The sequence below is a fragment of the Dipteris shenzhenensis genome, chromosome 27, assembly GCF_047967505.1.
Source record: "Dipteris shenzhenensis isolate YYH24624 ecotype China chromosome 27, Dip_SZ_1.0, whole genome shotgun sequence".
Classification (NCBI taxonomy): domain Eukaryota; kingdom Viridiplantae; phylum Streptophyta; class Polypodiopsida; order Gleicheniales; family Dipteridaceae; genus Dipteris; species Dipteris shenzhenensis.
Genome location: NC_141622.1, coordinates 6,190,709 through 6,262,797, shown reverse-complemented (window position 1 = coordinate 6,262,797; position 72,089 = coordinate 6,190,709). Strand labels below are relative to the sequence as shown.

General features: G+C 41.9%; 1 protein-coding gene across 4 annotated transcripts; it reads left to right on the top strand.

The window, feature by feature from the left end:
• The first annotated feature begins 38,626 nt into the window (after nt 1–38,626).
• On the top strand, nt 38,627–50,809 carry LOC147883795 (DEAD-box ATP-dependent RNA helicase 15-like). 4 transcript variants are annotated; one of them, XM_087398314.1, is made up of 12 exons: nt 38,627–38,759; nt 38,916–39,157; nt 42,089–42,189; nt 42,761–42,933; nt 43,039–43,270; nt 43,440–43,558; nt 43,803–43,859; nt 43,962–44,146; nt 49,190–49,334; nt 49,448–49,531; nt 49,615–49,678; nt 49,792–50,808. In XM_087398314.1, the coding sequence occupies exons 2-12, from the start codon at nt 39,042–39,044 to the stop codon at nt 49,800–49,802; spliced, it is 1,287 nt and encodes a 428-aa protein (XP_087254440.1). In that variant the 5' UTR covers nt 38,627–38,759; nt 38,916–39,041; the 3' UTR covers nt 49,803–50,808. The 4 variants fall into 4 exon arrangements, with proteins under 4 accessions (XP_087254440.1, XP_087254442.1, XP_087254439.1 ...); XM_087398316.1 differs by having other exon boundaries at nt 38,631–38,777; nt 39,028–39,157; nt 49,792–50,809; XM_087398313.1 differs by having other exon boundaries at nt 38,631–38,777.
• Nucleotides 50,810–72,089: the final 21,280 nt, after the last annotated feature.

Below are 72,089 nucleotides of genomic sequence, written 5' to 3'. Positions count from 1 at the left end.
CAGACCCGCAGCATCAATGCTTCACTTTATTACTTGACCTTCATCGACGATTACAGTAGATATTGTTGGGTCTACTTTCTAAAAGAGAAATCTGAAGTGTTTGCCAGATTTCAAGAATTTAAAGCCATGGTAGAAAACCAGACAGGCAGAAAGATCAAGGTCATGAGATCTGACAGAGGAGGTGAATACATGTCTTCAGCATTCATGAACTTTTGGAAAAATCACGGCATTCGAAGACAATTCACATGTGTAGATACTCCTCAACAAAATGCAAGAGCTGAAAGGAAGAATGGGACTTTAGCAGACAGTGCTAGAGCAATGCTTAGTGAAAAGCATCTTCCGAATCAGTATTGGGCAGAAGCAATAGCTAAAGCTAACTATTTGCTTAATCGGCTTCCTACCGAACCGATACAAGGTATGACTGCTTATGAAGCATTCAGTGGACACAAGCCACGCATTGGGCATCTCTGCATATTTGGTTGCATAGCATATGCCCACATACATGATGATCATCGTAGGAAATTGGATGCAAAGTCACGCAAATGCATCATGGTTGGCTACAGTGAAGAAAGCAAAGCATACAAATTGTATGATCCCATCAACCGCAAAGTCATTATCTCCAGAGATGTAATCTTTGATGAGGAATTAGAATGGAAAACCTCACCTACACAGGAGATAGAAGCATCAACTTCACAGTCATCTACAGAACAGGTTGATAAAGAAGAGCAAGAATTGCCAGCAACACCCCAAGCAGTGCCACAGCAGCTCAGACGGTCTACTAGGGAAAGCAGACCACCAGCCAGATTGACATATGCTCAGAAAGGCAAAGCAATTCAGGTGGAAACCACCAACTATGCTCTTATGACTACCATCATGGCTACAGAAGAGCCAGTGTACTTCGAAGATGCAGTAGACAAGCCCGAATGGCAAACTGCTATGAATGAAGAAATGGATGCTTTGTATAAAAATAACACTTGGGAATTATGCAACCTTCCACCAGGAAAGAAGGCCATAGCCAACAAATGGGTATACAAAGTGAAGTACAATCCAGATGGCAGTATTCAGAGATACAAAGCCAGATTAGTTGCAACAGGATTTGCACAACAATATGGCCAAGATTATGATGAGACTTATGCTCCAGTAGCAAAGATGGATTCCATATGGTTCTTGATATCACTAGCGACACTCAGTAAATGGAATGTGTATCAGCTCGATGTCAAGAATGCATTTCTCAATGGTTATCTAGACGAGGAAGTCTACATGCAACAACCAGCCAGTTATGTTGAACCAGGAAAGGAGAACAAGGTTTGCCATCTCAAGAAAAGTCTCTATGGCTTAAAGCAAGCACCCAGAAGTTGGTACAGCAGAATTGACAAGTATTTTGCTGATCTGGGATACATGAAGTCCAATGCAGATCATACTCTCTACTACAAAGTTCAAGGGGACGACATTACTATTGCACTTTTGTACGTAGATGATCTAATTGTGACAGGAAGCAAGGATAGCTTCATCAAAAAACTAAAACAAGACTTATCTACAGAGTTCGACATGAAAGATCTTGGACTTATGCACTATTGTCTTGGAATTGAGTTCTGGAGAGATTCAGATAGCACATTCATGAGTCAGCTCAAGTATGTTGACAGTCTCCTGAAGAAGTTTCATATGGCAGATTGCAAGATTGCAGCCACTCCCATGGAACAAAGTTTGAAACTTACTAAAAATTCAGAAAAGCCTACAGTCAATGATAGATACTATAGGCAACTCATTGGATCTCTTATATATCTGACAATCACACGGCCAGATATTTGTTATGCAGTAAGCTCACTAGCACAATTTATGGCAAATCCAAAACAGTCTCACTGGAATGCAGCCAAAAGAGTCTTGAGATACATCAGAGGTACAAGACAGTTTGGGATAGAATACAGAGGAAGTCATCCACGGTTGCATGGATACTGTGACAGTGACTATGCTGGAGATCATGAGACCAGGAGATCGACACAGGAATATGCATTTTTCCTTGGTCAAGGTGCTATATCATGGTTGTCAAACAAACAACCAACTATTTCTTTGTCTTTGACTGAAGCAGAATATAGAGCACTCACTACAGGTGCATGTGAGGCTATATGGCTCAGAAGACTATTGTCAGAAACAGATTACTTTGATGAGTCAAAGCCAACAACAATATACTGTGATAATCAATTGGCTCAAGCATTGGCCAAAAATCCAGTATATCACTCCAGGACAAAGCACATTGATGTCAGAGAGCACTTCATCAGAGAAAGAGTGTTACTTGGTGACATCATACTGCAGCATTGTGATAGCAAAGAGAATGTTGCAGACATCTTTACCAAACCACTCGGTAAAGAGCTATTTGAGAAACACCGACTAGCTCTTGGTTTGATGCAGAGGAAGGACATTCCCATTAAAGGGGTGTGATGGAATGTAATGCTCAGTCCTTCGATTCCCCAGAATCATCATCTTGAGGGAAGGCCTACTTCATGATGTTGATCTTGAGGGAAGGTGTTGAGAGTTCACGCTCAACATCATGTGATCATGTGTGCATAGCACCACCACGTGATCATATGTGCATAGCACTAACCTTATAGAGTGCTATAAAGGAAAGGGTTAGATTCCCTAACCCTAACCCTAAAAGGGTTTGTATATATTCTATTTTTTTCAACTAAATCTAGTGTACAGTTAGTCATTTGTGGTGTGCTCTCTAGCTGGCCCTCTCTCCTCATCTCCACTCTTCTCCTCTCCCCTCTTCATATTTTGTCATCCCTTCTTGTTTGTAGTCCATCCTTAGATCATGGATATGGGAGCCGATAGCCACTTGCATAAGTGATTAGCAATCCAATTAGCGAGGGGATATTTTATAAAATTCTAGGTGAGGCTTCCAAAAGTGAGTATCATGTGTGTCCTTGTATGTGCGGATATGGTAGCCATCTAAATTACAAACTCAAAGGTACATGCAAATGTCCTACCCTTGTGATGGCCCTTGATTCATATAAAAAACTATTTTAGAGCCGATGCAAAGGTGGCATTCTTCAGCCATTTTCTCCCATTAGGAATATCCTAGAGTAGAATAATGATAAGCCAACAAAAAAGTACAGTGGCTACTTTAGCTAGATTAAGTGCCTTGCCATTAGTATCATTGAATTGCTAGTGTTGATAGACAAGACCGGCAGTCATGGTGACTGGGGGAAGTTTAAATTGAGGAAAATTGAAGCAAAATGTTAGGGTCTCTTTCTTGAAGAGCATAAAATTTTGGCGAAGTCCACTGGCAACACATAGGCATATAAGTGGGATGTATGCACTGGTAACTAGCACCATAGGAAATGGTCCAAAATTATGGCTACTTGAGATACGAGATGGTTGAATTCTTGCATCCTCATCTTTGATTGGAAGGTGAGATGAACGAATTTAAGTACTAAGAAACACAATAATTTCAACCACCGGGCTGGCCAACAACTAATGTCTATTCAACCATGGTGGTTTAGGACAATCACATAACTGGTGATTGAGCTAAAGCACCCATGATTGCATGATGTTCCAACCACCAGGCTGGTTTAGTAAAATAACAACATATTACAAAATATATTGATGTTAATTTTTGCTCAACCAAGCCACCGGGCTAGACAACAACTAATGTCTATTCAACCACGCTGGTTCACGATAATCACATCACCGGCGATTGAACTAAACCAGCCTATGGTCGCATGATGTTCCAACCATCGGGCTGGTTTAGGACAATCACATTTAGTCCAAGCCTAGTTTAAGAAAAGAAACAAGTAAACTATCCCAAATCTCAATCACAAACAACCACTAGGCTTGTTTAGGCACCACTGACCTATGTTGTATCTAGCATGTGTATGATGTGCTCCTCAAACACCTTTTGTCCCATCCGCTTCTTACAAATGTCCTTTCCATTTGGAGAAACTCTCATATTTTCATGCCAAAACGTCGTCACTGTAGCAATGACTTCCACACTTAGGTTGTCTCTCCTTTTCTTATGTTCTATTGAAGCCCACAGACTTCTTGGATCGGGATGATCGTGCATTGCTTCTGCTCTATGTTTAACCATTGGAGCCACATTGGTCCTTCTGATTGACAACATCTTTGACATCATGCGCCCAAGCCATTTCTCCTTTGTTTCAGGGGACACCAACATAGCTAATGGCACCCTCTTTGCAGCTAGTTAATCTAAGCTATGTAGGGTTGTTACTCTACGAACTTTAGGGTGTAGGCTAAAGCTTGTGAAGACTCGAGACTGGTAATCGCCTGAATGGCATGATGTTGCTGCCTCGAATGCTCTTACCAATCGTGACACCACAACTCATCTTCTTTGCTCTGATGGCAATGATCGAATGCGTGCATCTGCAATCGCTTCTTACTATTGCTGCTCTGTAATAAGTCTTCTTTGTTCTCATTGTTTCTCCCTTCGTAGATGTTGCAAAAGTATCTTCCGTTGCCGATTCAATACTGTGCCAGCGCTTTCCTTGACCTGCACTCTGTTCCTTGTGCCTTGACCTAGCTTTTTGGCTCTCCTATCTCGCAATAGCCTCTGTCTACTTCTCTTGCAAGCCATGGCGACCTGCATGTTGCCATTGATGCCATGGCCATGATCAATCCATAATACACCCAGAGAAGCTAGTTGGTGAGGCAAGCAAAGAATAGAAGATAACTTACCCAAAAGAAGACAATGGAAAACCAAAGTCTACACAAGGTCACGTCAAGGTGCGTGCGGGTTGCAGGGCAGGCGCAGGTTGCAGGTACTTAAATCTTCCAAGATTTGATGGGTGGGAGGTGTGAAGATTTGAAATTTTCAGGAATAGCAAAATTTTAGTCGTCGGTTTTTTTCCCTCCGATGATACACGTCAATAGAATTGGATATCCCAAACAAGTGCAATCTGGCCTAAAATGCTTCAAAACACAAATAGGCCAAAGGGCATGCTATCGGGTTTGATGCTGTGTATTATTAAATTCAATGACCTTTGGCATGCTTATGAGCCATATAGTAAGCAAGTGCATGGAAAAAGAAATAATTTAAAATTGTAAATAGTGTTGGATTTATTAAAATATCTTTGCACATGCACAAATTTCTCTTTTCCAACTTCTTCCATTTTAGGGTGAATCTAGATACCAATACCAACAACTATCACTGTTTTAAGATCACCATGCACTAGTCCCAATAGTTTGGATTCCAAATTTTCAATCCGTTTTGGTTTTCAACAAATCAAAAGAAAGTTATGGAGCGTACCCTCGAATGAGTATGCATCACTTTAGCACAACATTGGAGTCCCATTAACCCATGCATAATGATCTCATTTAGGTCTGTCCTTGGGTTGAGGAGAAGCTCATGTAATGTACTTTAGAATGATTACTTGGTTGCATGTATGTATAGAACAAAGTTTTAATGTTTTTGAATAAATTGCTATATCCTATAGTCTTCAGGATGCATGCTTCACATGCAACATAGCACTTATAATGCTTTAACAGTCTCGTTCCAAATCCTTATTCCATAATTTTTTGCTTTCATATTCAAGTTTGGAATGTGTACTACATTGTAACTTGAAGACAAAGTTTGTCGAATTCTGTTGAGTAATGCATAAGTTATGGGTCATGCAAGATACCCATATACAGAAAAGTCCCCAAACCTCACCAAAAATGGCTACACCTAAGCAAACAATGAAAGAAAGGTGGATATGAGGCCTAGCTTAGTTTTAGTTTCATCTTTGAATTTGATGGCATTATCTTATGGAATTAATTTTTATTCAATCAAATGAAAAAACTAGTTCACTCCTACTAGTATAACTAATCCAAGTGCATCTAGGAAATTGAGGTAGAATTTCCATTTAATGAGCTAGCTCAAACCATTTTGTTCACACCTATGTAGTCTTATGTCTAGCACAAGCAGGGGATATAGCTAGAAGAGACTTAATAGCATACACATGTATCTAACACATTGTAAAAAGTACAAGGAAAAATGTTCTTTATCATTCCAACGCTCATTAAATTTATATCTTTCCTTATCTTTAGCTTGATGGTTTTAGTCTCTACGAATGTTAAGCTTATGATCCATTCTCAAGGAGGTCACTGCTAGAAAAAGCCCTATATATCATGTGCAATCAAGGGGTATTATTAAAGCCCCTTACTTGTAAATTATAAGGCTTTAAAATTATCTTTTTTACTGTAAAACCCTATGGTTTGTTTTTCAGTAGCCAATTTACAAATCGCTTCTATAAGTATACTTTTTAAAAGGAAAAAAAACTTTTGTTTTTAGTTATTAAAAGACCCCTTCTATTTAACCCACATGCTATATTTATGTATGAGGAGTGACCCACCTCTAGATGATTTATTACATGTAAATTGAGATCCTAATCAGAACATTGTGGTTCTACTATCTTGGTGAGGATAATGCATAATATTTTGTTGGTGGATTCGGCCTGTCCATTCTCTTGGGGGTAGTAGGGTGTGCTTTTTCTATGGATTACCATAAAGCCAAACAAGAGTTCTTGGATTACCTCATTGACAAAATGTGTGCCTCTATTTGACACAATTTCAATGGGGCATCTGAATCAGGTGATCACATTCTCGTATAAGGACCTTGATGTGCTTCAGGCATCTGCCTTTTTGACTGCTTTAGCTTCAGTCCATTTGGTTAAGTAATCAGTGGACCACAATGATGTAGCATGCTTGTGTTCCCTTTGCTACTAGATGGATGGGACCCACATAGTCAATCCCCCATTTTTCAAATGGTTTTTGTGCAACAACTATTGTTAGGATATTGAAGTCCTTGTGTTGTGGTTTACTAGTTGGTTGGCATACATCATAGCCTTTGACATATTCATAGGCATTTGCCCAAAGTGTTGGCCACCCCGGTAGCCTGCGAGGAGGACTCTTCTTGTTGTGGCTTTCCCTTGGAAGTGTCCTCCTACAATGCCTTCATGGACTTCACTCAGGATTGGCATGATCTCATGAGGCATTTCACATCTTCTCAAAACCTGGTCCTTGCCTATCTTGTACAGTTGTCCAACAATGAGTTGATAAGGTGCAGCTTTTAAAATTAGTTTTTTGGCATCCGTTGCTTTCATTTTAGGGGGTGGTCTTCCTGCCATTAAGTACCCAATGATATCTGCACACCAATCTGGAATAGCATCTATCTGAAATAGTGTGGCATCTGGCAAGTCATCTTCTAGTCCAATGGCTTCTTCTCTAGTGGCACCTTTGTGGACCACTATTTTAAAGTTGAATTCTTGAAGCAAGAGGAGCCATCTAGTTATTCTTCCTATTGTACACGGACCGTTCACAAGATAAAGCAATGCTTGATGGTCAGTGTAGAAGACAAAATCATTTGCCAACAGATAGTGCCAAAATTTCTTACCACTATACACCATTGCTAAGGCTTCTCTTTTAGTGGTGGTATAGTTGATCTCCGCATCATTGAGTTGTCGACTGGCAAAGTAGAATGGGTAGTCTTTCTTATGTTCACCAGGTTGACAAAGCACACTCGCAATTGCATACTTGATCCATCAGTATAAACATGAAAATCAATATCCCAATTGGGAGATATAAGGATGGGTGCTATGATTAGATGCCAGTTTGAAAGCTCAAAGGCTTGGTCGCACTCTTCTGTCCATAAGAATTTCACTAATAATTTGTAAAGTGGTCTGGCTATTATGGCATATCGCAAGATAAATCTTTGATAATAGCTGGCATGTCCCATAAAGACCTGTACACCTTTGGAATTTGTAGGAGGAGGCAATTCCATGATGATTTTAATTTTGTCCATGTCAGTTGCAATCCCATGTTGAGAAACGATGTGTCCCAAAACAACTCCGTGGGTGACCATGAACTAGCCTTTTGTTGGATTTAGGGTGATGCCATACTCCCTGCATTTGATTAGTACTACTTTAAGACATTTACAGTGGCATTTTTTGTCTGAGTAGATGCACAAATCATCCAAGAACACCTGTAAAAACTTATTCAGAAATGACTTGAAAGCTGTGAACATGACTCGCTGGAATGTGGCCAGGGCATTACAAATGCCGAAAGGCATGACTCTATAGGCAAAAATACCCCATTCTGTAGCAAATGCTATTTTTGATTGGTCTTTAGGAGCAATTTGCACTTGGTTATAGCCATTGAACCCATCCAAGAAGCTATATATTTCAGAACCTGCCACCTTTACCAACATTGTTTCTATTAAGGGTAAGGGATAGTGATCCCTAATTGTGACGGCATTCATATTCTTAAGTTTGCACATATCTTGAGCTTTTTGTTGTGCTAGTCCCTCATAGATTGGAGTCTCTCCAATGTTATTGGTTTCTTGAACTTCATATTCTCTTAGTGGTCTTGGCATTGCTATGGGGACACTGCCACGTGTAATTCTTGAAGTACTCCAGCACTTCTCGAAGATTAGCCTCTGATGGTGTTGAATTAGCCTGACATGTGCTATGGGTACTAGGTGGCATAGTATTATTAACCAATTTGTTAGGCTCTTGGTGACTTCCTTTTTCTGAAGTCTCTTGATCGAGCTTTATCCACACATCTGGCTTATACTTTTGAAACTTCTTATGTTGGCAACTATGGGGTAACTTTTCCACTAGTAAGGTGTTCCCAAAGTAAGGGTTCATTTGCTGTGTGCATACTCGTTCTAGTCCCTCAGGGAACCATTCAAGAGAAGGTGGTTCAGATTTTGAGGGAGCTGGCTTGGAAAGATACAATTCCACAATCCTTATTTGGACTCGTTCGAATTCATTGAAGTGTTTGGTCTTGGCCTTTCGGTGATTCCATTCTTCAGCTTTCTTGCAGGATCTTCTACTATTATTCAACTTTGGAGGTTCAAGTTTCGAAAGCTGTGCCATTAGGGCATGTAGAATGGCTAAGTCATTGTCAAAGACTTTATCTTCAATTTGAGCATTCTCATCCTCAATTTCAAGGTCCCAAGGAAAATCTGAGTCATTACTGGTATGGGTACCTTCTTCAAGTTCATTATTCTACTCGAGGTCAGCCATAAAGAATGGCACCTCTAGATCGGTCGGTTCTTCATGTGTGAGTGGAGGATATACATGCATGACCCTAGCATCTACATGCGAGAGAAGATGGGGTCTAATGAATGGCAGTTGTCAATTGTTGCCAATGTTTGTATCCAATTATTGACATTGCTTTGTGTATCACCCAGTATGGCATGTTGTTGTAGGGGAGCTATTTTTCTTGAGATCGTCATTGAAGAGGTTTCATCCAACACCGCTCTAGGCACAATTGGTTTTATTGCTCCTGTCCCCACCTTCACACTGACTGCAATGTCGTGATTTTGAATTGTTAGTCTATCAATTCCCCAATCATGGAGGACTGATGCTTCACGCAACCAAGGATGTCCTAGCAAGATTTGATAGGATTTCTTGGGGAGATCCAAGATTATGAATTGAAGGGAAAAGTGGACTCCTGTAACTTTTCTTGACACACCATTCACTACTCCCAAGGGTTTTGCTCATGAATAATTAGCAAGGCATATATTGAAATTTGCCTTTTGCATTGGTGGGAGACCCCATTCATCATAGAGCTCCTTCGATAAGACATTTACACCTGCTCCACCTTGTGGATCAAAGGCACAGTGATGTTGCATATGTCATCTCTCTCACCCATCAGCACAGGTATATCTTTTATGTCTTCCATAGGTGGAGGGGGATTTGTGAGTTCAATCCAACCTTTGAAACTCTCCTAGAAATTGGACAATTTTGTAATAGGATTCCAATGGGAATTGACATAGGGCAACTTAGAATTCTAGAGAGCGCAGCTTCTTCAAGTTGATGTGATGGTACATTATTTTGCGGATTTTGTTGTTGGAACAAAGGCTCAAGTACAGTATCAATACTTTGTGGGGCCAAGTTGGATCTTGTGCTTGCTTCTTAGCCTCAAATTGAGCTTGCTCCTTTTGTACCCATTGTTGAAGTGCTTGAAATTGAGCCTTTTTTGAGGCTCGGGTGCTGATGTGGATGAGCTTGGCTGCTTAGATGAGGTAGGGGCACTTGTGCTTTCTTTTGAAGAAGTCGTCTTGATTGAATTGGAATATTAGGGTCCTTGGTGGCCTCTTTTTATAGGTGTGTAATTACATTCACAGGTTGTGATATTACACTTGCCAGCCCTAAACTTTAATGGTCCACCCCAATAATGCCAATTGGGACGTCAGGCTTAGCCTCAGTTTGTTGTGGGACCTTATTTTTTATGGGACAATCCATACACACATGGCCTATGCCACAATCTTTGTAAAGTGGTTGGAAAGTAGCGGGACTACCACGATGAGGACACTTTGCGATCCAGTGATTTTTCCCACAAACGTACCCTTTGATTGTTACTCAATATGTGTTGTGGGTCGAACTTGATTTGCATAGGCTGATATTAAACCTTTTGTGCCTTTTACATAGTACACTGGGTACTTGTCTTCATACTCGAATGGCGAATTCACTTCCTCAGCTTGAAGTTATTGTATTGGAACTGTCAGAGGAGATGGATTTGACGCTCTTGGATATGGTCGTGGACTTGGATTCCTAAGTAATTGTGGGACTTGTATCTAGATGGGAACAGGATTCAGCCTCAGACCTAGAGACGCTTGTACAAGTGCCGGTTGCCTATACACTAGTATGGGTGCCGGTTGGTATTGTTGAGGTCGAGGCGGGTTGTTGAGCATGTTGAAGATGCAGTTATTTTTATCATGGCCCCCGAGTACGCAGATATGGCACCACAACCTTGGTGGTGGATTTGCTTGTGCAGTGATCCTGGCTCTTAGGACTAGGATTTCATTTGCTGTATGATTGGGCATGTAGTGTGGGCACCATACATTTTCTCACCGTGGATAAGTCTGAGGTGGTGGCTGAGACATGTGAAGCTTTTATTCCATGGTCTGCATCATTTCTTCTTTTAGCTTCTTCATGGTCATGGCCTCTAGGTGATCTTCATTAGATGTTTTGGCAGTGGACTTGGATTTTCCCTTTTTAGAGTGCTTATCTCGTGCATTAGCTCTTCCATCATCATTGCTGGTGTCAGAGTCGGTCATGCCATCCTCCATGTCAATGGCTGCCACATGAGCAGCACTGAATGTTTCGTAACTGCTAATCTTTTTCATGTCTTTGCGGATTTTCTTCCTTAGGCCTGCAATGAACCAGGCTGTGAGGTACTTAGCATTGGAGCATGGGTCACATTTGGCAATTAAGCGTTTCATCTTGCCCAAGTACGTGTGTACATCTTCTCGACGACATTGTTCGAGCTTGCTTAGTTGGAGAGTGAGATCATCTTGCAGTCTCTCCATTTGCAAATGCTTCTTGAATTATGTTTGTAGTAGGTCCCATGTGGCTCTTTCTTCCACTAGGAGGTCTTGGTACCATTCTGAGGCTTTATCGGTGCAGTTAAGTCCATGGGGAACCAAGCGACCTTGGTTTCATTGGATAATGGATTGATCTCCACCGCTTGGCATGTGGCATCAAAATGCTGAGGAATCAAGCTAGATCACCCCTACCATTATGTTTGGAAAGTTTGAGTTTACCCGAGGGGCACCTGCCTTGATTGTTATTATTGTTGCCAAAATCGTTGCGATTGTTAAAGAAATTGTTCCCCTCCACATCAAGGTCAAGATCCCCATCATCAATGTGCTCGACCATGTTGTGTCATGGAGGAGTCAAAGGGATTTCTTGAATTTTAGGGGGGGAATCAGGGTAGAGGATTGTCAAAGGCATTGGTCAAAGTAGAGTTGTATGTAGATTTGGTGAGCATTGGTATTGAAGGCATTGGTCAGCAGAGCATAGTTGCATGTAGATTTGGCGAGGGGTGCAACGAGTGTCTCTACCACAAGTGCAGGTATTGATGTAGTTGTGTTAGGATGGTTAGAGATGTGTTAGTGTTGAAGGGACCATCATGTTAATAATGTGCCTAGGATTGTCCCATGTTGTAGGGAAATGTGCCGGTGCAGATGGATCATCAATCAGAGGTCACGACGGAAATTTATGAGCGTATTAGTGCAAAAAGGGGCCCACACAGGGGTGCAAATTAACGAGTGCTAGGGATGCCAAAATGATGTGCAATGGGTTGGAAAAATGCCACATAGCGTGATGTTTTTGTATGTGTGAACCGTGGTTCAAATGGAGTCCAGTTTGGCCACCAAATGGATGAGTTACAAGGGGTTAAAGTAGGGGTAAAATGGGCCCTTTTTTTCTTTGGGGGGGTTCCTTTGGGCAAAAGTATGGTGTGAATGGACTTTAGTGGGAAGTAATTGAACTAGAAAACTTCTAGTTAGTCTAATTGGCTAGTTACCCTAACTACCCAATTACTCTAACTGTGAGTTACTCTAACCTAGCTTAGTCTAACCTAACCTAACTATGGATCGAACTAACTATAGTTAATTGAACTAACTATACTATAGTTAGGCTAACCTAACCAGATCCTAACTAACTCACACTAGGTTAGCCTAACCTAACCTAGGTTCATGGTTGGGTTATACATTTTTTTAAAATAAACTTTTTTAAAAAGGCAAAAAATTTCGGCGAAAAAAAAATTTCGGTGAAAGAAATCCCGTCGAAAAAATTTCGTTAAAAAAATTTCCATCAAAAATTTTTCGGCAAAAATTTCCATCGCCACCGCCACGGGTGGTGGTGGAGGGGGAAGAGGGGTGGGCGAGGGGGTGGAGGTGGGTGGAGGGAGAGGAGGGGTGGCAAAGGGGGAGGGGGAGGGGAGGAGGAGGGGGGGAGGGGGGGAGGTGGGTGGAGGGGGAATAGGGGGGGAAGGTGGAGGGGGGAGGAGGAGGAAAAGGGGAGGGAAGTGGAGGGGGGAGGAGGAGGAGGAGGAGGAGGGAGGAGGAGAAGGGAGGAGGAGGAGGAGGGAGGAGGAGGAGGAGAGGGAGAGGGGGGTGGGTGGGTGGTGGAGGAGGGGGGGGTTTGGAGGAGGGGGAGGAAGGGGGGGAGAGGGGGAGAGGGGGGGGGAAGGGGTGGAGGGGGGGGGCGAGAGGTGGAAGGGGGGGGGTGGTGGAGGTGGGTGGTGGTGGAGGTGGAAGGGGGGGGGGAGGGGGGGAGGGGGGGGGAGAGGGGGTGATGGTGGTGGAAACTTGACTGATGAAAAATTTTGATGGAAATTCAAAGGGAGGAGGAGATGGTCACTTGAACACTCTCCAAGTCTTTCTCGATGTAATAGGATTGTTGAGGGCGAATGGACGGTGGGTGGATGGCTAGGTTATCGATGCGAGAAGGGCTCGAAATAACTCATCATGTGAGGATGGGAGTAGGGTGGTGGTCGATGGAGAGGGAGGAGGGTCTTGTGTAGGGCTCAGAATGTGGGGAAGAGGATGGAGGCTAGATGTGAAAGAAGAAGAATGAGGGGGTGGAGTGCGTTTTTATAGGAATGGGTGTAAGATTAGGGTCAAACCCTAAACTCTTCCCAAGACATAACTTTTCATGGTTAGCTCGGATCGCTCTTCTGTCAAAAGGTAAAATGTTCAAAATTGCAAGCTCTACACAGTTGTGTCCATTACCTAGCCTAATTTGTTCTTCAAGTGGCTTCTTTTTAAGAAATAAAGAAATTTTCATAAAGTAGTAACCCAAGGTTGATGCTCGCGATTGATATGTTTGGCTAGAGTTGGGAAAAATAAATTTACTCTCCTTGCCCTTGAGTGTTATGTTCGTGAAAGTTCGTAGTAGTTCTTCTTCTTTTACACATACTTGCATATGTTTACTCTCATTACTTGAGATGCTAGTCTCCTTGACAGCGACACCAAATGTTGGCTCTTTCCCACGGCTTCCGCAAGAAGAGTAGGGTCTTCTCAATATGCAAGGTTTCAATGCTTTTTGTCATCTATAGATATATCGGTGTTGTCATTTGTAGTATAAGAGAAGCTTAGGATGTTGGGTCGTATTTCGATGAGAGACGTAGGCTTAAGTGTGGTAAGCAAACATAGTGCATGCATGTGTGAAAGGAACATGCATCATCATGTTTGGGGTAATGAAGGATTTCACCTTCATTGGGGCATTTAGGAGGAGTTTAAGGGTTAGAGGGAGGTTCAGGGTTTAGAAGGAGGTTCCAAGGTTCACAGAGAGGTTCTAGAGTTTAGAAGAGGTTCAAGGATTAGAAGGAGAATCCAAGGTTCAGGGTAGAGTGCATGGTGGAGAACTTGTCTCCCTCGTAGATCATGGAGGTCAAGGGTTGAGGAACTAACGGTTTAGGGGGAGCATAGGAGTGGGAGAGGAAGAAGGTGTAAGAGCATGGGAGGTAAGGAGAGAGAGAGGAGAAGGAAGGAGGAGGGAGGAGGAGGAGGAGGAGGAGGAGGAGAAGAAGAGGGAGGAGAAGGGAGGAGGAGGAGGAGAAGAAGAAGAGAGAGGAGAAGGGAGGAGGATGGAGGAGGAGGAGGGAGGAGGAGAAGGAGGGAGGAGGAGGAGGAGGAGGGGGGGAGGAGGAGAGGATAGGTTGCAAGGTTGGAGGAGAGGGGAGGAGGAGTTGCAAGGCTAGGACATGCTTTTAGATGTGGAGCGCAAGGAAGCATGGACGCTTGGAGACAATTACTTGGAATACCAAAGTAGAACTCAACACAATGCCCCAAAGAGTGTGGGCTTCATTCCATTATGGGGTATTTATACAAGTTGGAGAGCTTCTTTCTTTGCATGTAGGAATTGTAAGACATTCTCTCTCTACATATAGAACTTGCATATAGAAGTTGCATGTAGAACTCGCATGTTACAAGTTGCGTGTATAACTTGCATGTAGGAATTGCATGTAGAACTTGCATGCAGAACATGCATGTAGGAATCGCATGTAGGACTTGCATGCAGAACATGCATGTAGGAATCACATGTAGGACTTGCATGTAGAACATGCATATAGGAGTTGCAAGTAGAACTTGCATGTTGAGGATTCCTAAGAGAGATTATTCCTAGCCTTATGCAAGTACAAGCAGAGCTTTTCCGCTACTCTACACACACAATCTGTACTACCTAAGTCCATGTTGGCATAGAGATAACATAAGGTTTGGATGTCCTCTTTTAGTGTGTCATGTACACAGCCATATTCTTTAACTTGTTATTATTTAGGATACTGAAGGCAAGTATAAGGTGTCCTTTCATTATGGTCAACCAAGGAGGGATGTTGTAGCTCACCAAAGTTACTTGACATGTTGACCAAGATATTTTTTACCATAGTTCAAAAGGATTCATGCCATCCATGACAAGCCCAAGATGCAAGTTGTGTGATTCCTCTATAAAGTTTAGCGATATATTCTATGTCTGCTTCTATGTAGCACCATTAGCAAGAGCCCTCAAAGTATGATTGGTGGAGCAATGTGTAGCATGCCATCTCATTAATTTTGCTATGGATGCTATGGACTTGCACCTAAAGATATGTCAGATCCTATCAATCAAATAAAAGTGTCTCAATAATTTTATTGGGATGGTTTGGTCCTATAAATCTTGACTATAAAGAAGAGACGTACAATTTGGACAACTAACCTCCATACTCATGCAAAATGTGTATGCAATAGGACAAGCATGGATAGTATTGTATTCCATACTAACACTTGTCAACATTTTCTTTACTTTGTTTGTTGTTGGTGGCATGGTATTTGGTTTTGATAACATATTTTGGAGCAACTTGTAGCAAATCATAATCTCATACATGTTACTAACATGATGATACTGATTAACAAAACCCAAACCCTAAGTCCTAAACTCCAAACCCAAACCCAAAGTCATAAACTAAAACCCTAAGCCCTAAACTCCAAAATTTACCTTAGATGAGACACTGGTGTTTGACCACCCATAAGTCACTGACAAATTTACAATTAAAAGGCAAGCCCATATCCTCAACATAGGTGCAACCTCATACAAGGTATTTGATTGATCATAGCTTCAAACTTATACATACATGTACATGCTTGGTTGTGCCTCTATAGATTCAATATTCTCATGTGTATCCTCAAGGATTCCACCTCCCTTTTTTGGCTCTGAGCATGATCCTCCTCCATCTCCAACATCCCTAGAGGGTTGCCTAGATCTATGCGACTACACAACTATATTTGGTGCCAATATTAGATTCTCTCAAGCTCTCTCATCAACCTACACAACATGCATGATATATTAGGTTAAAGATATCATGGAAATAGAGATGCATGTAGATGGAAGTTTGAAACTCACTCACCACCAAAGCATTATTTAGAATTCAAAATCATCCCCCAAAGCTTCCCCATAATCTCAAATGTTCTACATGACAAAATGACACTGACATCAAGTCTATAGCTGCATCATGTGCATGAACACACTATCCTCTCACAAATATGCTCTGAGCTCCTACATTCTTGTTTTTTGTCTTATGATGATGAACTTTGTCTATCCATTTGCATCATACAATTCACCACAATGCCAAAAATATTAAAACACCAAAACTAGAACAAATGCTCTTTTTTATTGGCATATTGCTAGTTTTTTCCACGAATACTAATGGATCTATTGGGACTTTCTGACAAAAATATCAAGGCAGTACTTTGGCTGCTCCCGCTGCCCCCCTCTCACCATCTCCTCCTTCTCACAGCCCCTTCCACCTCCTCCACCATCACTCCCCCTTGCGGCCTCCTCCCTTGACCTCCTCCTCTACCTCTCTGCCCCCGCTCCTTGTCTCCCCTCGCCTTCCCTCCCTACCTCTCCCACCTCGTCTCCCCGCACTGCCCCCCGCCTCCCCTCTCTGCTTCCTCTACTCCCCCTCCTCCTCCCCTCCCCACTGTTCCTCCTGCCTCCCCCGCTGCCTCCTCCCACCACCTCCTTCTATGGCCCTACCACCTCCCCGCTCTACCTTCTCTGCCTCTTGCCGCCTCCCCCATATGCCTTCTTCACCTCCTCCTCTCCTCCCCCCCCGACCGGCTTCTCCCACCTCCTCTTTGCCTCTTGCCATTGCCTTCTCATCCCCCCCTCTTCCACCTTCTGCCCTCCTTGCCTTCCGCCCTCCTTTTCTTCCTCCTTCCTCTTCTGTCCTTACCCCCCCCTCACCCTACCTCGTATCCACCTCCCCCTCTGATGCTTTTCTCCCCTCTCTCTTCTTCCTCCTTGCAGCGGGAGCATTTGCACTTGTCAAGGTGAAAGAAAACCTTGGTGGTGACCCTTGATTTGGCTAGAGGGGCTCTATGGCATCACCCTCGAATCCCACAGCTATTAAGGTTCTTCTTTCCCCAGCTGACAAGCAATAGGTATAGCAAGTAGTTTAGTCCCTCTAGGACAAGGTGCTTGTGGGCCTCACAGCTACACGGAGACAAGTGCAAGAGTGGATCCAAGCGAGCTTGGCATTACAAGGAGACCACATCCAGGAGGTCACCATCTATGGACGAGGCATTTTCCTCATCCATTTGAGCTCCCCCAACACTGCCTCGACACTTGTGGAGCAGAGCCTCATCCTCCTCGGCCCACATCTTATTTACCTCTTTCCTTGGTATCATGGGTTCACAGTGGAGGACATGGATAAGACACACCATGTTCCACGTTTCCCGATTACACTCCGCTTCCCAGGGCTCCCCAAGGAGTATCCTCCCTTCCATTGGTCGGGCATTTGGCACAGTGCTCACGAGTCCTGCGACCGCCTCAGATGATGGAGTCCCTAGGAGTAGACTAGTGGTTGAGAGCCCAGAGTCCCTCCCAAAGTTGATCCTTCTCGAGACCCTTGAAGGGGGCACACTTCGCCAGAGGGTGGAGATTTCTGGGTTACCAGGCTAGTGTCTTCGATGCAGACAGATGGGTCACCTTGCTAGAGATTGCCCCTGTGGCCTCCCTCATGCACCTTCCCCCCCCTCGATGGAGTAAATAGAGTCAGTAGCTAGCGTCCTCTCATGCAAGAGTAGCAGGAGTCTCAGACCCCTTGGATTACCCCCTCAAAAGGGGACTAGACCCAAGTCAAAAAGAAAAAGAAACCAAGCAAGCAGGCCTACAAGCGCCGTAGGTAGAGGGCCAATCGCAGAGAGGGATAGGATTAACCAAGAGGCCCCGAAGGAGGAACAACAGGAGCCACCTCCAGTGGTAGGGGCCACCACCCATCCAGACAGTCCTCTAGCTTTGGAGGTTTAGCCTCCGCATCCACCCTTGCAGTAGGCAGCAAGCCCCACGAGCTCCAGATGTGGTGATGGTGGAAGCTGCAATGCTAGCCCAATGGGGGCCATGGAGGAGCCGAGATCTAGAGCCCTAGCAAGCCTGATTAGAAGGGGGCCCTGTGCTCCTTATCCCTCCTCCTCCCCCTCCCGTAGCCCCCCCTCCTATAGTCACCCTCACCACTCGCCCCCCCTCCCTCTATTCCCCATGTCCCTACAACTCCCTCTCCTGCCATCCCCTCTCCACTTCAGTAGTAGGTTCTTCCGCTTTGACACTACCAGCTGGCAAGGGAATGATGATGCCCCCTTCTGCTTCCTCATTCACAGCAGCAGGTCCGTTCAGGGAGGGATCCTGAGGGATGAGGCTTGTCCTCCCAACAAGCAATAGCTCCTAACCTCCAGCTTGGGCGTCCCTTACCATGAGACTTATGGAGGTTAGGACCCTAGAACTATCTAGAGATTTTTGACTCTTATTTTCTACCATTAGAGGTAATGCTCATGGTCCTTTGGGCCCGAAAGGGGGGTTTGATTAGTGCAGTCGGATCTCTGACACACCGCATTTGGGGATTTTCGTTTGCCTCCACAGGGTTAGAGAAATGGTCCCTAGAGGTGTTCGATGCTATTTTGGGAATCAAATTAAACTCATGATGGATGAGTGGATGGGGCCACATGGACTAGTCCTTTGGTACGCCCATGGTGTGGAAGTGAACTTTCAATTGAGCTTCACACGTGAGGAGCCGATGTGTGGTTTGGCAACAGGAGTTATCAGACTGCCACTGGAGGCAAAGGTGGAGCAGCCACACTTCTGGCCCCTCCAAAAGTGTGCGGAGTTGTTCGAGGTGGAAGCTTCCTTCATGATGAAGTGGGCATGGAAGATCGGTATTGAGCCGGTATCCACACTAGTACAGCAATGCACAGATACTAACTACTCACCCTCTAAACCCCCACAATCATAGGAGAGCCTTGTTCTCGACTCCCCCGTCCTCATGAGTTGGACCATAGTCAATTGGAACATACACGGGCTCCACGACCATGTTGGTAGCTAGCCATTGCAATGCCTGATACTCTGGTAGGAGTTGCAGAGGGCAGTGGTGTGGCAGGCAGTAGACATCCTTATGATTCAGGAGCATATGTTCTCAGCTTTAGACATCAGACGAATGCCATCACCTTCTCCTAGGGAGAAGTCTAAAGGAGTGGTCCCCTATGGTAGGACGGAGTGGAGGGGTCTGCATCTCAGTCTCATAGACTTTGGCTCCAGAGGTCTACAATCAGGGCAAGCTCATTCCAAGATAGTTAGTTTGGATGGGAGTTCAAACGGGAGAGTCTAGGATCAAGATCTTGAATGTGTATGCCCTAGCGTGTAGACAGCATTGCCCGACCTTTTGGAGGAGGCTGTCAGAGTGTCTTCCGGATGTAGACTCCTGGATTTTGGAGATGACTTCAACAACCTAGAGTTTGGGAAAGACAAGCAAGGTAGAGCCTCATTCTCTGAGATGCCAGTAGCAGAGTGTAGCACCTGGGAGCAGTTCATTTTCATGATCAGTGGCAAAGACCCTTGGAGAGAGCTAAATTTTAGCAGGACACCTGGTAGCCTTCTCTTCTCCTTTGGACAAAGGACACACGATGGATTGCTAGAGAGACTAGACCGTTTCTATGTTGGGGACTAGGCACTACACAGAGACAGATCTACCGAGATTCTGGTAGGTACCATGATGTCAAACCACTCTCCAGTGGTACTTCACTTGGATCAGCACCATTGAGGTCTCCCCTAGAAGGGGGTATGCATTCCAGAGGACTTCTTGCAGGACGAGGAGATTCAGCAGGTCATGGTAGGGATTTGGGAGCACTCAGAGACGGCACTGTGTGAGGGCTAGGCTACGTGGGTGGTCGATGCAATTCAGAGGAGTAGTGAGGAGTTGCAGGCTCATGCCCTTAGGCGAAGGAGGAACCTTTAGGAGCCAGAGCAGACTTTGAGGAGAGACCTCACCTCCATTGAAAGGCTCCGGGAGCAAGACCCAATGTCTCCGTGGCTTAGTGACAAATTTGAGAGCGCTCGTCGTCTCGAGCTTCAGGACACGAAGGTGCAGTGGGCTAAGTTCTCCTATCATTCCTCTCAGGCCCGATGGGTGCAGCAAGGGGATAGGATGATGAAGTAGCTCTTTTAGACCACTAGGCCTTGATCGATAGGCACACAGCTACAGCATCTTCGAGACTTGCGGGGCATCATGCACACTGACCCACAGGAGATTCTAGACATGACCACCGGTTTTTATAGATAGCTCTTTTAGACGGAGAGGATGACCCTAGCTGTGGTCTTGTGGCCCGAGAGCTAGTTTGGGATCACGTTTTGCTAGTAGTCTCGCATGAATTATGTAGCAGACTTGAGGAGCCTTTCACAGATGAGGAGCTCTGGAAAGCCCTCAAGAATCTTCCTACCCAGAATTGCCTAGGTGAGGATGGCTTGTGACTCTAGCCTTCTTCTAAAACTTCTGGGAGATTATCTCCACCCCTTTCCATCTAGGTTGCTAGGAGATTTTTGACACAGGCCTTCTCCCACATTCACTTTGCTTGATACCAGATCTTTGCCAAGGTCTTGAGTTTGTGGTTACAACCCATCTTATCAACATCATCCATGACACACAGACTGGGTTTGTCCAAGAGCGTAGCATCTTGGACAACATCTTCACATTTTGGGAGGCAGTGGATTGGATCCATGGAGGAGTCACAACCATTGTCCATCCTTCTCTTGGAATTTGAGAAGGCCTACGATAAGGTGGACTGGTCTTTCTTGGAGGGCACTATGAAGAGATTGGGTTTCTCAGATAGATGGGTCAGAGGAGTTTCAGTGCTATATGTAAGGAGCTCTAGCCAAAGGCCTTTCCTCTCTCTTGCTTAGTCTGCTAGGGCCGCCCACTCACTCCCTTCCTCTTCTTGTTTGTGGCGGAGGCTTTGGGCTACTATTTGAGATCACAGGTGGCGGGTCTCACAGGGTTGAGGCTCCTAGTCACACAGGAGGAGGAGCTACTTGACTCAAAGTTTACAGACGACACGGCCTTGTATGTTGAGGGCACCACAGTGAGTTTGGAGAGAGTCAAGGGTGCCCTGGCTATTTACTGTGAGGCCTCGGGGGCACAGATCAACTCGACAAAATCTAAATGTTTCTTCATAAGCTATGAGGCGACATAGGAGATCCATGAGTGGGGGAGCGACTTTGGCTTTAGATGGATACCGTTTCCTACAACACCCGGATTGGCAGGAGGCTTCAGATGGATTCATCGAGGTGGACCCCCTCGAGGGAGAGATATTGGCTGACTCAAAGAGTGCCTCAGGAGGTGCACTCTAGGTTCTGGATGCGGTTGTGGTCCAGCTTGTGACCGAGGAAGATATCATACTTCCTCTGGCTGGCCACCCATGGAGGCTTGCCCATCGGACCATGGTTGGAGCAGATGCGAGTGGAGGCGGTGCCACTGCTACTCTGAGGGTGTCTTGGAGACTATCTTGCACTGCCTATGGAGTTGTCATAGCATAGCAAGGATCTGCATGAGAGCCCCCAAGATCATGACACGTTTGTAGAGTCTTCATAGAGACTACACCTGGGGGATGGTGGCTTGGTTGATAGAGGGAGGACACACATTTCAGATTGATGAGATCTCCCCAGCCTACTGGATACATGGTTAGAGCATTCAGAGGATTGCACTCCATGAGGCAGTCCTCCCTCCTAATAGCCTAGCTCCTCCCTCTCCTAGGGAGGACAGTGTTTAGGAGGTGGTAGCCAGCATCATGGCTTGGAACATTTGGGTGGCTCATTGCACTCTTGTGATGGGCGAGCACCCGGTTCCACCCTCAACTGCCCTAGTTGCCATCTGGCAGGATATCATTTACACTCTATGATCCACCTGGGAGTGTGGGACTCCAAGCTCCAGGGCGACTATCAAGAGGCATGCTCGCTTTTGCGAGGCTTGGCTTGCAGGTGTTTTCTACATCTTCACTCCGTGAGGGATTCGCTGGCTGTATAGTACCCCCACTTGGCTATTAGCCTCAGTTCAAGAGATCCCCTAGGTAGTGAGCTGGGTTTCTCTACAATAGGTTGGTTCTTCTTTCAGCCTTTTCTATTTTTTCCATACTCAACACCTTTGGGGCTACTATCTTGTATGAAATCTTTCAAGCATTAATAGATGGTTCCTTTCTTTGGGGAAAAAAACAACATCAAGGAAATATTGATGAAATACCGGAAAATTTCATCATAGAATCTCAAATGTCAAAAGCCTACATTTCAATTTTTCTTTTCATCTTTTGAGAGCTCTTCTCCCTCCCTTTCTTTCTTTAGCTTTCCACCCTTCACCTATTCGTACCATTTTCAATCTTGGCTCTTGGCAAAGAAGGAGATTCAATCTCAAAATTCCATTCTACCTTCATTTTTTCCATACAAAGTATATTAAATCATCATCTTGTCTTTGTATTAAGTATTTTCTACTTTCTCTTGAAGAGTTTTTGGTTTTGGCTTTTTCCATACAAAGTATATTAAATCATCATCTTGTATTTTTTATTAAGTATTTTCTACTTTCTATTGAAGAGAAGTTTTTGGTTTTGGCTTGAGTTTTTCTAAGTTTTGTGAAGGTTTTCCATGGTTTCTTCTCAAAAGAGAATGTGGGTATTGTAGAAGGATTGATGTCCAACTTTTTCTTGCCTTGCCTCTCCAATATCCTCTCCTTTTTGCTTTTCATGCTTCTATTCTCTTTTCTTCTCGTGAAAGAATAAAAGAAGAAGATGGAGAAATAGGGAGGGAAGAGAGAAAGATAGAGATGGATAAAGAGAGAACTATCTTACCTCAAATGTCCTCTTCTCTTATTTTTTGGAGCTTCCCTTATCTTTGTATTTTGATGAAAGAATGAAAGAACAATCATTAGGAGTAGCATATATGGAAGAGAAAAAGAGATGGATCTCCCCTTCTCTTTGTATTTTCATGAAAGAATGAAAGAACAATCATTAGGAGTAGCATATATGGAAGAGAAAAGAGACGGAGCTCCCCTTCTCTTTGTATTTTCATGAAAGAATGAAAGAACAATCATTAGGAGTAGCATATATGGAAGAGAAAAAGAGATGGAGAAAGAGGAGATAGCTTACCTATTTCCTTTGAATTTGTGGGTTGCTTGCTCTTTTATGATCATCCCTTATCCTTACATTATATGAATCTAAGGACAATAATGTGTTGCTTTTGTAGGTATCTAGATCTATTTTTCTATCACTATTTAGGGTGGCTCTTCATATTCTCTCTTCTAGCAAGTACATAATCTCTTTCTCACCTATCTCCTTTGGCCCATGTCAAGTCTCTTTCCCTAAAAATACATGCTAATGTTATTCAATTTTGGCATTTGTAGCTATCTTGTTCCATTGGTCATCTAGGTCAAAGTACTCCTCTTGTTCTATTCAATCTATGTATCTCATATGAGTCTTGAGCAACTTATTGAGTTCTATAGTCATCTTTCATTGTAGCAATAGGCTATGCTATCAGCTCACATAGGCACTATGGAGTTGATATCATAGGACTCTAGTTGCCATCATCATGTCACCATTGCAAAGAGGAGAAGAGGATGACTAAGATGACTAGGACCCATGTCATCTAGGGGTGCTCCATGTCACCATTCCAAAGAGGATGACTAAGATGACTAGGACCCATAGAAAGGGACTTATTGTAGAGGGCCCACTGAGGTTTTTAAGTTTGTGCATGTCAATCATCAGGATATGCAACTAGCTAGTGGGATAGCCATGCCACTATTGAGACACAACTAACTATCTGCTAGTGGGATAGCCATGCCACTTTGAGACAGCAAATCCAGGGCATGGAACATTGAGTGTTACCATTGTAGCAAGAGGGGCCACATAAAAAAGTATTGCTACAAGCTAAAAAGAGAGCTAAAAAGGATAAGAAAAAGAATGCAAATTCGGGTGCAAATAAGAAGGAAGAGAGTCCAAGGAAGGACAAAGGAAAAATGAAGATCGAGGAGATCAATGCAGTCACTGATAATATTGACCATGACATTCTCTTCATGTCTAGTCTACCTGCAAACTTGCTTACCACTTCAAATGATGCATATTCCTAGGATTGGATTTTGGATTCTTATGCTTCATTGCATGTTACTCCCAATAGGGAATGGTTCTCCACTTATGATAATGGAAAGATAGTGCATCTTGGAATAACTATGCATGTGACAATGGGAGTAGGTTGCATGAAGTTTTCTTTTGCAAATGAGTCTACATTTGTTTTGAAAAATGTGAGACATGTGCCTAAGCTAACCAAGAGTCTTATTTCAGTAGGTTAGCTAGATGATGCTAGTTTTCATACTACCTTTGGTTTTCAGAGTTTGAAAATTCAGAAGGGCTCTATGGTTTTGGAAAGAGGTGCCAAGTGTGGGACATTATATCCCTTACATGTATCAAGGGTGTCTAATCATGTTGTTGCAATAACCGAGCAACCAAGTACTTTGTGGCATTGCCGGGTGGGGCACATGAGCCAAAATGGAATGAAACTCTTATGCCATTTTGGGTTATGTATTGCATTTGAGTTTTTTTTATTTTGAATTTTGTGAGCATTGTCTCTATGGAAATTAGACTAAATCAGCCCATAAAAGAAGGGGAAAGAAAGAGCTTAAAGGGCTTGATTTGGTGAGGAAAGTATGGGCGTATGCTATAGCTCAGAAGATCGATGTGTTCAAAGTATTTCTTAAATGGCTGGCTTTGGTTGAAAATCAGTCAAGTAGAACACTTAAATGCCTCCAAACTAACGATGGTGGAGAGTATCTCTCTCATGACTTTCAACATTTCTGTGATACATGTGGGATCAAGAGGAAGCTAACATTCCCTTGCACTTGAGAGCAAAATCCAGTTGCAGAACAGATGAACCGCACCATTCAGGAAAGGTTGCAATGTATGCTTTCCAATGCAAGTCTTTTTGGTGGTTTTTGGGATGAGGCAATGAAGACTGACGTCCATGTGATCAATAGATCACCTAGTAAGAGTTTGGATGGTGGTATTCTTGAGATGAAGAGTCATTTGCATATATTTGGGTGTGAGGCCTATGCACATGCCAAAAGAGCTTCGAGAGAAGCTAGATCCTAAGTTTAGGAAATGCATCTTTCTGGTTTATGGGATGAAAGTGGAGAGATGGGCTATCGTCTTTGGGATCCAAAAGCAAAGAAGATCATACGAAGCCATGATGTGGTCTTCAATGAGAAGAATATGCATAAGACACCCATGAGGTATGTGGAAATGAGGAGCTTCCAAGATGTGAATCCACCCGCATATGTTGATAGACAACAAGTTGTCCATGCACTGAATGTGTAGGAAATGGTGCCACCAGGTATTCCCATAGGTACACAATCAAGGGTAGATGATGGATCATCTATTGGTGGAGATGATGAGCCAAATGTGGCTGATATGAAGGCGGGACAACAAGCTGAAATGCCCTTGAGAAGATCATCTAGAGTGTCTAGACCGCCTGAGAGATTTGTTCTAGGGGCAGACTATGTGATGCTTATTGATTGCGGGGAGCCTTCTTGCTATAGAGAGGCTATGATGCATGAGGATCAGCGTAAGTGGGAGTGTGCTATGCAATCAAAGATAAATTCACTCAAGAAAAATAAGACTTGGGACTTGGTTTCTTTGCCACATGGAAAGAAAGCATTGCCTAAGTACAACATCACCTGTGATGATGTACTTAGGCACATCATCACAGGTGATGATGTGCCTAAGTACAAGGCCCATTTGGTTTCTAAAAGGTTCAAGCAAGAGAAGGGTGTGGTGATGAGATCTTCTCTTCAGTTGTAAAGATGACCACACTTAGAAGTGTACTTGGACTTGTGGCAGCAGAGGATATGGAGCTTATGTAGATGGATGTCAAGATAGCTTTCTTGCATGGGGATCTACATGAGGAAATTTACATCATACAGCCGGAAGGCTTTGAAGAAAAGGGCAAAGAGCATTTGGTTTGCAAGCTAAAAAGGAGTCTCTATGGCCTTAAGCAAGCACCTAGAGAATGGTATCAGAAGTTTGATGCTTTCATTCAATCCTAGGGTTTTAGAAGAAGTGAGATTAATCACTACCTCTACAATCAAAGGGCTAGGGATAATAGCCTCATACTCCTGGCACTTTATGTGGATGATATGCTATTGGCTAGCAAAAAAACTTATAAGCTAGATGAATTGAAGGCAAAGTTGCATGAGGCCTTTAACATGAAGGATTTGGGACCTGCAGGTTATATTCTTGGTATGTGCATTATGCATGACCAGAGTAGGAAACTCCTTTGGCTTTCATAGGAGTAAGTCACAAAAGTGTTGCAACATTTCAATATGGACGGGGGAAAGGCAATAAGAACTCCATTGCCTCCATATGTGAAGGAAGATAGTCCCAAATTAGATGAGGAGAGGGCCATGATGGCCAAGGTTCCTTATGCATCAGCGGTTGGGAGTCTTATGTATGCTATGATAGCTAGTAGACCGGACATTGCATTTACAATGGGAGTTGTTAGCCGATATATGGCTAATCCAAGAAAAGGCATTGGGAGAAAGTTAAGTGCATCATGAGGTACATGAAAGGTACCAAGGAGATGTGCATCTACTTTGGCAGAGGAGATATGCGTGTACTTGGGTACACAAATTCAGACATGCAAGGCATGTGGATAGTAGGAGAGCCACTTCTGGTTATGTGTTCACCTTTGTAGGTGGTGCAGTTTGTGGATGTCTTGTGCATAAAAGTTCATTGCTTTGTCTACCCTAGGGGCCAAGTATGTTGCAACCATAGAGGGTTGCAAGGAGGCTATATGGCTTGATTGGCTAGTGGGAGATTTGGGGATTCATACATGTGCACCAACATTGCATAGTGATTCCATGAGTGCTATTCAGCTAGCAGAGCATCCGGTCTTTCATGCAAAGACCAAGCACATTGAGGTCAGGTACCATTTTATTAGGGAGGTACTTGAGGACAAGCGCATAGAGCTTGTCAAGGTTTATACAGATGTTAACTCTACAGATATGCTGACGAAGAGTCTACCTAGTCAGCAGTTTGACTATTGTCATGTATTGATGGGCATTGGATAGTATGTCCATTGATTGTTCTCCCTTAAAGGCACATATGTTTGATAATTCTGTATATTTTTATGATAAAGGGATATATTCTAGTGAAAATGAAAGTGTAAAAACCATGTTTCCTAAAGAAATACAATTTTTTAAATCTCTTGAAAAACATGCTCGAATAAACCTACTCATAGATTTTTGCTCGTAAATTGGCGCACCCCAAACACACATATATATGGATGACATAGAAGATTAGCATATTCTGCACCCACCAAAACTTGTGTGGCTCTCTCTTCTGGCTCTTGCTCTCTCTCACCTTCTTCCATTCCGCTTCTGTTGTTGAGATCTCTCACCCTATTATTTCAACTGGCTACCATCTATTGTACTAGTAAGTATTTGCAAACGTCCTTGTTCATCTCCTAAACATTGTCTACCTACTTACTTGACTATCTATCTATCTCTCTTTGTGTTTATCCATTTATCTATCTGTTTATGTATCTATCTATCCTTTTATCTATCTATCTATATTCTTATCTACCTGTCTAATTGTCTATCTATATGTTTGTCTATCAATATCTATGTGTCTATCTATCTATCAAAATGTGTGCATGTTTATATGTCCATCTATCTATTTCTCTGTATACACGAGCGTGTGTGTGTGTGTGTATGTACATGTGCACACACACACACACAGACACACACTTGTGTGCATGCACGTGCATGTGTGTATGTATGTATATAATTATTAATTTATAATGTATATGAATTAAAATTTCTAAAAATAATTTATTGATTTAATTTATTTGGAAATAAATGTTCTCTTATTGGATACTTGAAATTGTATTTCCTTCTTTATACTAGGGAAACCAAGGTTAATTCACAATTCTAAAAACAATATGTCTTCATTTATCGAGAGTAAGTCCTTAAACAAATTTTATTAATAATTTGTACACACTCAAATATAAATTTAAAATGTAGTACATAATGTATTTTAAACTTTACAAAAAATAAAAATGGAAATTTTTTACAAAAGAAAACAAATAAATATTAGAAATAATTATAAATTATAATGGCTAAATTTATCAGTAATTTTTTGGCTTACCCTTGGGTAGCCTTAGCAAACAATGCAATTTTGGCAAAGTAGAAATTAGGCATTTCTTGAATTTTTTAGAAGTGCATTTTTCCTACTGGCCCTTCTTCATTGGACTTCAATGCAGACTTTAAAGTGGTTGACTTTCTCTCTCTCTCTCTCTCTCTCTCTCTCTCTCTCTCTCTCTCTCTTCGCTTCTTTATCTCCTCAAGTCTTCTTAGAGAGGATCTCCACCTTTTCTACCACACCCTCCCTTCTCTCTTTCTCTCTCTCTCTCTCTCTCCCCTTTATCTCCTCTAGTCTTCCTCCACACCATTTCTAGTGGATCCCTTTTTGTTTACTTTTTTTATCTTGGGCCTTGTGAATGATTGAATATCATTCACCTTGTTTTAAAAGCAATCATGATCATTGAGTTTAACATCTGATATCGATTGTGTTGCTCATGAATTTTGATAATAAACAACTCGCTAGAGGAATAAATTTCGATTTGTATCTGACAAATTATAGCTAATAATTATTTATTTTAAAGGACATCATGATAAATATTTGAAAAACATTAATAACTTATTTTTAAAGCTACATATGTATCATGATAATGCTCATATTTAAGCAATAAAGAAACTCATTAGAGATTCATTCATGAGTTTGACTCCCAATGTTGATTGTGTTGCTTGTAAATGTGGCCTATACATGACTCACAAAAGGAATTCTAGTAGCATTATATATATATATATATATATATATATATATATATATATATATATAGGCTCAGTGTCTTAAAGCATATCACAATTGGACATAAAATCTAGAATTCTCTCTTATTTGTAATCTCACCTCTCTTCTTGGCCTTGTCAAGTGGAGGCTCTCACTATTCCAATGTGTATTTTGGAAGCAATGCATATAGTTTCTCTGAACTTACTTGACCTCTATTGCTATAGCTTTTCTTTCATCCTCTTATTTACCTCCAGTAAATATTGCATAATAGGGGTGATAGTACAGCTTTTGCATACCTCTTAATCCATTTGTCTTTTTGTTCATAGTTGTAGAGGAAAAATTTTAGCTACAAGATGAGAATTAATGTCATCTTTGGAATGTGTTAAGAGGGATGCAATGCAAAAAAGAGGGATGGAAAGAGGAATGGAATACAAAAAGAGGGACAAGAGAAGAGAGGGAAGTACTAAAAAGAGGAGATGAGAGGGCTAAAAAGAGAGAGAGAAGGGGTGAAAAGAGAGGGAATGTGAATGCAGAATGTGGAAAGAGAAGAGAAGAGGGAATGCAAAAAGAGGGATGGAATGCAGAATCCAAAATCTAGAAAAGAGATAGAATGTAGAAAGAGAACAAAAGAGGTAAAAGGGGAGAGGAGTGAGGAAATGGGCTGAGGGAGGGGTGAGAGTGCTTGAGGGGAGGAGCGAGAGGGCCTATGAGGAGAGGCTATAGAAGTGGAGGGCGACAATGGAAGTGGAGAGGTCCTGGCAAGGAGGGTAAGGGAATTGGAGGGATTAATCTAGATTAAAAATGAGGGAGAGAGGCATATTAATTTAGCTAGTTAATTGCCTAATTTTATGGGAGTGCATAACCTAAGGGGAACATACTCATCAGAGAGCCTAAAATTGTCTCTACATTCGTGTTTATGATACATGGATCTGCTCTTTGCTATGCATTCCCAACTCTCCTTCTCATTCAAAATGGCATGTTCTTCATGTTAGCACTTGCTCTTAGAGTTGAGCCATCCAAATTTACTCTTGGATCTTCTCTCAAGCTCAATGGCACTTGGACTTCTCTCGAAGGCTCTTTCGCTACAAGATTTGTATCAATCGGTCCTTGACACTATGGTTTGGCATATGCTATGCACATATTTACCATATAATTGTTAGGTTGGCCAATCAATACATGCCTATTGATGAGGGTTGATTTGTGATGTTCACATCTGATGGTTCCATTGTGGCTATGGATCCACTATATAAGTAGCCTAGAACATCAATACGAGAACAAAAGGGGTGCAAGGAGAACTTTTGCAAAAGAATGGAGATTTGGTTCTACAAAAGCAAGTGGTGATATCACATGGCAAAACTTTGATCACCCAATAACTACACAATTTCTTAACTAATCCTTTGTAAGTACCTCTAGCCTAAGTGTCAAGCAAAGTGTTTATGACTCCTCCTTGGGGGCATACTCCCTTTCAATCATTGCAAATTTTAAAGCGTTAATTCCTCACCTCTAGTGATTCCTATTGGCAAAGCAATACTCCAATAGCAAAGCTTATACTTGAGGCATCAGAGAAACCCTGCCAGCTAAATGATGGTTATGAGAATCTTTATTTTTTTCTTGCCTCTGATTCCACTCATGAGTTGGCAAAATAATATTAGACGTGGATGGGAATCTGTGAACTTACAAATAGGACACAAAATCTAGCTCATGGCTCACCGTTTAGGAAGTGACTTTGGCTGTATGTAGCATTCATGGTCTTTGTAGTTCAAATGGGATCTGCACATACTCTCCTAGAAGCATGGGGTATAGGTAGAATCTCAAGGTAGTGCCACGGCCCAGTTTCTAGACATCCCTTGGAAAAGGAAACTCCTTTCCTTAGTACCTATGAAGAATCCTATAGGGGAGGGAAAAGAGGTTGTTGATGGAGGGGTCCCAGCCTTGTCCTTACCTGAGGGCAAAGGAACAAGACTGGGAGTGTAGGGGGAGAGGGAAGCAGATGAACCTGCTATGGCAGGGGGGCAGGGAGGAGGAGGAGGGTGGGTGAAAAAGGTAACAACAGTAGGAGAGGCGAGGAGAGGAGGGGGAAGAGTTAGGAGGAGGAGGGGGTGGAGGGGGAAGATCCAGGGGGTAGAGGGAGGGAAGGGCCCAAGGCAGGCATATGGGTGAGAGGGTCCGCGAGCCAAAGGTCTAGAGAGGGCTTGCTACTACACGGGTTCCTGGAAGCTCTAAGCCTCCTCCTCTACTAGGGTGGAGGGGGCATGCAAGAGGAGTGGTTGCCTCTAGAACCTCCATAGCACCTGTGACTTGTTGCCTCTATGCAGGTGGGCCTGGGTGATCAAACCCCCTACTATAGAAGGGTTTGCTAGAAGAGTAACAGGTGCACTATAGAGGTGAAGGGCAACCTGCAAGTGGGTCCTTGGGCTGATCCTAAGAGTGGGTAACTACCTACACTCTCTTCTTGTGGTTGGCCCACTGTCTTCAGCTCTTCATGGCCCACTTGCTCAATTTTCTTTTCTTTTTTTTCACCCTGGTCCACTTTTCTTCATAGGGTTCCACCCATGGGATCTGGGATTGTTGTTACTGTTGCCTAGGGGGTTGTTAGGTCCCATTAACCTAGGGCTCCCTCTATTTCCTCTTACCAACCTAGGGCTCTATTTCCTCTGACCAACTTACCGAGGGGGGGGAAGGGGCCCCAACTCTGACCTCTAGTGCAATCCCTCACTATTTGACCTTTTGCAAAAGAATGGAGATTTGGTCCTGCAAAGGCAAAGTGGTGACATCACATGGCAAAACTTCAATCACCCAACAACTACACTACTTTGAACTAATTTTTGCAAAGTGGTAACATCACATGGCAAAACTTCAATCACCCAACAACTACACTACTTTGAACTAATCCTTTGTAAGTACCTCCAGTCTAAGTATCTATCATCACTATCCTTTGAAAGACATGGGAATGACATGATTTATTTACACTGGCTCCTAGGAGAGAGTGTTTTAATGGACGATTGATATTCAATATATCATCTCGATATAGTAAGTGTATGGTACTCTCCTTGTGTAAGCATTGGTGTTTGTATTATGAGCTTTATTTAGAATCTATACAGCCCTTTGTTTGCAATGTATCAAGTTGTGGTATGTCTGCTAGGATTTAAGGTAAATGACAATTGGCCATGTGGGAGGGATTATAATGTGCTATAATTTTACTTTTTTCTTTCTTTATTTCTACTTTTTGACACAAGGTGCCAGCTTTATATCTTATAGTATTTCTACTTTGAGGATATACTCGTATGGTATAATGTTTTATCAGGTGTTGAATGTTGTGGTATGAGTTTTCTTTTTTCTTTTGTTCTTTTTGCTTTTTAACACAAGGTGCCAACTTTGTACCTTCGAGTATATATTTATTGACCATGTGTTAAAGATTATAATATTGCACTGTGGGTTTACTTTTTTCTTTCTTTCATTTTGTTTTTTGACACAAGATGCCAACTTTATACCTCAGAGTATTTTTGCAAGGATTTGCTCATATGGTATATTGATTGACCATGTGTTCAAGATGATAATGTTGTGCTATGGATTTAACCTTTTGATTCTTTCTTTTTGTTTCTTTACATAAGATGCCAACTTTGTACCTTGGAGTGTTCCCACAAGGATCTGCTCATATGGTATATTGATTGACATGTGCTAAAGATTATAATGTTGTGCTATAGGTTTACTTTTCCCTTTCTTTCTTTTTGTTTTTGACACAAGGTGCCCATTTTGTACCTTGGAGTATTCTTACAGGTTTTACTCATATGGTATATTCATTGACCATCTGTTGAAGATTATAATGTTGTGCTATGACACAAACTACAACAGACAATATGTTATATTCTCTATAATCGTATGACCTGACTGTCTCATTTTCTTTGCCTATTGATAGGCTACCATATAAACTTGGTATTATACACATGAAAATGCTCAAGTAATATTTTGATTATAAAAACAATATTGATTGCATAATTAGTATTATACACTTAGAAATGCTTAAACAATATAAATATAGAAGATTTTTTTAAAAGGAAAAAGTACTAAAAGACAAATACATTGAGTTGTAATAAGTTTTTGATCCAAGTACTAACAAGTGCTAACTTTGTTGCTCACTTTCTTTTGTATAGGTCTTTGGGCAATTGAGATTCATGCAAACAGCAGCTAATCTTTTTGACACAACTTACTCAGTGTAACAATCATATTCCAATACAAAAAATAAAAAAAGACAAATTTTAGTATAATAGTGTGCCAATAGGCAAAAAATGTATCTGTATGTTAGTACTTTCTTGATAGTGGTGCCTTATCCTTATGGATATCATTCTGTGTCATTGGTATAGATGTTTTCAATTAGCAAGTTGCCAAATATCAAGGTTAACACACCATCAACTTGAACCAGGCCAATTCTCCATCGAAACGAATGCATTTGAACCAAACTTGCCATTGACTTGAACCAGGCCCTTTCATTTTTATGAAAGAATGCATTGATTGGACTATATTCTAAGTATAGAAGATATCCAAGGGTCTTTAATATTGGCATTGCCATTATCTATCAAATATTGTTATTACTGATACTAAGATACATACACTGTTATAGATACACTATTGTTTATATACAAATAAATAAATAAATAAATAAATAATATATATATATATTGAAATGCATATATTCCATTGATATTGAAATATAGACATTGTTATAGATACACTAGTGTACTCAACTATAGATATTCATACTTTCCTGACCTATTGGCATACTATCATATTGAAATATAGGTATTATTAGAGAAACCGATACTTATTTTTCTGTTGGCATGGTATCATATGTAGTCAGTATGATATGCTAGGAAATACTCGAAGAATATTTTGATTGCAAGAGCATAGAAAGTTGCTACAAATAACAAAGTACTGAAAGACAAATATTTTACAAATACTCAATATCATATGATCTAAATTTCTCATCTTCTTTGCCCATGAGCATACTATAAAACATCCCTTGTCTTATACCCTTGGAAATACTTAAATAATATTTTCTTTACAAAAACATAAAAAATTATTGCAAAAACAAAATTTCATCCACAATATCGACATTTGCACGTAGACACAACCAAGGCCTACTAGCCTAACCATGTCCTTGTATACATAGCTCATCAACTACCACCATAGATTCAAGGTTTCAAAAATAATAATAGATTTTCCTAGTACTCAATAGGTAACATTCTTTCAAAGAACAAAAAACAAGAGTAACAACTAAGTGGAGCTGAAAGCATAAAAGAGACTTTGAAATCCCAAAGGAACAATGGTTTTGAGAATAAGTGGAAATACCAATGTAGCAAAGTCCAGTACAATTCCACATGGGAAATGATAAGATACAACAATGTTGAAAGCAAATGTGAAAGGTTCTTCTTCTGGAAATCCAAAAAGTTACATGAAAGCTTCACTATCCAAATTTGTAGATCAAAGAGCTTTCTAATGAAACAACATTACAACAATACCAATTACTCAAGATCATTCTTTGCAGGAATGAAACTTGTCACAAGCCTAAACATGTTGGTCAAGAAACACCCCTCCACTTTTTATTGAAGAATTGACAACAAGTGTACCACATTGCAAGAGGCCATGAATTATGCGCGTATTTATGATGATACCATGGCCAATGCAAAGGGAACCACACATTGACAATGGAGAATGTTTACACGTAGAAGCCGCCATCGATAATAATAACTAGCCTAATGAGAGCCCAAAGATCATGCACAAGATATCTGAAAGAGGCAAGAATGAATTGGATAAGCGGGACATAGATTTCATGTAAGAACATGACTTGCACTCGTAGAGAGAAGGCACCGTGGTCACAAGACTTATACCCATGCACAGGAGCCACCATAACTGTAATGAAATCATCGCCAGAGGACTTCAAAATGCCACCATGATCCACACCAATGTTGTGAGGGAAGCAAAATCCAGCATGAGGTAGAGGAAGTCGACAAGGCCAGAGGAAATCCACCATGAGCAAAGAAAAATTTGATGAGCCGTGAACAAGATATTCTCAGAGCTAGAGAGTAGCCACCACCATTCATGAGGCTTGACATAAGGAAGGCAGAGAGCAGGCACCGACAAGAGGCAAGGTAAGCAGAGCCCGTCGCCACAAAGGAGGAAAGCCAAGGAGAGAACAGTCACCCATGAAGACAGGAAAGAGAACCATGTTTAGGGGGAAATAGAGCAAACATTGGATTCCCTCACCCATTCCTAAATGACCACCTAAACACCTAGAATAATCATGTTTACAAACTAGCATAACCTAATACTCACAATTAACACTAGCCAAAGTTCAAGACTTTCAAGTAACAAACCAACATCTCTATATATCATAAGGAGAAGGTGGCTCGGGGACAAATTTGGAGCTTCGGGGCTGGGGGGGATTCTAAAGCATTAGATCATCAAGATGGGAAAGATTTTGAGGCTTGTAGGGAGCTTCAATGGGAGGCCCAAATGCAATGAGGAGCATAGAGTTGCACATGGCAAAACAAGGGGCAGTAAATGTGACTAAAATGGCACAGGGACGGGACCCGTAGATCACCACGTATCGTGAACATCAAATGTCACGGTCCTCGAGGGCGGTGCAGTCGGACGTACGTCGCCAGTCTATGCTGCCAGCTTGACACGTAGGCAGTTTCATCCGCCTGTCTCTAACCCGGAGACTTAGGAGGTGAGAGTGGGGGGGAGAGAGAGAGAGAGAGAGAGAGAGAGAGAGAGAGAGAGAGAGAGAGAGAGAGAGAGAGGGGAGGAGATTGTTGGGTTTACGCTAAGTGTGACCTCATGGGAGAATACGTGGCTTTTGGTGATTCACTTACTGTTGTGGTAGACAGCTCTGATTGGACCATGTATCTTCTTAGAGGCCAGTGAGTTCATGGGAGACACACGGCAACTCTTAGTGACAGCATGGTAGAGGTGATTGGTTTCTTGGATGTGGGAACTGATACATGGAGTCCATTTGGTAGTGCACAGTGACATGGTGATGCATGACGGTGTTCATTTTCTACAAGTTTCATCGTTGAGATGTTGCAGGTCTTTTGTCGAGGCCATCGAGCCTATAACAGTCGCAACTAGTAGTTGCTCGTAGTTTTAAATAGAACAATCATTACAAGGTCTTGTAATTGCCAACAAACCCCGTAGGGTTGAGGCTCATATTGTTAGAGAATAATAGGTGTCATTTCGCGTCCATTGTAAAATCTTTATGTATTCATTTTATTATCTTATTGTTTCAATAATGCCATCAGTGGTATTAGAGCAGGCTCGATCGAATCCTGTGATCAGTGAGTATTCTGAGATTTCAAGCTTTGTATGCATGTCGAAAAGGTTTGCCAGAAGATTCGAAGGACGTTTACTTGTGTTTCCAAAGAACCTGAGAAGACCGAGAAGTAGATCACGTCTGAGGAGAATATATGCATTGACTGCATTAGTAAAGGCGTGTTTTCAAGAGCAATTGGGTATCATTTCGTATGTCTATGGATCCAGTGAAGAAAATGAAGTCTAAGGCAATGCTAATCAAGTTTAATCGCTAGAATTTTCTGAGTTGGCAACTCTCCACCAAGTTGTGGTTCATGCAAAAGGGTTTATGGGATGATGTATCTAGCACGGAGAAGGAGCCGACTTCTGTATTAGAAGCAGAGAAATGAGCTTGGAGGAAGCAGAGTGATAAAGCCATTGGAATGATGGGTTGAGCCCTTGGTGAGGATTATTTTCACCATCTCGAGATGATGAAGTATGCTGCAGCAAATTGGACGATCCTAGAAGCATTGTTTGGAGTCAAAATGCATCATTCGAAAGCTAATTTGAAGCAGTAACTTTATGATCTACGCATGGACGACAATGAAGATTTAGTGACCTTGAATCGCGTGCAAGCATTGCTAAAGCAACTTCTTGAGCTCCAGTCTAAAATAGAAGATGAAGATCAAAAAGCGATACTGTTGAAGAGTCTGTCTTCAAGGTGCAGTGAGTCTGCTCGAATTCTGAGGTTGAATGATGAGGCTGATTTCATTGATTGCGTTGGATTGCTCTCAAGCAAGGAGAAACAAGAAGAACAACTCTTCACTGGTGATATTGCCTATTTTGCAAAAGATAAACGTAAAGCAGATACACGTTCGTGTTATTATTGTGGCAAGCCAGGCCACATCGAAAGATTTTGTGTTAAGAAGCAGAAGGATGAGGCAGGGAAGATGGAAAAGAATAAAGCTTGCATGGTTGAAGATCCTTCACCCCAGAATGAAATGGTGGGATTTGTATCCAATAATCTTTTAGATCACGACTGGGCATTTTGAGTTCGAGTTCTTTTCATGTTTTAGAATATGTGTGTGGTTGTGTAGTGATTGGCATTTCGGCTTCGATGCCACTGTTAGGCTATGATGCATGACAGAATTTTGTGTAGGGCTATGATGCCTAGTTTTTATTTGGACTACGATGTCTAGAGTTTTCTTTTGGTGCACTCCCATTTCGGTTGAGGGAGGGCATGTTGGGTTTATGCTAAGTGCGACCTCATAGGAGAATATGTGGCTTTTGGTGATTCGCTTACTATTGTGGTAGACAACAGTCTCTGATTAGACCATGTATCTTCTCGGAGGCCAGCGAGTTCATGGGAGACACATGGTGGCTCTTAGTGACAGCATGGCAGAGGTGATTGGTTGCTTAGACATGGGAACTGATACATCACAGTGATATGGCGGTGCATGGCGGTGTTCATCTTCTACAAGTTTCATCATTGAGATGTTGTAGGTCCTTTTGTCAAGGCCATCGAGCCTATAGGAGTCGCAGCTAGTAGTTGCTCGTAGTTTTAGATAGAACAGTCATTACAAGGTCTTGTAATTGCCAACAAACCCCGTAGGGTCGAGGCTCGTATTGTTAGAGAATAATAGAAGGTGTCGTTTCACGTCCATTGCAAAATCAGTGTATTTGTTTTATTATCTTATTGCTTTAATAACGTCATGAGAGAGAGAGAGAGAGAGAGAGAGAGAGAGAGAGAGAGAGAGAGAGAGAGTATTTATATCTATATCTATATTATATAAACAAACAAACAATATATATATATATATATATATATATATGCACAGAGAGAGAGAGAGAGAGAGTATATTTATATCTATATTATATAAACAAACAAATTATATATATACACACACACACACACACACACACACACACACACACACACACACAGATTATAAACTATATATACATATATATATATATATATATATATATATATATATATATATGTATATATACAAAAATATGTATATTTATATATAAATATATATTTAAACAAATGTGTGTGAGCGTATTTGGAATTTTGGTTTAATGAAAAACAACTGAAAATTCTTGATTGTGTGTGTATGTGTGTGCGCACGCAAGTGTTGGTATGCATGTATATGTTTTTCGCAAATTTTCTAAATTGCTCAAAGTTTGAGATTTATAAATGAAACCTTAAATTTTATTAAAGGAAAATCTACGATTGCAACTTCGAGACCAGTAGAGTGGGCCTCTAGCCCGTGGTAGACGCGTCTACTCGAGTACACAAAAACTAACCACAATCCATAAGGGGCAAAAAAAATGGTGAGTGATCAAGTGAGCTGCCCCTGTGATGGTCTTTGCCCATAACCATAGTCCACAGCCATATAGCCATAAAAGTTTTACTCCCTCTTCCTAGGTTTTCTTCCATTTTTGTCTCGGATTTTGTGATCTCAGGCTTTCCTTTCCCGTATTTTTGCCATTTCGACGAGTATCTTTCTAATTTCATGTTTGTACAAATCTCTATCGTTTCCCAGCAATTTATCTGACTTTGAACCGAAATTCTTTGTTGCTCTTCGATGTCACCGCGATGATTGCGTGCAATTTCTGAAAAACTCTAACAGTTCTGCCTTAACTGCCTGCTAAGGCCAATTTCTATGCCAGTGACGACGAGGATGTGTGCACGAAGTTTTTATGTTTCCTGACACTTCTTTACGCGGCTTTCCTTGTTGGCCGTCCGTGTCTGGTACTCCCACAAGCTGCATTTTTGAATATGGGAGAAGCTAAGGAGATGGACACGTACCAGGAAGAGCTTCTTGATTATGAAGAAGAAGACGAGGCTGCCCCCGATGCTGTCGCAACAAAAGGAACAGGAGATACCGTTAAAAAGTGCGTTTATTGTTGTTTACCTATTTCGTGTCTTGAACTCTTATCTTCAAAAATCAAGTGCCCATATTAATAAAGCGGTTAAAGAACAAGTGAGAACAAGTAGTCGTGAGCATTGCCTTCAAATTGGTTCTGTCAAAGGAGAACAATTATCTTAAAGGAGAACAATTATCAAGATGATTGGAGGATTAATTTGCAACACCTACGATGGAAGCCCGTGCATAGGAAAGTCCGAATGATTTGCAAATTGTGTGTGTGAGAGAGAGAGATTAAAACCCAAAATTGAAGGGGGCCACTTTGGCAAGAAACTGTGTGGGACACTTTTTTACAAAAGTGTAACTATAGGGCAGCTGGAAGGCAGTGCCAATAAATAAATCTGAAATCGCTGGTGTATTATTAGCAATGGAATGTACCTATAATGTAAGCTACGAAGCATTTTTGGACTGCTCTAGGGGTAGGCTTATGTAAAGTGCCTCCCGCGTTGAGAAGGGAAAAATTTGAATTTTTGATTGGTTTAAGTTCACTGTTCGTTGATTGGTTGATTTTGACTTTCTATTTTGTGATTGGTTGGGCATGTGATGTCTAGTCCCTGCTATGCGTGATGGAGTCTATGGTTTTCAATCTTATGAGCGACTATCGTGAGATTGAAACTACATTATGTTGTGTTTTTAGAGGATGAGTTTGGGAATGTTCTTGGATTCATCTAGGTATATGTGATTGGTTGGGCATGTGATCTCCACCTTTTTCTCGCTCTTTTCCTCTCCACGTCCCAACCTACTATTTCACTCCCTACTTTTCCTCTCTCAACTATTGGTGGACTCCCAACTTACTATTTCACCCATATGGAAGGCCATTTGAATGACAAAAGTCATTCAACTTGTTAATGGTTCGTGAGTTAAGAAGTGAAATTCGATTTCCACTTTTTCATCCCCTTTCTCTCTTGTTGCGATTTTGGTCCCATCATTTTCTCCCCCCCTCCCCCTTCCTTCTCTCCCTCTCTCTCTCTCCTTTTGCTTCTTCTCTCTCTCTCTCTCTCAACTTTCAAGTTGCCCGGGCAGGCCTGATGAATCCTATTCAACTTGTTTACTTTGGAATGGCGATGAGCATTGTGAATGTGCTGACCCGTTGTCTAAGTTTGTGAAGCCGTGAGTCTGATGTCATGACTCTTTTTATCTTTTTCTTCGCAAAAAATCACGCCTTGTGGTTTATCGGTTTCACATTTGGAAAACACAATGTGGAGCAGGCTGGAATTCAAATCGCAGCAAGAGAAGACCATTGCAGCTGCTTGGCACATATTACATAGGTGAATGAAGGTTGTTTGGAAGATGAAAGCTCCGGGCAGCGCGGTAGAAACTCAACGATGGGATTGGGAAATAAATCGCTATAGAGAGAGAATGAAGGGGAAGGAGGGAGAGAGAAGAAGAACACAACGTTAATGCAACTGAGAGCCTAGAGGCCCTTAATTTATAGAATAGGTGTGACGGGGACGCGAATTTTCTAGACTTGTGAATACCTTTGGTCTTTCATTGGTTAGAATTATAAAAAGGGCTAATCCAGTGTATTAATTCCATGGGCCTAGGCAAGGACCTAGAAGGCAAGAGAGGGATAAAAATTCTATTGCTAAAAATAGCTCCATGGGCCTTTTTTGGCAAGTTGGCTAAGCAGAAAAGTCGAAATTCACTTTGAGACAGTTTTCTGGACCATAGGAAGAGAGAGAGACGCAAGTCACAGGCTGGAAAGGGCTGTTCTAACAAATCGCCTTACTGATTTCTGGGTACTAGAGCAGTCTATCCTCAGCAAAGGTTTGTCACTAGTGGCACCTTGGCAGAGCTGTGTGGCTGAGATTTGGATGCCTTTTGAGCCAAGAATTGGTTGAGTAGCAGGTTGTTTGTGCTTGCCAGTGTTGAGATTCAGTTGGGCTGTTTTAGGACATGTGCGAGGGCATTCAGCCTTGCTGTAATTTTGTCTATTGAATAAAAAAATAAAGAAATACCGAAAGGGGCTCCAAGGTTTGGGGCCAATCGGGTGTTTGGTTTCAGAGTAGGAGCAATCTAGTTCTCCGTTGTGGGTTCTGTGTTCTCTTTGTGTTACTGAAATGATTTTCTAAGTGGCTGAAATAATGGTACTTGCTGGTTAATATTTATTCACTGCCCTTTAGTTTATCTGAAGGCTGGTTTCACTAAGACGGAAAGCAGGTGCTTTCCAAAAGCATAGAATAGGCGATTTCTCTTAGAAAGCTTCCCCAAAAGAAGGCGCCTTTTCTCCATCAAGTGAGGTTCCTTTAGTGCTTTTAACTTTGGGCCCTTCATTAAATGGGGCGCCACTCTCCAAAGTCATGCACCTTGCGCAAAACAATATTCAACACTTTAACCCATTAGAGGTTAGTCAAATGCATGCATTCTAGTTCTTGGACTATTCCTCTCACTAACCAATGCAGCGCAAAGGAAAATGAAATTAATCCTAGTTGACCAGAGTTCAGCTTTCTTTGACCAAAGTCGATATAAAAGATTTCTCTTTATTTCTGGTGAGAAGTACAAATGTGTGACTCTCTCTCTCTCTCTCTCTCTCACACACACACACACACACACACACACACACACACACATGCACGCACGCATGCACACGCACAATCTCCCCTCCTCTCTTGCTCCGTGGCCACCACGGGTGTAGATATTGTATTGTTACTGGATTCTGATGTCAAGTGACACAGCATTATGGTGACTAGGAGATTGGATAGTTTTTATATTAAGGGCAGCTGTATCATTTCCTTTTTTTTTCAATGCAAGATTGGATTGTCATGGCATGTATGCATGGCTTAAATGTGATCACGTATGTATGGCTTAAATGTGATACAAGGGGTACGTCTTGAAAGGGAGGGTTGTCACTGGATGGAGGTTTGTCCATGCCTGAATCTCTTGTTTCTATGGATGGCAGGGGGTATGTGGGCATACACAGTTCCGGTTTCCGGGATTTTCTTCTCAAGCCAGAGCTTCTACGAGCTATAGTGGACTGCGGTTTTGAACATCCATCTGAAGGTTAAATGATTCTTCTCCCTGATGCGTGCAGCTTTATGTCTCTAATATGTTATGCCATTTTAAGTTTTGCATGCTTTTCATGCATCAAGTAGGTTTTTGAACTGAGGCTATTGTATACGCCTTTGGAATTCAAATAGGAAGAGGCAGCTTTCATGGCCCTTGCCATTCACTAAAAAACGAATTCAATCCTAATGCAAGCTGTTATAAGGTGTAGTATGAAAGCCCTTTATTGAGGATGTAATGATCGGTCTTCCAGAAAGTTTCTTGACTTGGCTAGTAGCATATTGTTTTTTTATTCTGCTCTTTCAAAGTTCTTAAGTATGTCTCTGATCTACTACTTTGCAGTGGTCTCTTGGTTTTGACCTTTATGTATGGATCCTAATAAGCTGAATGTGCATTACAACGTCCTGTATCGTATTTGATTTTTGCCCCCATTGCTTTTGCAGGTAAAGCGGGCATGATGGAGCTTTGGGGTGGACTATATTAGAAAGTTTTATCAATTCAGGTGCTCCGTGCCAATTTCGTTAACCCTAACCTAGGTGCTTTACCATGTTTTTGATTCGTGGGGCAGTTCAACACGAATGTATTCCCCAATCCATTCTTGGGATGGACGTAATTTGCCAAGCAAAGTCTGGAATGGGTAAAACAGCTGTGTTTGTGCTCTCGACATTACAGCAGATTGAACCAGTATCTGGTCAAGTTGCAGCACTTGTAATGTGTCACACAAGAGAACTTGCTTATCAGGTGAGTTTCAATGAATATATGTCTTTCAGAAATTTGACGAGGAGAATTTCTGGCATCCTCGTGGCCACTTATTAGGAGCTTAATTGGAGCTGTTGTCAATGCTAGATTTGCCACGAATTTGATAGATTCAGCACATATCTGCCAGACATCAAAGTGGCAGTTTATTACGGTGGTGTAAATATCAAGATTCACAAAGAGATGTTGAAAAATGAGTACCCACACATTGTGATGGGCACACCAGGGAGAATTCTTGCTTTGGCCAGAGACAAGGATCTGAACCTTAAGAGTGTGCGCCATTTCATTTTGGATGAATGTGACAAGATGCTGGAGTCCCTGGGTATGCTGCCACACACCTCTTTTGTGAAATTTATTGTTGTCTGCTCTTAGCTATGTCACAGTCTTCTCCGGTTACAAATGTATGCCATTTGGTAAAGCATCTAATAATGTGCAATTGTTTCTGTTAAAACAATGCTTGTTTGTCATTCTGAAATACAAGTTCTGTGTAGACATGAGGAGAGACGTCCAGGAAATCTTCAAGATGACACCCCATGACAAACAAGTTATGATGTTTTCTGCCACTTTGAGCAAGGAAATTCGTCCAGTCTGCAAGAGATTCATGCAAGATGTATGTATAAATGCACCACTGTGGCTACCAGTTTTGTCAAAGTGTTCATGATTCTCTGTTATACAGGAGATCTACTTTTGTTTGAGGTTATTACTCTGTTATTAAGTAAAGTGCATAGATTCATTAAGTAATATTTTGGAAGGCATACGGCTTTATGTCTGCATGCAACATACTTCCAACACTACTGGTTCATGTTTTACCTATCTCTTTGCATGATTGTTTCTTGCATTCTTTTCCTTTACAGCCCATGGAGATTTACGTTGATGATGAGGCAAAGCTTACATTGCATGGCCTGGTGCAGGTACAGAGCTGATAATTCATGAATTTTTGTGCTGATGCTAGCTAGGCAAATATTAAACTTCCAAGAGAGAAGATTCGATCTGTGTTGCCTTTTATGGTGCAGCATTATATCAAGCTGGGCGAGGTTGAGAAGAACAGGAAGTTAAATGATCTTCTGGATGCACTGGACTTCAACCAAGTTGTCATCTTTGTAAAGAGTGTAACCCGTGCTGCAGAGTTGAACAAGCTTCTTGTGGAGTGCAATTTCCCATCAATTTGTATTCATTCTGGCATGTCACAGGAGGAGAGGTATACTTCATGAGGCAAACCAATCCTCTTTTGTCATTTTAAGCATGGAGGGACAATCTCCCATCGTATGGTATTCTTCTATTCAAATTCGAGAGATCTGAGCCCTTTTTTCTGTCTTTAACAATTTTTAATTTAAATTTATCCTTCATGTCTTTAACTTTTTTTCTTGCCCTTGAACTTGCCAAACCTGTACTGAGCTTTTCATTTTTGATGAGGGGGATCTGGAAATATGGGTCATGAATTTGAGACAAACTTTGTTAGTCTTTTTATGGGTACTAGTTTTGTATCTCTAGGATGTTGGAGAAGATCTGTATCTTAAACACTGTGCTAATTGCTAAGGACTCACTGGGTATGTGAACAATCGTGTGCCCTACCATGCATGGGACTCATTTGGAGGGAGGACTGACTCGGTTTGTAATATTTTGTTAGTGGAAGATTTGTGGGCTACTGGATCTTTGTTTGGAGTCTGGACCATAGTTGCAAACATACCCCTTTGCATGCTGAGGCAGTCATCTGCAAACATTTGCAAATAACATGTTTGCTACGTACTGCAAACGATTGTAAACTCCAAACATTTTTTCTAAACAAGTGTTCCTTGCAACAATGCATGTAGTACAGACACATGTTGAGTACATGCATTTATAACATGCCCATTTTCCTCATGTAGACAGCGAAATTGCAACATAGGCAACCTCAAGTTGCAAACTATCAACTTTCTTAGCACAATGCTAGTCCTAAAGAAAAGCTATAACCAATCAACAAATTCAACTATTAATTGTCAACGTTGTTAATAATAAGCAATCAAAGAATGTGAAGTACAAATGATTAAGTGATTTTCTGATAAAGGCAAGAAGGCCCCAACAAATTGATGTATATCCCGGATATGCCTGGTGTGACAAAAGTGCTAGCATTTCTTAAGTGGGTTTCACACCTGCCTGGACGGCAAAAGAGTGCACGAGCATTCTTCTAAGTAGTAACAAGAGATTAGAGTCCAGGTTAGTAACTTAGATGTTTGAATGTAGCACCATGAGGTTACGATAAGGTAGCCTTAAGGCAAGTTCAAGGGCAGTAAGTTTTGTAATGAGATTCTGCAGACTATCAGCCCCTCCTTAACTGCCATCTCTCTCACGCTCACCCCTCTTGAAGCAGAAGTCAGCCTCTCTTGCAAGTCATGTGGTGGTGAGCTGATAACTGTGATGAATCTATATCCATCTTTAGATATGTATATGACATATCTCCTATTTTAAAAGAGACTAAACTTCAATAGGTGTCTTTTTGCACACATTCCTGTTTTAAAAGAGACTACTCGTAAATAGGTCTCTTTTTGCAAACAGTTGTGATATGAAACAAGAGAACGTAGACTTACCCTTTACCTTAGGCATCAGGAGCTCTCTGCTTCGACACAACCTTCACTTGAAGGCCATTATATGCATATGTGTGGATCTACATGAGTATTCAGTATGTGTGCATGTATAACCTTGTGGTTGACCTAACGTGGAGAACACACCTTTTATTTTACTGTGACCTGGCATGGTCCTTTCATTCAGCATGGCACATGTCGAGAGTGTAAACTATGGCCTCTAAAAGGTATGCTCTAGCTATAAGTTTCAATCATTTTACCACTTGTACAATAGCCATTTTTGGCATGCTTGTACAGTGATGCAATTTGTTCCATCCGGCTCATATGTAAGTTGTTTTCTCTTTTCTTGGGGTCTGTGTGTGTGGTGGTGTGTGGGGTGTGAGAGAGAGAGACCTTGTCTGCTGCATTCCTGCCCCCATTCGGCTCTGTAAGTGCCCATTTTGGCTTCAGGCCTGTCCCCGCCTCTTTCTTTTTTACTTCGTTGGGGGTTTTGAGGTTGTTTGGTGCTCAGTCCGCCCTTTCTCTTTCAATTTCGTTTTTCTGTCCAAGCTTCTTTTCTCACGCTTCTTGGTGTTGGGATTTTGAGGTTGTTTAGTGCTCAGTCCGCCCTTTCTTTTATCAATTTCGTTTTTGTCCATGTTTCTTTTGTGCATGGGTGTGTGAGTCTGTGAATAGGAGTTTCCTGGAAGGGTTAGACCTCTGTTTCGCCCTTTTTTTGCAGACCCTACATCTGCTGTTATTTTCACCGTTTCCTGCTCCCATCAGCCTGTTTTCTTTGTGGCCCCTTTTCTCTGTCTAGTTTTGTTGCCCTCTTCTACATTTTCTTTCGCTGCACTCTTTGCTGGCTTTGCTGCACTGCTTCCACTGTATATTTGCAGCCCCTTTTTTGGCTTAAGTCTCTCCTTTCTACCGCTGCCTAAGTACTTAATTTTCTTTGTCCTACATGGCTACTACAAAGACCTATATGCACAAGAAACACAAGCACGACTTCGGTCAAGATGACCCTGTTCATGCCTCTCTTGAGGCCCAACTGTTGTATGATGTCATGCACGAAGGTTTTGAAGATACACGCAAGGATTTGAAGGATTTTGCTCCAACTGTTGGGCTTATGGGTGGAGGTAGATGACATGGTCGATCCAATGCGTGAATATGCCAAGCATGTTGTGATTATTTTTTTCCCAGGTCGTACGCTAGTTGTAGTAGATGTGGGTAACTGGTTGACAAGAACACTAGGTGATTGTTTTGTTTGTAAGGTGCATTATGCAGCAAGGGGCTTTTTTGAAGTTATAATGGCAGATGAACAAATAGATGCTGTTGGAGCAATATCTAATTTTCTTTGGACAGTAAATGGTGCATGTCCTACCATGGTCGCTTACTAGGGATTATCAAGCTTTGATTCGACATCATTGTCGGGTATGGGTGGAGGTTGTTAATTTTTCTCAATGTTTGGCTTCACTCTTGCCAAAAGTTGGAACATCTTTGGGCAAGGTGGTGTGTCCAAGGACGAATGGAAATTCTAATAGATTTTATATCTTGTGGTGTACAATTACTCTGTTACAGTAAATGATGTTGCTATGGGGAATGCTTATTATAAGCTCAAATGGGGTTTATTTGCAGGAGCATGCTTTGAATGCAAAAAATTCGGGCACATGGCATTGCAATGCCCTTTAGTCTTACATAAAATGCCTCTGGATGCTATGCCTACTGAGATGCAAAATACGGATGCCAAGGATCTTTAGTGATGGTGAAAAATAAAGGCAATAAGACAGCAATTGCAGCCCTAGATAAGGGGAAAGCTCAAATTGTCTCAAATGGGAATGCTTCCACCTCCATGCCCTCCACTTCTCAGTCCAAAGTCAGGGAAAAAAATTCAAATGAAACTTGGCAGACTCCAAGGAAAATTGTATCAGCTAGGAGACCTCTACCTCCTTGCACATGGAATGGTACATCTTCCAATGGGCATACTCGTGAAGAGAATGAAGAATTGGCATCACATGGGTTGCTGTGATAGCAAGCCATACTCTTTTCCCTGAAGAAGAAATTGCTGGTTTGCTGTCTTCTCCACATGCTATTGTGTCACCTCAGTTTAGAGGCCCTGATCCTGAGGTGGATATGCAGACTTGATATTCTTTTGCCATCAGTTGTACACATATTGGTGTATCTCAATCAATTGCAGCCAAATATAGTGGCTTCACAAGAACACAATCAGCACATGTATGCAGGACGCCAAGGTCATTTTGCTGGGTATGATATCTTTTATGCGGGACGTCTTTCTCTCGGGTGTAATCTTTTTGGTGAAGCATGATCTTTAGCTAGCTGTTGCCCTAAATAATAATTAAGGCAGATGGATTATTATACATTGTCTTATTTAGGGAGAGAGATTTGAATTTGCCTCAGTCTATGCACCCCTCCTCTAGCAGTGGAATTTTGATTTGCGATGCTATGCAGCGCTATCCCCGGAGACATCATGCCTTCATTTGTGGAGACTTCAATAATGTCCCCCAACAGGGAGACAATACATAGGGTTGATCCACAGCACTATGATAATGTCACTTGCAAAATATGGGTTGATTATGCTTTTACGGGATGTTATTTGATTGGAAGCATATCTTTTCCCACTTGGAATGGCATGGTTGTGACTCTATGCAAGGCAATTCTACATTGGTCAATGTCTTTGATTCTCCATTGGCTTTACAGGAACCCAGACGTTCTTATTTTATTAGTTTCAAAGGGATCCGCTCTGTGGATGATGTAATTCATGATGATGGTACCATGGTATCTTTTCCTTTGGCTACCAGACAATATGGTTTAGGGATGCATTATCGTGTTTGTGGTAAACCATTCCTCACATGATTCAGCCTTTTCTGCCGGTACCTCCACTCTTGCTTCACGATAGGCTTGAAGATTGGACACTTCATTCTCCAGATTCATCAACCCATCCTTTGAGCCTATCTCACACTACGATACCTTCCTTGTATAAAGTTTTGCTGCCCCCACCTTGGGCTTCTGATAAGGCAAATTGCCTTTGGCGTATGAATCACTTGGCAAAGTGGTGGAGGAAGAGATTGAGGCAGTTTTGGAGATTCAAAGTTCCTCTTCGCTAGTAGGTTTTTTTGTGGTGGGTGATGTTGGGAGTTTTCAAGTCTGGGCAGCTCTTGGCACATAGACATATTGCGCCGGCTGTTTGTGACAGATGTTTGGCTCCATAGGAATCTGTGCCTCTCCTTTGGCGTTGTCCACACACCCGTGACTTCTTGGGTCTTCTTCGGCAGCGTTTGAGAGCTAGATTTCCTACTACTCCATTTGGGAAGCATTTCTAGTGTTTTGGGATTCACAAGGGTTTGAGTTGTTTTTCATTTGGGTTCGTTACTGGGCACTTTGGACTCTATGGAAATCAGCTTAGAAATCATAGTCTTTGGTGATCCTACTTTTTCCAGTTTCCCTTTCTTCTGACGCTCTGTGCAGCAATCTTTTTTTGATTGTTTGCAGACTCGTTACATAGATTACAATGTATACTTGTCATATAGTGCAATCTTCTGCTGATATACTTTTAAGCTTTCCATTCAGGGGAAGCTACTGCGTAATATAAAGCATCAAAATTTTCACTCCAAAAAAAAAAAGTGTGTAAAGCAATTTATAGTGACGTGCTAAGGTCTTGTATTCACGAGAATTTCATTACGCAGGCTAACTCGATACAAGGGTTTTAAGGAAGGGCACAAGAGAATTCTGGTTGCTACGGACCTTGTTGGCAGAGGCATCGACATAGAGCGAGTCAATATTGTGATAAATTATGACATGCCAGAGTCAGCTGACACATATTTACACAGGGTAGGATAAGCATTTACAAATATTTTTAGTAGCCACAAATGCGGTAAAATTCTGTCTGAGAAAGCATGTTTTTAAACAAGCATATTGAGATGAAAATTGAGTCTTTGGTGTAGGTTGGCAGAGCTGGGCGTTTTGGCACCAAGGGTCTTGCAATAACTTTTGTTTCCTCCTCATCAGATTCCAATGTTTTAAACCAGGTATAATTGTATGCATGCTAGCTCTCCATTTTCCTATTTTTGCATCAAAACAAGTAATGAAACTCACTTTTTACTGCTTTTAGGTTCAGGAGCGTTTTGAAGTTGACATAAAGGAGTTGCCTGAACAGATCGATACTTCAACTTACAGTTGGGTATTTGTTGACTGTTATGAAATATATTGAAGGATTTAAGTTGAAACAGGCAAATCTTGCATTATGCGATGCACCATGCATGATCTCAGTTTTGTGCTGTGATTCCAGTGCCTTCATAGCTGCTGGTGGGGGAAAAGATCTTTCGAAGCTGTATTGGCAAACAATGCAAGATGTATGGAAGATGCATTTTCGTATCTGGGACAAGTAGTAGGTGTCACTTTTAGAGAGCCAGGCATTCACAAAAGTGTAAACGTTGGAGTTTTTTTGTATCAAGAAGACAACTCAGATACACTTCCTTTTCCTCTATTTAAAAGGCCAATACTGTGCTCTACTTGCTGAGCGGCTTTTTGCTGAAGATACATCAGAGATGCACATGCGCTATTTTTGCTCAAGGCTTAAGTTAAGGCACGGACAAGTTGTTTGCTGGAGGCTTTCAATTTGATGGCATCATTTAATGTCAGATCTTCCTTCATGATGCATATTCGTGAGTCTTCATTTCCTTCGGGGAAGAACCTTTCACTAGTGCTGATTTTCGGATCACGGAGCTGGCAATCGTAGATCCAGATGGTGGAGATTCATTGAACAAATTAAAAGCGTGCTGTTATGAGCCCTCCACAATGATCAGTCATCAAACATATGAATATATGCGGGAGGTTGCTCTCAGGGGAGCATTGGTTACCGACTTCTGGCAAGTCTGTGACCTCATTTTTCATTCCTGTCCTTGCTATGGCAATCATGCTATAAGTCGCTTCTCTTGCCCCTTCAGTTTCAGCTGCCTGCTCTGCCATGCTTGTTTCAATTTACACCCATTATTTTGCCTTGCAGCCCCTTGGTTGAATGTGCTCAATCAAACAAAGGTATTGGTAGCAGCTTATGATTTTTTGTTTAATATCGTGTGGCCCCCCTGTAAAGACTCAGCCTCACACTCTGCATCTGCAAGCACTCCTAGAATCTTGTTTCTTTAGTGTGATAGTGTTTATTTTAAGGGCTTCTTCTTGTTTGGATAATGGCTTTTCTATGTACTGCAATTCTATGGTATGCCTGTGAAGCCTTGTCCCTTATTGTTGGCTTTATTTTCCTTTTTGGGGGTGCTGTGTTGAGCCCTATGGTTCCTAGGAAGTTTCCTGCCTCGCTTAGTTCTGCAGGGGGGGGGTATGTTGAAAGTTTGGATCCATGGGATGTACTTTGAAATAGAAATTTTAATTTTTAATGTCAATATGCATTCAATTTGTCTTTGTGAACCATTTGAATGCCTTTTCTGAATGATAGGAATGCTTGGTGAACTGCAAGTTGCTGCAGGGTTTACTAGCTTGAAGTGTTGACCCAAGCCTGCTTCAGGGGATTTATTGAATCTGTATTAACAATGGAGTAGCGTTTATTGGGGGAAGTTTCAGATCAGTGCCCAAAATGGACCTTGTGGATTGCTTTGAGTGATTTTTTGTAGTCTGCAGTTGATGTGCGTATATAGGTTTTTGTCCCAGCAGGAAGATATCGTAATGTCAACCATGAGGTGTTGATAAGGAATGCAAGCTTTTTGATGTGCTTTAATGATTAGTAGATGGTTATGAGGGAAATTTTCCTATCTTATGCAAAGAAGAGCTATAATACTGCGGAGGCATTTTCTTTTGTGTGCTTGGACAGAGCTTAAGTAGGCAGATGCATTTTATCTTGTTTTCAGTCTTCCTTGTGAAACCTTCTTGTGGATCAATTCGCAGCTCCACACTTTAATTCTCAGCAGTTCTAGACAGCTTGCTTTTCAAAACAACTTCAATGTGTGGCTGGAAACCCAGGACAGCAAATAAACTTCAGTGAGGAGAGTAAATGAATTCACAATTGAAGAAGAGAGTGAGAGAAGGGGAAAACACAGCACTAGGGGCCACTATTGCAATAGAAATCGTTTGTACAACTGGCTCACATAGGAGCATGAAGCCGAGTACAAATCACAACTTCTATAGAGAGCATATTGGCTCTGAATTTACAGACTTTCTATAAAACTAGGGCTTTTTAGCCTAGAATAGGCCAGCTTTCTAAAAGCTGAGCTTCTTGGAGCTCTCTCCATAGAATTGGCACTGAATTTGCTATAGTGGCCCTCTTTTAAAGTTGGGTGCCTCTCATCTTGGTGCTTTTCTCCTTGGAAAGTGGGGAATTTAGCCCTCTCCAAGGTCCTACACATTCAATAAACAATATCCAACAGTTCAACCGTTAGCAAATGTATGCATTCTAGTTCTTGGACTAATCCTAGTCCCTTGTGGGAGTCCCCACGGTGCTCATTAACCAATGCAAAGCAAAGGAAAAATGAAATTTGTTCTAGTTAACCAAAGTCAACTTTCTTTGACTGGAGTCATTTCTCTTTATTTCTTGGGAGAAGTACAAATTCGTGACATCCCCTCAGCTTCTAATTAGGAGTTGCCCTTGAACTGAAAAGCTTCTTGGTACAACTGTAAAACTTCTGGATACTCGGAGAAAAATACGTCATCCACCCACTTAGCATCAAGTGCCGAGTAGTTATTGAGTTTGACAAGGTACATGTGGGTAACCTTGCATTTGGGTCCTTTCTTCTCTATTTGATTTGTAATGGTTAGAGGATCTCCTTCATTTCTATGGCCTCTAGTGGCTGGTCCTTGATATTTCTTTAGAAGACTCATGTGGAAAGTATTGTGAATGTTCCAATTCTTTGTCAATTCTAGTCTATATAGTCAACATTTCTTTCTTGATCTTATGCCTGCTTCACCTCACTAATAATCACTAAAGGTTCTTGCATTGAAGGATAGAATTTGTAGATTGGAACAAAAGGTAAAAATTGTAAGCCATTCATGGGCACCCAATCTGGAGAAGAGGCATATTGCTTACCACATAGCTATGTTATTTAATCTACTTTTTTCTTAGTGATCCGAAAAGGTCCGTAGTACCTGGTAAACAGCTTTGGATATAGTTTTTTTCTGCCTTTCATGTTCATAAGCCTAGCTTTTTGAAACTTGAGAAGTACCCAATCTCCTTCTTGAAGATTCATTTCTCGTCTATACTTATCAGCAGCTCTTTTGTGCTTTTCTCTGGATCTTTCAATGGCTGTCGGAACTTAAGAAAAATATTTCTCTAGGTCCCGCAGCTGCAAAAATATCGTCCTTGGTCCTTAGAATAAGTGGTAGAATCACCTTCCCATAGATCAATTCTAGCAGGGCTTTCCATGTGGAACTATGAGTGGTGGCATTGTACGCAAACTCCATAACAGATACTTTTCCCATTCAATGAGAATTTCAACTTCGTCCCCATTTTATCAAATAAAGCTCTCCAAAACAAACTGGTCACTGACTATTGAAGGAGAGTGAGAAGGTAGGGAGAGGGAGAAAACGCAGCACTAGGGGCATAAGTAAGCGCTCCCCCCCCAGGTCTTTATTGTATTATGCAAGTGGCTCATGGAGGAGAATGAAGCTGAGTGTAAATCACAACTTCTCTAGAGAGCACAGAGGCTCTGAAATTATAGACTGAGGCGGGCAGCCAGAAAGCGTGTGCTTTCTAAAAGCTGGTGCTTGCTTTCTATAAAGCTGGGGCTTTCTAGCCTAGAATCTAAAAGCTGAGGTTTCTGGAGCTTTCTTCATAAACTTAGCACTGAACTTGCTTTTTGCTCTAGTGGACCCTCTTCTAAAGTTGGGTGCCACTTGTCTTGGTGCTTTTCCCCTTTAAAAGTGGGGAATTTAGTATTCTCCAAGGCTATGCATTCTAGTTCTTGGAATAATCCTAGTTGCATGTGTGTGTCCCCACAATGCTCATTAACCAATGCAAAGCAAAGGAAAAATGAAACTTGTTCTATTTAACCAAAGTCAACTTTCTTTGATCGGAGTCAATAAAAATTTCTCTTTATGTCTTGGGAGAAGGATTCTGAAGTGCAAATTTGTGACACCTTGTGATGGATTGATGATCCTGGTAAAAGAAATTACCACCAAGTGTCCTTGAAGATTTTGAAGTCATCCTTATTGTTCTAGCTTTCATGTGTTATTGTTGATGAATTGTAAATTGAATACACAGAAGTAAACATCCCACGTGTGTTTCTTGAAAGAAACACACTTTGATTTTATGAAGGTAATGCATTGAAAGGTTTTTAAATTGTAACTAGGCTAATGTTCTATGGGGTTGCATACCATATGGCATCTTGTTGTATTGCTTCGTGCTCAAAAGCTCAATGCTTCTGTTCGAAAACCTACTTTTGCCATTGTGAACATGTGTAGACAAAGATGGTGAATGTAATACTTGAAAGGGTTTCTGAAGTGATCAATTGACGTAATCTTTGATTTATAGTAATGTTGATATTTCTTATCACTGTACTACATGCCTCTTATAGTGTGAAAAGTTTGAAATCTATCACTTGACTATCGTTTCTGATTTTGTGCGTATTCTGGGCACATAAAGAAAGTGTGCTGATTCTAGGGAGATGTCAGTGCATCAGCCCTGATGAACTGAATTTGATCTAGGTTGTAAACCTTGCAGCTCAGTTGCAGAGTATTTGCCACTCCACTTCCTTTACATGCAATATACAATATGATTTTCCATGCTTGGGTTTATGACCATGATAAGAAAAGTGTTGATGTAATAAAAATATTTATGGTGAGTTTCAGCTTGTCTATTTTCTATTCTTGTTGGTTGTGTGCTCGATATTCCATTGTTTGAGCCTAAAAGAGACTGTTGTTTTTGTCTCGTGTAGAGTAGAATAGAGACCATGCTTTATGAGAAGATCCTTGAAATAATGCTAATATTTTTTGGGCAGGTTCAGCACTGTATTTTCTACTTTCAGAAGCTCCAAAGCTGGAATAAGGGAGGGGAGCTGAATTCTTTCATAGTTTAGGGGATTACATCTAAATTTCTTGAATTCAACGAGTATCCGAGTTGTAAAAAACTAAACTGTCTACTATTACAAGCTACTATTAAAATTCATCTTGATAGAAGAATGTGAGAATGCATTTGAAATCCTCAAGTGGAGATTATAGTATATCCTACAGAACCCCCACTAAGATGAATTTTGCAAGATCATAGGACTCCAATAATGACTCCATCGTAACTCTCCACAAGCCGTCATTGTTGTCACCCAATTGCTGGTCCATTTCTTTTTGGGATTCTTGTGAAAGTATCCTTGTGTTTTGCCTATTCTTTGTCTGTAGGCTTCCAAAAGACTATCAGAATGAGACTTGGAGGAAGAAACCCAAAACATTGGATCATGCAGTTTATTTTGCGAAGGTTGTTGGAAATGGTGTGGTCACCTCCCCTTTTGTAAGCCCCCATATGAGGAGAGCAAAGGGGGGGCGAACCACGTGGTGATGTGGCTGCCACATGGGCAGCACCTTTGCTGCCATGTGGGCAGCATGCACACAGCAACACAATGAAGGATGGGGCTGCCACATGGGCTGCCACGTGGGCAGCAGGATCAGAGGAATACCTTGGAGGTATGGTACTGCCCCGTTACAACATGGCGGATGTGAGCCTGGATCAGGGCTTGGGGGTCACAGGACCCTGACAAATAGGTACGGACTGGCTGCGCCACTGTACGAAACAGAACGGAGGGGCTGCAGGTCTATGTACGGAGCATTGGCAGAGGTTCCAGGGCTAGAACCAGGACTGACAGGAGGCGGAATATGTACAGCAAGCAGGTGCCTGTTTGGAGGTGATTTTTGGCCTCAAATAGGGCCGGGCTGGGGCAGAGGCAGATCTGCCTGGGCCAGCCAGGCAGGGTCTGCAAACCCTCAAAAAGAGAGCCCCTTGCAGGTCGCCTAGACAGACCAGGGCAGTCGGCCAGTGGGAGGGCTGTTGGGTCAGCTAGTTTGCTCCTATGTGGTGGTGGATTTGGGGGCTACCAGCCCCTATAGAAGGGGCCCCTTGGGGCCTCATTACATATCCAGCAGAGCAGCAAGTGCCTAGCAGATTGGAGCAGCAGAACAGCCTTCTTTGGGCCTACATCGAGGAGGAGAAAAGAAGGGCTGATGAGTTGCAGACAAAGCTTGGAAGGGCTGCGCACCTAGGCTGACACACGTGGAACTTTTATCTAATACAGGTTAGTTAAATCATGGTGCATTTGGGCTGCGTTGAAGTTAGAGCTTCATCGGCTACAATCCAGTGTGTTCAGTTAGTCAGCTCTGTTCTTGCAGCACTATAGTGCTGTAAGAGCTTAGGCGGGCTTGTGATCAATGTGGTCTTCATGAAACAAGGCCAGTCTGGCTTAACCCCATCTCATGAGTGAGGGCTTCTATGCGGGTGTGCATGCCCTGGACAGGAGTACTATTTTTTCTGTATGTGGGGCCTATTTTAGGCCGTATCTGGGGCTGTATTTGCGTAGGGCTTGGGGCCAGCTAACCATTCCATCAAGTTGACTAACCTTGGTCGGGCCAGTCGGCTGACCAAGGTCGGGTTAGCTGACCTGACATGGATCGGGTCAACTGAGCTGATCTTGGTCAGTTGACTATCCCTGGGTCGGTGGTCGGTTGATTGTCCTGGGTCGGCCACATGACAGCCCCTAGGTTGGCTATTTGGCAGCCTATTAGGGCCTTTCCTCCCAAATGGAGGTGTTCCATGCCACACCCACAGTTCTGCACAGCTTTCCATGCTGTAACAAGAGCTTCTTGCCACAGATCCGAGTCTCTCTCTCTCTCTCTCTCTCTCTCTCTCTCTCTCTCTCTCTCTGTGTCTCGTGTGCCTGTGTATTTCCGGAGCTGGGACCTAGAGAAGGGACTGTTGCAAGCGTCTAGATCAAGGTACTTGGCTGCTTCGAACTGAGTTTGGAGCAAGCATCATATAGGGTATGTGTGCTGCTGTTTGGAGGTCAAAGAGAGACTACTGGAGTGCATTACAGAGAATGGTGAATAGATCGAGGGGATATTGTTTTGGACCCTTATCTCACGCATCCTTATTGCATCGTGTTAAGAAATTACCCAACAGAGGGTACACACAGCGGAAGACTGATAGGATTGCCCAGGAGCTCACACAGTGTGGTGTGGGATGTGGAATCACAAACTTCTTAACTTAATGTGCATAGACCAAAAGGTTCTACTAGATATCAAGCACTTCTAGATCTCTGAGCTTGCGTGCTCCACCTCGAGCGTATGTAGACTCTCTGTCCGGAGTGTTCTTCTCCACCTTACTCCCTGTGAATCAGCCTAGATGGGCTGCACCTTGCTGAGCTAGGTCTGCAACTCTCCAGCCTCTGTCCTCCTGGACGTAGGCTCATAGCATGCTGGTCTGCTGCTCCAAAAGATGTTGATCACAACACCCCGTTGCCCTAGAAGACAGCCAAGGTCCAGCCTCTAGGGAACTCTGTCTGCAGCACACCTTCCAACCTCCATTGTGAGGCCCAAGGGAGTGGCTTCTGGCTGCTCCTGCCTGCTCCTGCTCTTGTTGGATGGTTGGATGAATTATGAGGCCCAGGGCCTCTCCTTTTATAGGCCCAAGGCCTGGTCAAAAATAGCCGACAGGTCAGTCCTATTTTGGCCGACTCAGTCTGGCTGAAAACCGATCTGGTTGGCTGCCCCTACCAGCCCAACCAGGGCCCTATATAAGGGTCTTTGCTTGGCCCTTTACAGCCTTTGTTGCAGGTAGGGACCCAGCCCTCTTGACCAGCCTAACCAAGGCCTGGTTGTCTGGCTCAACTAGCCCCAACCAACCCTACGGTTGGCCGACCTGTTTGTTGATCTGTCCTGCCATATTCCTACGCCATCTTCAGGGTATGTTGCAGGCCATGTGCCTACCCACACTCTCGCCAGATAGCTCGCCATGGAGGCGCCAGGCGTACCTCGGGATACCCCGCCATCTTGTGCTGCTCCAGATCTGCCTCTTCCAGGCCAGATCTATGCCATGTGTTGCAGCCACTTTGATGCCTCCAAGTACTTCCCTTTTTCTCTCTGATCTTTGCCCCCATGGCAGCCATCTTGCTGCCCATGTGGCCATCTCTTAGGACCTAGGTCCCCCCCCATATGGGGGCTTACAGATGGGGAGGTGACCTTTCAAACATCCCCTCTCACCGACACATCTCGGCCCAATGCCACCATGTCGATGACGATGCTCTAGTGACTCCTTGGTCGTAGTCCTTTGGAACACTTCGATGTCAAAATCTTTTCTTGGCTTTTCATCTAGTGGCTCCTGCTCCACTAGGTCTGGTTCCGCTTTCGCACACCATCCTGGTACACAGCTCCATCTATTGTAGCACCTCCTGGCACCTCCACCTTCAGTCACGTTCCCGCCTTCGAACTTGAGCAATCCAATTATCACGATCTTTCAGTTGTCTGTCTTCTAGGCACATGCTCTGAGGGTGTGTTTCAACTCGTCCTTCCTTTGGCAAGATTTGCAACAAAAGAACACCTCCAGATAACTTGGACCACGAACTCTACAAACACCTGACTGAACCTGAGTTACCATCCTTCTCATAAGGGCACTGTCCTCCACTCGTGGAAGTTGATTTCCAAGAGCTTCTGAATCAGGGTCTGATACAATGTTAGAAATTACCCAACAGACTGAAGACTGATAGTGCAAGCTAGTAAATAGACAATGCTCAGAGACAAATATAGAAGCAACTCTAAATTTTTCCGTCCATCCACAAAGTAGGACATGATACAATCCCAAAAGGTTCTCCTACTAGATTCAAGCACTTCTAGATCTTTGAGCATGCGTGCTTCACCTCGAGCGTATGTAGACTCTCTGTCCAGATTGTTCTTCTCCACCTTACTGCCTGTGAATCAGCCTAGGTGGGCAGCACCTTGCTGAGCTAGGTCTATAACTCTCCAGCCTCTGTGTCCTAGATGTAGGCCTATTGGTCTGTTGCTCCTTTGCTCCTTCTGCTCCCTGAAGTGCTACTCCAGAAGATGTTGATCACAATACCTCGTTGCCCTAGAAGATAGCCAAGGTCTAGCCTCTAGGGAACTTAGTCTGCAGCACACCTTCCACTCTTCTCTACCTCTAGTGTGAGGCCCAAGGGAGTGGCTATTGGCTGCTCCTCTTGTTGGATGGTTGGATGAATTATGAGGCCGAGGGCCTCTCCTTTTATAGGCCTAAGGCTTGATCAAAATAGCCGACTGGCCAGTCCTATTTTGGTCAACTCAATTTGATTGGAAATCGACCTGGTTGGCTGTCCCTACTAGCCCAACCATGGCCTTATATAAGGGTCTTTACTAGGCCCTTTACAGCCTCCCTTTATAGCCTTTGTTTCAGGCAGGGACCCAACGCTCTTGAACAGCCTAACCAAGGCCTGGTTGGTTGGCTCAATCAGCCCCAACCAGCCCTACGGTTGGTCAACATGTTTGTTGATCTGTCCCGCCATATTCTTGCGCCATCTTTAGGGTATGTTGCAAGCCATGTGCCTACCCACACTCCTCGCCAGATAGCTCGCCATGTAGGCGCTTGTACTCTAGGATACCCAGCCATCTTGTGCTGCTCCAAATTTGCCTCTTCTAGGCCATATCTATGCCATGTATGTATCGCCATGTGTTGCAACCACTTTGATGCCTCTAGGTACTTTCCTTTTTCTCTCTGATCTCTGCCCCCATGGCAACCATCTTGTTGCCCATGTGGCCATCGCTCGGGACCAAGCCTCGTATGGGGGCTTACAAATGGGAAGGTGACCTTTCCAACACATCGCACATGGATGAAACCATCACACGTCTTGGGGGTTGATAGAGGTAGCTGCCAGAAGAGGTCACTAATTGGGACCACAGGAGCTGCATTCCAGGGTAGCAAGGAGTTTAGGAATTATTTCGGGTTGGAGCAGACATCCAACGAATCAGACCTAGTTGCAGACCCTATATCCAATTAGAGTGCATAATAAGCTTTGCAAGGGTGTTAAACCTTGAGCAGCTATTGAAGCCTCAACACAGGCATGTGCCAAAGGGTGTAGCAAATGGAGCCATCTTTTGGTACCTTAGCTCGGTGATTTTTGCTGAAGGTTTTGGTACAAGTGTTGGTGTTTTGTACTTGGTTAACACCATTGTATCTATTTAGTTTGGTTGTACATTTGTGCTTTGCATTGCCTCTTTACTTTTAAGCATACACATTGAGTTGTGTCTTTAACGTTCGTGTCCATTTGAGGGAAGTTGGCTTATCGCAAGCAACATCCCATGTTTTTCAACATGGTATCAGATGCGAAGGTTGTCTAATTATCACACTCTAATATTAGTTATTCATCATGATGATAGGTTAAGAAAAGTCGGCGCATGACTTTCTTGTTAAAGTGAAGATTCTCATAGATTAACTAGCTGTGGTTGGTTAAAAGGTGGTTTAATCAATTGGCGGTGCTTTTTATCATTGAGCTTTAGAGGGTTGGTGGCAACTCTCATAGTTGGAGAACATCAAGGCCACTTAGGTTTGAAGATTGGGCTTCAAGACAAGGATGATGAGGACTCACCTGAATGTGAAGTGGCTTTTCCTGTGCCAAGCCAAGACACCTTGCTAAGGATTGTAGGAAGAAAAGCAAAGGAAGACCAATTGAAGGCAACAGTGTCGTATAACATGGCAAATGCAGTAGCAAATCACCTTCTCTTACTGGTTGCTTCCAATGCCCATGTAGCCTTGATGATGAGGCGAGTACCACCATGGAAAATTAAGTTGTGCACTTCAAGGCCCTTGTGGGTGGCTCAGCACTACATAGCTATACAATGGTGGAGGAGAGGTGCAAGCAACGATTTGTGTTTTTAGTGTATGTAATGTTAATTTACTTTATTGAAGACCTGGATAGTTTGATTTGGGGTTATTGTTTGTACAAGAATGTGGAGTTCCAAGGAGAATGGAGCGTGTGTATGGACAGAGAGGGAGTTCTCATTGTGGAGGCATTCGATGTCTCGCTTGCTACAAGATTGCCATAGAGGTTGGTTTAGACTTTGAGCTATTTGCAACATGACTAGCACCTATGATCGATAGGGACGGGCTTCACCATGGTTTTCCAGTGGCGATTGTATATATTCGTTGGCGGCCAAGAGGTATTTCAGAGATCAGTTTACACACGGTGTCATTCAATAGACTTGGGAGACTTGGTGCTTTCCAAGATTCAAAGTGTTCCCAATTCATAAGGGGGCACTTGGGTGGACCTAATCTTGGTACCTGGATGGATTAAAGAAGCTAATGTGTGTGATCTCCGAGAGTGCCAAAGATGATTGGTGCTCCATGGATGGAACCGGCATTCAAGGATCAGCAAGGAGGTTGCTAGCAGAGGCCTTAGGCCCAAAACCAAGGAGTTTGCCAATAGGGACCTTGAATATACCGAGGATTCAGGGAGGATCATCACACTCTAAAATTAGTTGTATAGGGGAAGGAGCGTCAGCATTCAACTTTCTTGTTGAAGTGAAGCTTCTCATACATTACATGGTTGCAGTTGGTCAAAAGATGGGCAATAAACAATTGGTGATACTTTTGATCTCTAAGCTTTCAAAGAGTTTTAGAGGGTCGGTGGAGATTCTCATAGGTGGAGAATGAAGAAGGCCAATCTTGTTTGAAGAATTGGGCTTGTTGTTGCTTCAGGAGGCATAGATGAAGTTCCACGATGAAATTGGCATCGACGAATAGGTTTTCATGGCCAAGAGCAAGTCTAGCTAAGAAAAGTAGCATACAAGAACGAGGGGGGCTCACTTGAAGGTGAAGGCAATGGAAAATGAATTATAAAATGCTTTTACTATGACACTTGCCAAGGATAGCATGAAGAAGAAGGTCGATCAAGCAAAGGAGGAGCACCAATTGATGGGATAACATGGTAACAGATCAACTTTTCTTAGCGATTGCTTCAAGTATCCACGTGGTGAGGTTTGTAAATCGAGGACTGACACTGTTTATGTTGGACATTTAAGAATGGTCCATGGATTGGGATTGTGAGGTGGAAGATTGCAAATGTTGCTCAATTATTGGACCCGAGGACGAGCCGAGTATCGCTACCCGTCGAGAAAGATGATGGCTGGCACTTCAAGGTCACCATTGGTAGCTTAGAACTACACAATTGTGAAATGGTGAAGGGTACTTAAAGGAGGTGCCAAGCTTGCTTCAATGGCAAGCAATGATTTGAGTTTCCAATGTACATAATGTCTATTTACTTTATTGAAGCTCCAAGCAGTTTTGATTTGGGTGACTATCTATCCAAGAGTGTTGAATTTTATGAGGAATGGCGGGTCAAAACGGGAGTTTTCACTATGGAGCCTACTACAAGATTGCCATAGAGTTTGGTGATTTAGACTTTGAGGAGTTTGCAACATGACTAGTACCTGTGATCGACAGGCATCTATTAGAATGGGAAAGGTCGTTTTTAGGCCAACGCTCCCCCACACATATCAGAAGCTAAAACACAAGAACTCACAATGCTATATTCACATCCAACTTCACTTCCGTGATGTGACTAGCTGTTTGTGAAGTTTAATAACTTCAAACCATCCAACATGGCTAGCTTGAATGTCCTGCTCCTAGCTTTCCCATTATCCAAATAAGTACTAACCATAGCTTTTTTTTGCTTGCTTGAATGCCAAACCATCTATGATTGATTTCAAACATGCAAAATTTAGTTTTTCAATCCACCCAAATCTTTGTGGTCGAGTGCCACATTGATTCTCTTCTAACTAAGTCAAGCCTTAATAGGAATACTTGGACTTAACATCACATCGAATCATAGATTCCAAACACATAGGCCATGAGAACAATGTGGTTGGTAGCAATTTTATAAATCAAAATGCACCTTTTGATCCCAATCATTCCAATTTACTTTTTTTTCCCAGAATCTAGAGTAGCATCTTATTTCCATTATCTTGAGGAAAGTATAGCATAGACTTCTTGTGAATCTTGAAGAAATTATAGCGTAGGCTTCTTGTGAATGATCATATGCCTCTATTTCAAATGTTGGATCATTGCATTCCCCCTTGGCAATTGACCAACTCAACAGGATAACCAAATTATGTCATGATAGTCTAATAAAGAAACTTGGCCACTAACTCTACTTAATCAAGGCTTGGCTTGCAAGCATCTTCTACACCCTTTGTGTGGGGGATATCATTTGGATGTATAGACCACCACCCTGGTTGTTAGTCCTTGTTCTGGAGATTCCCTGGGTAGTGTACTAGGTTCTCTAGGAAATAGGTTGGTTATTTTCTGATATCCAATTGTTTCTCTTGTACTTACCTTCCTTAGCTCCTTTTGGCAGCTGAGTTGTATGGGTTTTTCAAGAATTAATAGAAGAATTGGGGGGGGGGGTAGGGGTACTACTCGATTATCATGCAAGGCACGATCTTTAAACAACTTAGAGAAAAAGTGCATTGTAACAATGATATACCATTTTCTAGTCCTATTGCATAGAGGGCTTAATAGGACCTAGAAAATTTAAACCCCAATTTTGGAAGGGTCACAAAGCAAAACCAAAGAGTGAGGCATACAATTAGAAGGATTGGATCACCCAAATCCTTGACAAATGTTAGACTCCCATTCATACTTTGAAGCATCCTTAATTTGGGTTATTTATCACAATCCAATTTGAAAGATATTTATGGTCAAGCTATAAATAATTAATTTGCATCTACCAACTAATGATGCACTCCATCTAGGGCCTAATTTTATATCAATCCAAGACCAAAAGAAGTCAATAGCAACATGCTCTTTTTATCTTAAATCCAAACTTTTGTAACACAACATCCACCAGATAAATAGTCTAATCAAAGTAGGATTATTAACAAACTACAATAAGGAGTAGTGAATGCACATGGAATCAAAGGAACTACTTAATAGAGACAATTGTTGATGAAATACACCATCCCAAGGGCCTCCTTTTCCATTGTGGAATAGATATGTTTTACGTGGACAACATTTCAATGGTCATAATAGATTGTTGGTGCCACTCTTGCATCAAGACACTTAATTTACACTTTTCCATAAATGGGAAAGAGGATTTACAATGAGGATACCTTAATCCATGTCACGGGTTAAGAAGTCATCATGTTTTATAAGATGTTTCTTGGAGGTGCTATGTCCACTGGGGTTTCATTCAAGATGGTGTGTGGACAACACCACTACTCAAACCTTGCTAGTAATAACAATGGTCATGTATCTCATTTGAAAATGAGCATCTCATTATAATGGCATTGTGCAACCTTTCTAGCTTCATCTAAGAGAGAAAATGTTAGTGCGCATAGATAAGTGGTTAATGATGATTTGAGTTTCCAATGATAGATCCCTTAGACCTAGTAAGGGCTTTTTCTATACAAATTTGTATTCTTTTGGTATGTATATCAATCATACTAACACCCTAATTCTCCTCAATATTTATACTTTTTGTACATATATACAATATAGTTTGTTCTCATTTTCCTTTTTGTTAGTGTTTTTGATATACAATACAATTCCTAATGCATGTTCTTGCTTTTTAGGGATATCTATGGGGGGTCACTCTTCATAAAACACATATTGTCAATACCCCATTTTTACCTTTTTAAAGTTTTCTCATTTTATTGATTAGCCCCTCTTGCATGTATACATTTTCCCATATTAAAATGTAGACACCCCTCAATAAATCTACACATATAAATTACACTAGGTTTTAATTTTATAAAAACACTCATGGATGTAAATGGCATGTAAGTCCCCCTTTAAAAATATACCCCTTTTGTGCATTAATATGCTATGTTGCATGTTTATAAGTAACCCCCTCAAGGAAATGTCAGATGTTATGCTAAGCAATGGAAATGGATATTGTATGACTTAGCTTTGAATTGCTTCTATTATCTAAAATTTTTGTGTTATCTTTGTTATATTGATAGGCTTGGTTTTCTCACAAGAGAAATACTTTGGTTCAGTATAACTCTACAATGTTGTTTAAAATATCATCCACGATTGGATTTCTTCTCAATATGTTTGTTTCCTTTTGCCCATCTTTTGCAAAGGAGGTATTATGGTATCTCATTTTGCTATGAGATGTTATATAGAAATGAAAAAAATCATCACTGTGCTTTATTTAAGAAGTTGTCATGAGCTTTAATATTTTATTCATGGAATGAATATTTTAAAAGTGATATATTGCATTTATTCATAAGAGTTCCAACACCTAGAATTTACACTAAATTTGTTTAGCATGAAGCACAAGAAAAATATGGAGTCAAAATATTCCTAGGATGGAGAAGTGGTACTTCTTTAATAGGTTGTTACAAATAGAAATTTCCCACCACAGAAAGAAGTGTTATTGAAGGCATTGTTAATATAAACCTAGGATGGAGAAGTGATATATTTTTCCACATATACATGACTAAATGAAGTATAAAAATTGTATGATTTCCATAAGGGTGTCTTGTTCTATTTCTTTCCTTGCATAAGACTTTCTTGTGTATTTCAATACAATAAACAATTATGTGTCCTTTCTTGTTCTATTTATTTCCTTGCATGAGACTTTCTTGTGCATTTCAATACAATAAAGAATTGTGTCTCCTTTCTTATAATCCTTAAACCAGTTTGTATTGGCATGTTCTGAAGACAAAAAATATTATAACTCCATGATAGGTAGCACAACCTTCAACAACAATTATCACACTAAAAACGTGAATGCTCAAGGTAAATCAACATACCAAATTCCACTAGCATTTCTTTGAACTATGTATATATGAGAGTTTTTTACATAGATCTAAAAGCCTCCAATTATGAATGATTTTAATGATTTGATTTCATCTAAAGACACCTAAAATCTATACTTCCTTCTAGATAGATTCCCTCTAAACTTTTCAATTTACCCTTCTTTACAAATAATCCTTTGTCCATCCTTACCTCCATGGAGGAAGAGTTCCAGCTTTAGTTGGAAGAGGTGGTTAGATACAAATTCATTAGGACAAGAAAATCTTCATATACACTCCTGTCCTTTTCATGCAATAAAGAGAGAGTTTGGCTAGGATATGCATGTTTAGTCTAGACTATTGTGCACCCAACTCAAAGTAAAGAGTCAGTTTCGTATGCCTTGGATTTCCTTGCTTTGAAATTTTAATCTAAAATGCGGGTACCATAGTAATCAGATTCATATCCACAAGCTAGCATTTTGCACAAAGAACGCTCTGTATGAGCTCAACAAAAATCATAAATCCATACAATTAGTATTCAGATTCATAATCCCAATATCCACAAGCTAGCCTTTTGTAAAAAAGAAGGCTGAGTATGAGTTTAACAAAATTCATAAATCCATATGTTGAGAGTATATGAGAATATGTGAGCTTTAACGACCAAAAAGATCTTCAAAATATTTTTAACAAGGAAGGAGCATATATAATCTCTTCATAGGATCATTCTTCATATGAGACAAGCCACCACATCAAATTGTTCAATAGAAACCTTGTTCATGAGATGATGACTATGAATGAGGTCACAACACCAACAAGGATCTGCATAAAGTCATAAGGCAAACAAGGGTATGCTTTAAATCAAGCTAAAATGAGAATATGATTGTAGATATGCATGAGATCACACACATATAGTCATCACCCAAATAAGCTTATGTTTGAAACAAGTAAACTGTGACAATGAGTGCCCACGAGTTTAGAATACAAAAAAGGATGTACATACATAAACAAGGGTCTGTTTTTTTCTTGCACAAGGATCCATACGATGGCTATAAGGAAAGAAACAAAAGTTTTGTTATCTCATAAGACACAAATCACATCAAAGTGTAGATCTTTGATGTGAATCTAGTTGACTAAGTTGTTATTTTAATTATTTTAATACCAATGACATTGTATTGTAACAAAAAAATAGCACAATATTCAATGAATAATCTATTATTTCATTCAAGGAAAAAACACATTGGTCAAACAGCATATCATCATATTCAATGGACAAGTTGAATTGTAGCATTATGACAAAGATAAGTCAATCTCCTACAATCTTTAAAAAAAACTCAAAGAAATGAATTTGAGTTTCACCAATATGCTTTGTGCTTAGCTTAGAGGAAATATATTACCATTAACAAGGACCAAAAACACAAAAATAGTATGTATCACATCCATCTTCTTGTATTCACAATCTTATAAGAAGGCCCACCTCATGATCCCAACATTGGGAGAGTAATTGAGGATGCAATGCCCAACATCAGGTGTCATATGTAGATGACGTTATAGCCTAGAAAATGTCTTATGCAACACAAAATGTATCCTATATAAGCATTTGGCACTTGAAACTACCTAATGAATCCTCTAGCTTGTGTAGGCTTAGTTTAACTACACAATGGACAATATTGTGTATTTGAGCAATAGGCTAAGTAGTATACTTCTGAACAAGATCACAATTATAAGAAAATTTGATGGAAGATTCATGGACGCCAACTGGAATTATATAGAATAAACCTCAACATGGACAACAATGTTCATCCAAAAGAAATAAAAGTATTTGCAAGGATTTATGGATTAAAAGAAAATGTGTAATAGGATACATTTACACATATAGACAAAGATGCAACAAGATGATTCTATTGAGTGGAGAGTTCTAATTTTTTAATGCTATCTCTAAACAATATCATGTATTATATACTTTAAAACATAAAAAGAATTTAATTTCCAAAAGATGATCAAGATGCCAAACTGAATCATGCTCTAGTACAAAGTCCCTGAATATGTCAAATGATTTGTATTTCTCTAGAAAATATATATTCCTCACTTTGAATTATTCAAAACCAATCTATGTTTGAAGATACACCTATTATAAAATCTAAGTCGAGAACACACACTTTAAATTCATGATTAGTTAAATGAAGAATTAGCCATAACCATATAATAGATCATTGAATTTATCTTTTTTTGGCTGTCACAAAGCATATAGATTTTACTGATGAGGAGCAAAACACCCTATCAAAAAACATTTTGCCACAAGCCTCATGGCTATAGCAAGATGTGTTAAAGAAGGTGTAATCATAAAATGCTTAGGATGGAGAATTGGTACTTCAATAAGTTGTTACAAATAGAGTTTTGCCACCAACCTATGGCTATAGAAAGAAGTGTTATAGAGGGCCATGTTAATATAAACCTAGTATGGGAAAGTGGTACATTTTCCACATCATACATGGGTAAATGATGGATTAAAACTATGTGATTTCCATAAGCCTGTCTTGTTCTATTTGTTCCCTCTTATGTTTTTCAATACAATAGAGAATAATGTGTCCTTTCTTATAACCTTAAACCATATCATCTCAGATGTACCTTTAAAATTATAATACTTAATATTACCATTTAAGACCATAAGCAAATATCTCTACATGTCTTCCAGCTTCATGAACCATTCTTCCAACTCGTTGGGAGTGTGTGCCACCCTTTAACTTATGCATAGTGAGCTTATCCTTGACATCTTCGCTGCATAATTATTGATTTGGCCACTCCCAACTATATGGGCATCATCACCCTTAAGATTCACGTAATGATGGAATGGAATCTCCTCTCGGATGGCCATAGGTAAGGCATAGTAAGAGCATGAAGCCTTGACAGCATCCAACAGCTCCTCCTTATGTCGGATCAAGAGCCTTATCCTTATAAGCCCACGGCTTGCTGAGAGCACAACAAATAGCCCATTGCCTCTACTACAAAAAGAAAGAGGAAGAGTGCAAGTAGACATCCTATCAAATTATTGGTGCGTAAGAGAGAGAAAGCCTTCCCTGTATGGCCACCAATAAGCATCTCACTAGAGCTTCTTGCATACAAGGCCGACGTCCATTTGTCTAAAAAAGCTTAAAGTTGCATGGTGCCCTCTGAGAAAGACTACTCCACCCTATTGTTGGAAAAAGAGGATAGAATCACTCACACCTCTCTCTCGATCTAGCTCATACAACACTCAAAGAGACAGAGAAAGAGATAGCCAAAAAACTCAGATATATTCTTCCACAATCATGGGTAGATAAAAGCTCACCGGGTGAACATGCACAAACAGCCAAAGGTTGCTGTCAAGTACTGAGCCACTTCTCTCCCTCTGTGTGCTTCACAAGCATCCACAGTCGCGTATGCTCTCCTCAATATTATTGTGAGATTTATTTTGTATGTTCACATCTATAGAGGAGCTTCAACTTTTCCATCTATTGTGTTGAGGAGCATTTCATTCTTGCATCCTTCCTATTTTTTTTGTGAGGGTCAAAATGGTGCATAAACATGCATTCTTGTATGTAGAGGGTTCAAATAGTCATAGACTTTAAAGTCTTGAATATCATTTAAATGTCACGATTATTTGGGATCCTTGTTTATCAACCTGGATGCAAAACCACTCCAATCTGATGCATTATTGAAATTTGATGGCGAAAATAGACCTTTGCCACAGGCACCTCTTCCACGCCATTGGCAGGGCCTAGTAGAGGCCATACAATTTTGTAGTGCACCCCAGTACAGGGCAATGAGAGGCTATAGCCATATGACGGCAAAATAGTTGTCACCCACCGACGTCATGGAGATGAATCTCTTTGAAGCCATGGCACAATTGTCGCAAGTCGCCCGCATGAACTTACAAAGGAGGCAAGAGCAAGCCTCGCAACTCTCCTCCAATCTCATCCAAGCCTAGCTCTCGGCACATGAAATCCAGGCGACAATGGTCGTAGCTTAGGCAACGGACCATGCCACACTAAATTGTGCCAATGCATATCGGGCTAAGGTGGAAGAGCTCGAGTTCACTTTGATGAAAGTCAAAGATGACCTCGCCACCAGTGAATCCCTGATCTGGACGCTTATGGAATAGGTGGAAAAGGTAGAATCAGCCCTGCATACGACACTAGAACAACAAGCACAAGCAGAGAAGCGATACGCCTGCACACAGGAGACCCATGACCAATAGATCTGCTCCCTACAGGATCTCCTGGCACAAGAAAGGAGCCTCATGGTCTCCCTCCAAGAAGAAATCGAAAGACAGTGCGCCATTGGCCACTCTAAGGAGTCAGGGTTGGAAGACCATGAGCAGTAGGAGTTCAGGATGTAATGGGAGGTGTCTACATAGTTAGCCATGTATACACTTGCACCACGCTCCATCGCCTAAAACCCTGCATATGCACTTCGATGTAGTCCGCGCACAAAACCTTACCTTCCACCTAGACCTCACTACATTACCACCTAACACCCTTCAAACTATTCTCCATCATAATCCCGACCATTGTCGCCCCATCTTAGCCATGTCTTATTTTTCTCTTGACCTTTAGCCCACCTCCCTATCTCTTCTTTGCCCCTCCGATCTCCAAACCCTATCCACCCATCCCATTCTTCTTAATTTTCAAGGCTGGTGCCGTGTCATCACTGAGTCCCTTAATTATCCTGCCGACGATGAAGTGATTCAACTCGCAAAGTCTGAGGAACTCATGCCATGGGTTTGCACTCCCGAACGTCTGCATGCAAACATAACTTGGATGTAGACCTATGGCCGAGCCTCAGCTATCCAAGCTCAAGGACAGCTTGTGACCAACCAGACCACCACCTACCAACCCCTCGGAATAATAATACTCTTTAATTGGGTGCTACAAGCTCTCCAAGACTGACTTGAGTCTTTGGTGAGCAATTTTGAAACAATTCACATAGCATACCCTAAGGAAATAACCGAGGACAAAGAACAAAATGCAATCACCCTCTTTCATACCACCACCCCCCCTACAGATATTCCATTACCGCCTCCACTAGATCCCGCCCAACCCACCCAACAAGCTGCCCAACCTCCTCTTCCTCGGACAACACTGCCCAAGTACTCGTCCAATGCCTCCAACACCACCATCGCACAACACAGACCCGTCCATCACCTCCAACTTTTCCGTCGACCTCCTTGATGAGGCCTTCAACATGCTACTCAAAGTAGCACATTTTGTACAAAGCACTGACACCGCGACTCCTACAAGCCCCCAGAGACAGAGCCAATGCTGCTAGTCGATGATGAAGCTTCACCATTCCCACCAAGGTCTCCTCCTGAAGATGTTCATTGGCATCCAGACTTGTAGTCCTTCCAAGAGTTACTGGATAGTGCGCTAATGCACCATTGGAAGCACCAGCTCGAGGCTCCAACCTCCACCTCTACAAAATTCTTGAGGTGCGCCCTCTCACACAGTTCATAGTGTAGTCATTTGATGACTGGCGTCACGTGCATCCCAAGTGCACGAGGAGGATACAGCCTTGCCCTCGATGCCCCCGTCCCTGCGACCAATGCAGATGCTAGTATACACCCAAATTGTCGCCGTCCATTTCAATTGCCTCATCCTCTTACTCCTCTGCAATCTTCCCGCCCACAACCCATCGACGATCGCATTCACAATCTGACCAACCAGATTGTCTTCAACTCTGACATCAGTCCAACTCAATTCTAGGACCTCCGTGTCTGCAACCTCCACAGGAATCACCTCTGCACTTACAAGGATATGCATGCCACCCATTTTTGGAATTACCACTCGTACCTTGCTTGCCTCACGTCCAGGCAACTGGACCACCACACTATCTTGTAGTCAGTCCTCTCCACCACCCTCCTCCAGCAACAGGAAAGGGGGCATGTTAACATCCATAGAGTACAACCACCAAATGCAGGGTAATCAATGAGTAAAGGTGCCCAAGCCAAATGATCTACTTCAATAGGACAAGCTCAAGGGAGTTTGATACCCTAATACACCAAGGTCAATGGTTATAAGTAACGTGCACACGGAAGGAGTATAGCTCAAACTTAGGGAGTTTGATCCCCAAATACCCTAGGCCCACCCCAAAGTCCAAGGATCCAAAGATTCTAGCCAACATGCACAGGCTATATGTTCCAGTTGCCGCCACTCGGAACAAGGAGATGCACACTTCTGGGCCATGAAGAGTGCATGCGCCTTGCATTGTTCAGCTCCACATCTACAAGAAATAGCGATGCCAATGAAAATAGCCCCAAAAGGAATACATCTCAAACTTAGGGAGTTTGTTCCCCAAATATTTCGAAGAAAAGGCTTCCCAGCAACATTTAGGGTTACCTTTGAGTGTCTTGTGAAATCCTAGCCTCGTCACTCTAGATTTTGAGCCTAGTCTACGAGGTTCGAACCCAAAATAGGTAAAGGTGTGAGGGCGCTCAAGGATTTTGAGCCCCAAATCACTCGAGCCTAGGAGTGGTGAGGCTAACATAAGCGCTATTTGGGAACCAGTTAGGATCACCTCCTAATGCCAGGCTTGTCCCAAGCGCTTCAATATGGTTAACACAAGTGCTATTTCCACTAGTAGGGAGAGTTGATAAGAAAAGCAATATGCCTTGGTGCCCTATGAGCCCAAGAGCCCATGGTTGTAAAGTGAGGGAGACTAAGACAAAGGGTGCAGCGGGGGGCGTTGGCGTAGTTTCGCTTCTGAATGGAGGCCGATTTAGATGGTGTCATCGCCTTGGAGGTCTTCAATGAGAATAAGCTCTCCTTGCACCTCTTTGTCCTTATCCTGAGGAACTAACCACCGCTAGATGCGTAGTTGTCGTTGCATGAATTCATGCAACTGGCTCTCCTC

Excerpts from the sequence above, each read along its gene's own strand:
- LOC147883795 (XM_087398316.1), top strand. The coding sequence starts at position 39,042 with ATGGGAGAAGCTAAGGAGATGGACACGTACCAGGAAGAGCTTCTTGAT. Across the intron at positions 43,271-43,439 it reads CAAGATGCTGGAGTCCCTGG|ACATGAGGAGAGACGTCCAG; the intron begins GTATGCTGCCAC and ends AGTTCTGTGTAG. Across the intron at positions 43,559-43,802 it reads GCAAGAGATTCATGCAAGAT|CCCATGGAGATTTACGTTGA; the intron begins GTATGTATAAAT and ends TTTCCTTTACAG.